The sequence below is a fragment of the Theropithecus gelada genome, chromosome 10 (assembly GCF_003255815.1).
Source record: "Theropithecus gelada isolate Dixy chromosome 10, Tgel_1.0, whole genome shotgun sequence".
Taxonomy (NCBI): Eukaryota; Metazoa; Chordata; class Mammalia; order Primates; family Cercopithecidae; genus Theropithecus; species Theropithecus gelada.
Window position 1 is genome coordinate 11,706,561 of NC_037678.1, and position 64,066 is coordinate 11,770,626.

A 64,066-nucleotide genomic window follows, 5' to 3' on the forward strand; every position below is an offset into this window, starting at 1 on the left:
GGGGGCGATGTTTTAAAGAAATTCCCGCAAGGCCTGGCAAGGCAACAGCAACTGCATTTCTGCTGCATCATTTTTAACTGTTTGCAGGCTACTGCGGGAGACGCGCGTTGGCGGAGAGACTCCGGCTCCACAGCCCTTCTCCGCCTGGGGCCTGGCGAGACTCGCGTGGGGATTAAGAGGCGAGGAGAGGGTGTCAGCGATCGGGCGCCAGCAAGATGGGGGAGGGGGTTATAAGCGTAAGGCCGCAGCGTCCCCACAAGCCGGGTACCCATCGGGTCCGCCGGCAGCTGCTCCCTCCGCCGACGCGGCTCCTTTAAGAGCCAGCGCGCGCCCCCGCCCCGCTAGCGCCGACTTTCCCTAGCAACCGCCCCGGGAGAGGGGGAGGTCCTGGCAACCGCGCGCCGGCCGCGAGGATCACGTGACGGCCCGCAGCTGGAACGCGAGCGCGCGCCCCGCCGCGCTCCCGCCCGCCGGGGCCTGGGCGCTGCGGCGCGTGCGCGAGCGGTGCCGCACCGGCCGCGGGCGCAGGGAGTATTATGGGCTGTGGGTGCCGCTGAGCAAGATGGAGCTGTCTGCAGTGGGCGAGCGGGTCTTCGCGGCCGAATCCATCATCAAACGGCGGATCCGAAAGGTGAGCCGCCGCCCGGGGCGGGCCGCCGCTGTCCGCAGCCGGAGCCGGGGCCGGGAGCCCTCGGGGCGAAGCGGTCCCGCTAGCCCGGCTCCCTCGCCCAGCCCCGCGCCGCCGCCTCCTCGCGTCCCCGCATCCTCCCCACCCCCACCCCCGTTTTTCTCCCCTCTATTTTTCAGGGACGCATCGAGTACCTGGTGAAATGGAAGGGGTGGGCGATCAAGTGAGTGTCGCGGGGTCCGGGGGCGTCGCGGGAGGGGAGGCAGCGGGCACCGGGGCCTGGGGTGGGGGTGCGCGCGCTTGCTCTCGCCGCGTGCCTGTCCCTCTCTGGTCTTCATCCTGATTTTGAGCGTTTGTGACTCGGCAGGTACAGCACTTGGGAGCCCGAGGAGAACATCCTGGACTCGCGGCTCATTGCAGCCTTCGAGCAAAAGTGAGTTGTTGGGGAAGCTGGCAGGGGCGGCGAGGCCGAGGCTCGGCTGGGGCGCCGCGCGGGGAAGCGGGAGAGCCGGGGAGGGCATCGCGGAGTGGGGCCCGGGAAGGGGCTCTTTTTAACCTCTGGTGTTTTTCGGCCGCAGGGAGAGGGAGCGTGAGCTGTATGGGCCCAAGAAGAGAGGACCCAAACCCAAAACTTTCCTTCTGAAGGTAACCTGGCCCAGCCCCAGCAGCATCCCCTTCTCGGGCCCCCAGCCCCGGCACAGCACGGGGCCTGGAAGGGAGGGACAGATACGCGGCTGCCCAACCGGGCGGGCCTTTCCAGAGGGGCCCCAGCTGGGCAGGGGGTGGTTGTGAGCACCCCCAGAAGCCCCTGATGGCAAGCCTCAGCCAGCTTCACCTTCAACAAGAGGGTCCTGGGACTGGGGATAATCTTCCCTGTTGAAACCAGGGTCTGGGGGTGCCTTTAGGGCTCCAGGAAAGGGGGTGGCTGAGGAAGGTGGGGGATGCCCATGGGAAGGAGGCATTTGTTTGAGCTGTTATGACTGTGCTGGGAGTTGGAACCCAGGGGGAGAGTGAGTGGGGTCCCACCTCCTGTCAGGGAACAAGGAGAGGATTGGGGGACCACCTGCCTCCCTTTCCCCAGCTTCCCCCGTTCCCTGTCTTTCAGGATTTGTTCTTCATGGCTCCCCTCCTTTCTTGGGGATCCAACTTGAATTTGACCTCAAAATCACTTCCCTTTGAATTTATCACCCAGGCTGGGCCACTAACTTTAGGGCTCTGAGCCTCAGTTTTCCCCCACTCCCGGCCATTTCTGGAGGATGAGGATGTGGGAGTAAGAGCATAGCATATTAGCCTCTGCTAGGGAGGGAAGAACTTCCAGAGGAAGCCATCTTGGAGGATTTGAGTTTTTATTTTATTTTGACAAGAAAAAACAGAGTCTGGGAAAGGAAGGGCAAGATGGCCCTAGGTGGCAGGCAAGGCTGCAGGTGGAACTCACTGGGCCACCTGTCTCGCTGTAGTGCTACACATGCCTCAGGGCCCCCTCCCACCCGACAGCTGGCGACTTTGTGGGAGGACTCTTTTTTGGAGAAGAGAAGCAGAAGTGAAAGAAATGTGGGTTTCCAGAATTTCATATTTTTATAAACCCCACCCTCAAGCGACGCACATCCTAGGGGATCCAGGGAGTAACCTTAACCCTGATGCTTCTCCTGGGGAGGGATGGGCGGAGCAGCTGGAAGGCTGATGGGCTGTGTGACAGTCTCTCAGTGCAGCTGGGGCACCCTCTAGCGGTGAAGCGAGTATGACCATGAACATTGATAACACAAAACGCCTTTTTTCTTGATAGTTCTTTTGGTTCCTGAGCTGGCTGTGGGCCTAATACAGGGCTGAGCCCTCAACAGTCCAAGAAGTGGGGAGTATTATCCCCATTTCACAGATAAAAAATCAAGGCCCAGGAAGGGAAAGTGACTTACCCGAGGTCCAGCATCCTGGCTTCATCCTGTCTCCTTTTCTTCATCTTGTGCCTTGAGGAGTCCATGTCAGGTTAAGGGGGAATGGCAGATACACACAGGAAACTATGGAGGCTGTAGAGTTGGCGTGGCAGGGGATAGAGATGCAGATAGGAGAACTTTTTTATCTGGACCCTAAGAAACAGGTAGCCTGAGAGAGATGTGGATATTTGTGAGGGGCTATGGAGATTAGCTTGGGCCGAATACATTGCTCTGGGACTCCGTGGGAGGTAGTATGGCAGTCAGCAAATTACACTCCGCGCTTTCTGCCAGGAACTACTGTGAGGCAAACAGGAGCCCACGAGATAGCTTCCATCCCCCATTTTACGCATGGGGAAACGGGGTCAGAGGTGTCCAGTAACTTGCCCACAGACATGGGGAGAGGCCAAGGTACAGTTCATGCCATCTACACCATCTACAGTGCATGCCAAGCCCACAGAGCTATGCCTGTCACCTGGTCAGGGTGCAATAACCATGTTGGCTACAGTTATTTTTAATTTACCAGGCAGACCCAAGTCCCCGATTTCAAGGAGTTCTCCATGTGGGGAGGAAGAGGAGGGGTGAACCCTTTAAAAAATAATAATATAGAGGCCGGGCGCGGTGGCTCAAGCCTGTAATCCCAGCACTTTGGGAGGCCGAGACGGGCGGATCACGAGGTCAGGAGATCGAGACCATCCTGGCTAACACGGTGAAACCCCGTCTCTACTAAAAAATACAAAAAACTAGCCGGGCGAAGTGGCGGGCGCCTGTGGTCCCAGCTACTCGGGAGGCTGAGGCAGGAGAATGGCGTGAACCCGGGAGGCGGAGCTTGCAGTGAGCTGAGATCCGGCCACCGCACTCCAGCCTGGGCGACAGAGCCAGACTCAGTCTCAAAAAAAAAAAAAAAATAATAATAATAATAATAATAATATATAGAAAGTATAAAGTAAGAAATAACAATGTATGCCAAGCATACATTGGAACAAGATCACTGCTTATAAGTCCACCACCCATAGGTAGGTCTGTTCAGTTATTTGCTGCATGCCAGGCAGTGTGCTGAGCAGGTGCCATGTACTCTCTGATCATCACAGGAGTGCCTGAAGTAGGCCCTATGATGGTCGAGCAGATAAGGAAAGGAGACTCACTGAGCCAGGGTTTCTTTCCGGGCCTGCTGTTTGCCCACACTCTTTGCCCCTCCCCCAGGGACAGTCCATCACCACTGGACTCTTGGAAGCATAATTGCAGAAGTCAGGAAGCTCAGGCAGCTTGCAGAAGGAGTAAACACTTAACTTTCTGCGAGTCAGAAAGTGTGGGGATGCACCTGCAGAATGTCTGCCTACCATGCCGAAAAAGTCGGGGCTTTTCCCTGCCTTTGTGTGGGAAGGGGTGTGAGGGGCCCGATCCCTGGGAGCTGGGCTGGCAGCATTGGCATGGGCAGGCCCGGCTTCATGTGCTGCCACCTAGTGGCGGAAGGGACTGTTAACCAAGCAGCCCCAGGAGGCCCCAGCCTGGGCTGGGAGGACCACGTGGAGTCACAGTCCCTTCTCCCATGGGGTTGAAGGCCACGTTCTAAATGAAGACATCTTGCTTAGCCAACAAATAAGCCAGCGAACACCTCTCCTGGGAGTTGTGGTCCAGTGTAATCTAGTCTTGTCTGAGGGGCATATGGGCTACCTGCAGGTACTAGTTAAGCATCCAGTGTTGTGGGGAGTGGGAGGTAGAGAGACCTCACAACAGATCCCACCTTCAAGGACCTCACAGACCAACCATGGGGACATGGCCTTCCTCTCGGTCCCAACCATCTCCCACCTAGATTGAGGGCAGCCATCACCTAACAAGCCTCCCTTCCCCAGTAGGAGCCAGAGAATCTGTAAAACCCACGCCCCTTGTGGCACCCCCCACACACCCCAGCCTCTGTCCCCAGCCCTTGCTTTCAGTCCTGTGACTCCTTGCCATATTCTCACACCACTGAGACCTTGCCCACAGGACTCTCTGCCTCTACCATCTGTCTGTCTGAGCAGGGCACCAGGGCCTCTGGAACTGTCTGGGGTGCAGTCAGGTCTCAGTAAGGACCAGGATTTTCTCCTACTTAGGTGTCAGGGCCAGCTTTGATGTTTCATTCTTCAAGCCTGGGGTCTGTACTTCTCTGGGCTCTGTGGTTCTTTTGCTGCACCAAATCACTTCCTGTTCCTGCTGCCCACCATCCTCCCTGTGATAGAGCAGCTCTCCAGGAGAGTCTGTGTGTGCAGCTGTAACCCCAAGCAGCTGGTGCCTGATGTGTCAGTTCCTTCCTTAGTAAAGAAAGGACTGGCCATGCAGACAGCTTACATCACCTTACGAGTCCCTTAGCCTTTCTCCATTTAGTGGCATCTGACAACGGGTGGGTTGGACTGGAACCTGGGGTCTCTTGAGAGCCCTGCGGCTTTAGAGAGATTTCATGCCTGGAAGGACAGCTGGAAGGACAGGCCTAGGAGCTTGGGGCAGTATTCCTGGCTGCCCACGACCTCTGCACCACCATCCTGCCCCAGACCATCTTGGCACAGAGAATAGGGAGTGGTCAGGCCCACCTCTAGGCCTGTCCCCCCCAAACTCACGTCTGACCAGGTTGGGTTCCAGCCCAGGCTTTGGGGTGCAGGATTGGATTGCATTGGCACCAGTTCACTCTGAGCCAGGCACTGGGCAGACAAGTAAATGAGACCCATCCAGGGAAGTGTGGTGGCTGAGGTGCTGCCAGCTAAGGAGGCAGGCTGGAGCCGGAGGTCAGCCTGCTCACAGGTGAGAGAGTACGGAGCACCGGGGACATGGTGGCTCAGCAGGACTGGGTGCGGCGGAGCAGGGAGGACCCACCTCCTCCTTTTGGTCACCAGGAATGAGTCCGTGGAGGAGTCCCCGCTTGGGCTGGATCTGGCACAGAGCAGGGGTTTGGCAGGGGCTTCTGAGCAAAGGGCTGCCCTCCCAACACTGTGTCCCAGTTGTCCATACTCCCCTGTGTCAGCAAGGGCAGCCATGGAGTGGCCCAGGGCCCTCTGTGGAGCTTGCAGTGGTGGTGGGTTGTAGAAAAAAACACAGTTTTGGAATTGGGCCTGGACAAGGGTGTCCTGACTCAGACCTTGGAGTCGGAGGCAAATTGATTCATCTCTGAACCTCTGTTTCCTTTTCTAAGTCGAGGTCATGAAGACCAGTGATTCTCTTGCATGGTCTTGAGATCATTGGCTGAGAGGCTCTACTTAGGGCTGGCTGGCGCAGGGACATCCAGGGGAGGTCAGCGGGCAGCTCTGAGGTCCCACCCACCCCTCCCTCTGCCCGCAGGCGCGGGCCCAGGCCGAGGCCCTCCGCATCAGTGATGTGCATTTCTCTGTCAAGCCGACTGCCAGTGCTTCCTCGCCCAAGCTGCACTCCAGCGCAGCAGTGCACCGGCTCAAGAAGGACATCCGCCGCTGCCACCGCATGTCCCGCCGTCCCCTGCCCCGCCCGGACCCGCAGGGGGGCAGCCCCGGCCTGCGCCCGCCCATCTCGCCCTTCTCGGAGACGGTGCGCATCATCAACCGTAAGGTGAAGCCGCGGGAGCCCAAGCGGAACCGCATCATCCTGAACCTGAAGGTGATCGACAAGGGCGCTGGCGGCGGGGGCACCGGGCAGGGGGCTGGGGCGCTGGCCCGCCCCAAAGTCCCCTCGCGGAACCGCGTTATCGGCAAGAGCAAGAAGTTCAGTGAGAGCGTCCTGCGCACCCAGATCCGCCACATGAAGTTCGGCGCCTTTGCGCTGTACAAGCCCCCGTCCGCCCCCCTGGCTGCCCCGCCCGCCCCCCTGGCTGCCCCGCCCGCCGGCAAGGCTGATGCCTCAGCCCCGGGCCCTGGGCTGCTCCTGGCCGCTCCCGCCACCCCCTACGACGCCCGCAGTTCCGGCTCCTCCGGCTGCCCCTCACCTGCACCACAGTCCTCTGACCCCGACGACACGCCCCCTAAGCTCCTCCCCGAGACCGTGAGCCCGTCCGCCCCCAGCTGGCGCGAGCCGGAGGTGCTCGACCTGTCCCTCCCTCCCGAGTCGGCAGCCACCAGCAAGCGGGCACCGCCCGAGGTCACAGCTGCTGCCGGCCCGGCGCCTCCCACGGCCCCTGAGCCCGCCGGTGCCTCCTCCGAGCCCGAGGCTGGGGACTGGCGCCCCGAGATGTCACCCTGCTCCAATGTGGTCGTCACCGATGTCACCAGCAACCTCCTGACGGTCACAATCAAGGAATTCTGCAACCCTGAGGATTTCGAGAAGGTGGCTGCTGGGGTAGCAGGCGCCGCTGGGGGTGGTGGCAGCAGTGGGGCGAGCAAGTGAGGGGGTTCCACCAAGGAGGGGGGCTTGGGGGGACCCTCCTGCCCGAAGTCATACTCTTGCTCCCACCCCGCCCTTGCCCCCAGCCCTCTCTCCCTGTGCTTTGCTTGTTTCAAATGGCTCGGTGTTGACCCAGGGATGGGGCTGGGTAGTTGGGGTCCCAGAAAACTAGGGGGTAGGGGCCACCCTGGAATGGGGCAGGGGAAGGGCACACCCCCTGCCCATGCATGGTAGGGCCCACTGGGTGGTTTCTGGAAAGCCCCAGAACCTACGGTTCCTCTGCCCCTTCCACATCCCACCCCTCTCTCTAGCTTGCTTCCTGCTCTCCTGTGCGGCGTCTGATTTCTCGGTGCTAACCTGGCAGCTGTGGGGCCCTTAGGAGACCCCCACTGAGGGTGGGCACAGTCCCTTTCCTTCCTGCAGATGCCTAGGCAGGAGGAGGGCTTCCTGCCTGTTTGGCAAAGCCCCAGGCAGAGGCCGAGGATGAGGCCAGACTCGGCTCCTCCCTCCACATCAGCCAGGGCATCAGAAGTTGGGCCAGGGCGGGGTCTTCCCTGCTCGATTTTGGATGAGGCCTAAGTAGACCCCCTATGCCCTGCCTCAGCCCTGTCTTTTTCCTAACCCCCTCAACGGTGGGAGGAACTGGCAGAGGGTGCGCCTGGCCGCAGCCTCCCAGCATCTAAAGGCCTCTTCAGTTCTTGACCAAAGGTGCTACGAGAACCTGCCGTGGAAACTTCAGTTGTGCGTCCGCCCTACTTGCCGTGTTTGTCCGTGGGTTCATACGTGCATTGGGTGCTAGGCCCCAGGCTGCCAGGTGGCATCCTTTACAGTTCCTTTGAACAGGGGCATTGAAGGCCTGGACCGCTCCTCGCCTCAGTAGGGCTGGGGACCAGGCTTGGGTCTGGAGGTTTGCTGTGGAAGTCACCAGGCCTCTCCTCCTGGCCCAGGTGTGCTGGGGGCACCATGCCCCCTACTCCTCTGCCCTCCTCGGGGTGGTCAGCCCAACCTGTCGGACCTTCACATCATGGTGGGGACCGAGATAGAGAGGGAGACCCCCTTCCAAGCTCCCCCTTCCTCCCGGTGTTTGGGGAGGACCCCGAAGAATCCATTCCCGAGGGCCTCCCAGCTTCTCCCCGCCCCTCTTTTGCTTCTGACCACGGAGGCTTTCTCATAGCCCAGCCTGCCTGAAGCAAGGAGCCTCCAGTGTCCTGGGCAGCTTCTGTTTCCCTCTGCTGCCAGGGAGCTGAGGCACCCGTGCCAGTGGCAGAGGGCACAGCCCCAGCCTTAGGCCAGGACCTGGGAGGGCAGGCAGGCAAAGGCGAGACCAGAGGGGCTGTGTTCTCCAGAAGAATGAGGGTGTTGGTCCCAGGATTGGGACCAGGTGCCCCACTGGCCAGCCCTGGGCCACTTCCCGGGTCTCCGTTGTGCATGGGTGGCATGTTCCAGGCGTGACTGGAGCTGGCTTCCTGGCTGTGCTGCCTTGGGCCCCTCCCTCAGAAGCACGTTGGCAGGAGGCCAATCAGAACCCGAGCGCCTTTGGTCCTAAGAATGGGAGGTCGCCTTCCTTCCCAATCTCCCTGCCAGGGCCCGAAGTGTGGCCCTAGCCCTCCCCTCCCCGGGATACAGAACGGGGACCCTCGCAGGGTCGGGGCGGAGGCTGATCCTCCTCAGCCCTCCCTGCCCTGCCCTGTGTGTTGGCTTTGTGGCCGTCCAAGTGCCAATTGGCTTTTCCCCCAAATAAGGGCTGGTATTTCTCCTCTGTCCTTGGAGGTGATTTCCCCCTGGCCCCCTCCCCTAGGTGAATGATCACCTGGGTGCCAGTTACAGGTGTTTCCAGAGACCATAGAAATGTGTTTTCCTGAGAGTTCGTGTCATTCGTGACTTTTTTGTAAAGAAGTTGTGTTTTCAGAGGTGATTTTATGACAGGAAAGTGAAAGAATTAGTTTTGCAAAAAAACAAAAACAAAAAAAGAGGAAAAAAAAGAAATAGAAAAAAAATATTATGGGATTCCTATGGGGGGGGTGGGGGGAGAAAGAGATATTTAAGAAAAAATAGTAACGCAGTGATTGCACAGGTGAGGTGGCAATGTCAGGATGGGGCAGAGGCCTGGACCCAGCTGGCAGGTTCCCTGGCATTGCAGGCACTGTGGAGAGGGCCTGGACCCAGATCTCCACACCCATGCTTGTTCAAAGGGAAGGACAACAGCGGGTCCCTGGGGAGCTAACCCAAGCTGCAGGCCCCGGCAAGCTGAGGTTTGGGAGGGTAGGGTTGTCACTGGTGATTTTCTCCAGGGGGCTGGTGAGTGGGCGGTTTGGTTTCTTGCTCCCTTCTGTTGCTTTGCCAGTCGTTGGGCCATCTGGTCCCTACCACCGCCACCATGTGGGGGAGACTTCCCTCCCCACAGGTCACTCTAAAGCCCACGACCTCTCTGAGCCTCCCTAGCCTGAAAGGGGATGCAGGCTTCAGGAGGCAAGAAGCTGGGCTCTGGGGGTGGCTGGGGAGAGGGAATGCATTTCCCTTGCCACAGGTAGTCTGCTTCTGCTGGCCTGAGCTCCAAGCAGAGCAGCCCAGGCCGGCCTTGGTGCATGAAGAGGCACCAGGCATACCGCCTTGAGGTGGGCAGTGCCCCTGGGGACCCAAGTGGTTGGAACCGAGGGTGAGCGGAGGCCTCCGTCCTGCCCTCTCTAGTAACCCCGCCCCCCACACACTTGCTCCAATCGGCCTCCCTTGGGAGATCGGCCTCGATGGGCCCCTCCTCCACCCTTGCTGCTTTCCATTTGCCTAATTACCAAGCAGAAGTTGCAATCTGGTTTGCTTTATTTTTGTATGTGAAATAACCCCCAAAGCCCAATCTCCCATGTTCAATATTGGTTGGGGCATCCGCCATCTCCCCTTAAGTGCACCCCCTCCCCACCCAAGTATCATAGGAAACAGGTGAGGTCTGGTGTCTCTGGTTTGAGACGGTAAGTTGGGACCCATCCCTGTCTCAGTCCCCACTCTGACCTTTAGTTTGCCCTTCTGCAAAATGGGTATATTGGGCAGCAAGGCCTCTTCAGAAAGCACTGCTGGTGTCAGAGCAGCTGCCCAGTACCAGGTGGGGGTCAAGGTTGCTGGTACTGGGGCCCCCAGCTGCCTACAACCCTTCTTTGTTCTCACCCTGCAAAGGGGTCAAGGTCAAAATGAGCCTCATCCTTCCTGTAATCTGGGAAGAGGTGATGATCAAGTCCCCAACTTCAGTGTGAGGGACAGAGTTGGGGGGATGGCCCCTTTTCAAAGAAGTGGAAATAGTTTTGGAGAAGTGCAGCTGCTTCACTGGGGGAATGCGGCAGGGACTAGGGCCCAGGATGCCTCGGCCTGTGGGGAAAGCCCTTTAAAAGGCAGGGCCCAGGCCCTGGAGCCAGCACAAGACTGGCAGCGAGCCCCTGAGCCAGGAGGTCCTGGAGGAGAGCCAGGCCGGTGGGCCTGCCCGAGGCTGGAGGGTCAGCCCCAATGGGGAGCTGGGTTGGCCAGGGAGCAGGGCTGCTACCAGCCTCTCTGGCCTCTGGGGACCCAAGAGGACACATCCTCACTTTGCCCACTTTTCTGTGTCATTTTGTTGTTTTGGTTTGTGGTGGTTTTTCTTTTTTCTTTTTTTTTTTTTTTTTTTGCACTTCGCCCACACGGGACAGTGGAGCCCTACCTGGTCAGTTCCACTTATGGGCTCCCATGCACTTGTCCAAGGCGGCCTCTTTGGGGCAGGGATGGTTTGAGGAATCACTTTTAAAGAAAAAAGGAAGACATTGAAAGGTTTTAGTTTCTTCCCTATCTGCATGTCCTGTCATATAGAAAGCCCAGAATTAGGGGCTAGAACTCCAGGAGAGGGTCTCCCCGACTCATCTCTTGCTGACAGTCACCAGGATGCAGAAATAGGGAGACGGTTAGTGGGGGCCAAAGATGCCCCCTCCCAGGCCTTCGTGGTTCCCTCCTCCGCCCCCTGCAGTCTTTGGAGGAGTCAGTGCCTCACTCCAGCAGTGAGTGTCTGCTGTATGCAGGTAGTCAGCCAGGCAAAGGGGGACTGACGGTCTCACGGGGGAACCCTCTTGCAGGAGGCCAGGTAGTGGGAGCGAAGCGTTCCGGCCGCCCTTGCTGCTGGGGGGAGTGGAGAGGGAGACTTCTTTTTGTTGGTTTTAATTTAAAAACACAAAGGCCTAAAGAAATACGTATCTTATAATTTTTTTAATTTTTGAGAAGTTCATTTAATGAATTGTGCACGAATGAATTCTATATATATAAAATATACATATATAGCTCTATATTTGGGGAGGGGCACTGTTTCTTTTTTCTCTCTCATTTTTAAAATGAAGTGTTGTTGCCTTTGTATGTGGTTCAACCATCCAGCTCCCAGCTGGCTAAACTTTGCCTCCAGTGGTCAAAGATGGAAAAATAGTGGGGTTGGCAGGAGATGGGAAACGGAGGTGCCGCCCCGGCATGGGGGGCAGGTCCCCCAGTCCACCCTGCCCCTCCCCCGGTGGAGAAGACGCCTAGTTGGGGGTGTGGGTTTGGGCTCCATTCTGGATTCGGCGGTTCCGGGGGAGGGGTGGGTCTGTGCCGATTACTCTGTCTTGTACGTTTGTTCTGCTGCTCTTCAATATTGTATCAACGCCAGGAAAGGGGGGTGAAAAGCCTCTTTGACCCCCCAATAAATTGTCACATTCCGAAGCTGAGGCCTAGCCCCTAGGTTGGGGTGTGTCTGTGTCTTCTTCCAGCTGTGACTGGCTTTTCACAAGCAGCAGGCCCATGCCCCTCCAGTGACAGGTGAAGGGGGGAAGCCCTGCCCCACCGCTGACACTCACTTGCTTCCCGGTTCCTATCTCCCACACTCCCCCAGCTCACATGTGCCTCAGTGGGAGAAGCAGGTGCCTGCTGCTTCTTGGACCCTTGAGAATAACTGGTAGGTGAGAGTGGGAGGGTGGAGGTCTCACCACTGCCTGTCCCTCAGTGGGAATCACAGCACCCGCAGAGAGGAAGGGGCCTGTGGGGTTGTGGTCCAGGAGAGAGCAGGCCAGAATGGGGCACCAGCCGCTCCTGCCATCGGGTCCCACAGTTTGGCACCACATGTTCCAATCATGAGAATGGTGGTCTTGGCATGTTTTCCGGGCACCATGTGCCTTCTCTCATGAGATGACGCACCTTCTCCCCACATAGGTGGGCTTAGAAGCAGCAGCCCCAGGCAAACTTCCATGCCTTCCCCGACTGCCTGGCATTCCACCTGCAAGCTCCCGATGCCTCCCGCGGCCACCTGTTTGCCAGGCCTCGGACAGGTGGCGCTCTGGTCTCCCCTTCCTCACCACCCCACCTCCTGTCTGGCTTCTCTAGTATCTCCCCTGCCCTGCACCCTGGGGTCCTGAGTGCTTCTGCTGTGGCAGCAGCTCCTGCTTGGTCCACCGGTCTCCATCCTGGCCTGCGCCTGCCCCTGTGTCTTCCACACCAGTGCCATATGGGTCAGGGAGCCCACCGCCTTCAGGATCATGCCCCGGCACCACGGCCTCTAGGCAGGCAGGAATCCGATCTATTTTCTTGTCACGCCTGGTTCCAGCGCTGGGGATATTCAGTGCAGACAGACGCTGCTGTTAATTTCCAGGCTGCGATGCCCAGAGCTCCCACAGCTCAACACAGCCTGTGTGCCATCTGCAAATGGCTGAGGTGCAAAGTCTCCCCCAGCCTCCACCTCCCCACCCCTCCTCCTCCTTGCCTCCCTCTGCCTGAAGCCCCTCCCCTGCCACCTGCCCTCCCAGGCCCTGCCCTGGCTCCTCCCTCGGTATTGACCTACGGTTTTGTCCATCCCTCTTCCTAAGGACGGGACTGGGTCTTCGTCCCCTCTCTGCCCACACCTCAGTGCCTGGCACATGGTAGGCCCAGATCATCTCCGTCACCAAGCTCAGTCCTCTTCCTATACTGGCGGGGACAGTGAGGCTTGGGAGTGGCTGAGAGGTAGACTTGGAGCTCAATGCAATCAACCAACTGCCTCTGAGCATTACCAGTGGGCCTGGCCCAGGCCAGGCAGAAGCCAGCAGTACAAATGGGAGTGTGTCCCTGTCCCAGATACGGGGATGCCACTGGGCAGGTGGGTGGGAAGGGACCCACAGTGAAGCACCGACAGGGCAGCCAGTAAGCCAGGGTTGGTCCTGCTCAGTGCCACTGTTGCACTTCACGGCCGCCACCTCGTCATCTTGAACACCTGTCTTGGTGTTCTGCTCCCAGAAAGCCCTCATTTGTACTTTTTTTTTAAACCCCGAATTATCAGTGCACCTACTATCGGCCAAGTCCTGGTGAGCACATCACTGGCCCTAGCCCATGTCCCTCACCCATGCCCAGTGAGCCCATGAGTTATGAGCGGATGTCACGGGGAGGAAGAGGCCAGAGAGGCGAAGTCATCAACTTGTTCATTTGCCCAAGGGGGCACATTTGAAGAAGGGGAGTCGACATTCACCCCAGCCCCATCTGTTTGCCCCTGAACCTCAAGCTCTTGGGAATGAGGACATGGGGCAGCCCGTGTGAGGCAAGTGCATGCTGAAATTAGTCACCATGTTCCTGGTCACAAGTCCTGCCATTGCTAAGCAGGTAAGTCTCCTTATTAGTTGAAGGTTAATGAGTGAGGAGGCCGTAGCAACTTCTCAAGGAATTGAACGGTTTGTGATGAGGACTGGGCAAGACCAAGCAATTGCCCAAGAGCGAGCTGACTGGGCTTAGAGAGGGGGTGTGCCTGCCTGGCTCCCACCCCTTCCTTGTCCTATTCCTGGACCTCCTCCCAGGGCTAAGGGTCAGCAGTGGGGTGAAGCTCAGGGCTGGAGCAAGCTAAGAAGTGGGGGGTGGAATGGGATGAGATGAGGATGACTATTTTTGCAAAATTACTTGGTTACGTTTATTGGTTTGTTTGTTTGTTTGTTTTGAGACAGAGTCTTGGTCTATAGTCCAGGCTGGAGTGCAGTGGCACAATCTCGGCTCACTGCAACCTCTGCCTCCCGGGTCCAGGTTCAAGCAATTCTCCTGTCTCAGTCTCCCAAGTAGCTGGAATTACAAGCACATGCCGCCATGACCAGCTAATTTTTGTATTTTTAGTAGAGACGGGATTTCACCGTGTTGGCCAGGCTGGTCTTGAACTCCTGACCTCATGATCCGCCTGCCTCAGCCTCCCAAAGTGCTGGGATTACAGGCGTGAACCACCGTGCCCGACCCTTGGTGGCTTTTTAAAAGCTAAAAGTTGAAATTTTTTGGTTCATGTCAAGCCGTGCCTGGAGTGAATAAGGAGGTGACAGAGGCCACATCAAATTGCCCAGCACCCTCCCAAGCCAGCTAACAAGCCTGTGAGCTGATTCTGCGCGTTCTTTGTTCAGGCTGCTGACTTCTGAGAGGACAGACTTCAAAAAGGCCTGGTGGCCTGCAGAGGCCGAGCACAAGGACACCTGATCCACAGCGGTGGGTCACAAAGGAAGCGGCAGGGCAGAGGCGCCGTCCTGGCCTCCAGACATCCACATGCTCTGAGCATCAGCCAGGGAAGCTGTGAGCTCAGGAGGGAGTCCCAGGAGGAACAGAGGCCACTCTAGGGCAAGACTTGAAATGACCCTGGTGAGGATAATGAGGCCTGAGGCGGTGGGGACAACAGGAAATGGTCAGAGTGGAGGGCTGTTTGGAATATTTAGGATTTGGTGAGGGACTGCCTTTTTTTTTTTTTTTTTTTTTTTTGAGACGGAATCTCAGAGTCTCGCTCTGTCCCCCAGGCTGGAGTGCAGTGGCGCGATCTCGGCTCACTGCAAGCTCTACCTCCCGGGTTCACGCCATTCTCCTGCCTCAGCCTCCTGAGTAGCTGGGACTACAGGCGCCTGCCACTGCGCCAGGCTAATTTTTTGTATTTTTAGTAGAGTCGGGGTTTCACCATGGTCTCGATCTTCTGACATTGTGATCCGCCTGTCTCGGCCTCCCAAAGTGCTGGGATTACAAGCGTGAGCGACCGCGCCTGGCCGAGGGACTGCCTTTGAGAGCTTGTAAGAAAGCCTTTTTGAAGAAGCACCTGGGTATGTGGTATAGGCAGAGGAGTGAGTGAGTGCACTCTTCTCAGGTGGAGAAGCTGGTGGAGGACACAGCTTGCAGGGAAGATGAGTTCGGTTTGGGACACGTTGGGAGTAAATCAGCCATAGGGTCCTGGAGGGATTTTCATCTATGGATTCGAGGCTCAGAGCGAGCTCCTGCCCATATAGGCACTGCTGGAGAAGTCTGTTGAAGGGTCTTTGTCCCTTAGTGCACCTCAGCTCTGAGATGACTGATCACCAGCCATCCTGGAAGCACCACCAGGGACATAGGTGCTTAGCTCTGGATGCCACTGGAAATTCCAGGGGATAATGTCCAGCCCCTTGCCGCCCGCCTCTACCTCCTCAATCTCATGCCTTTTATCTCATGAGCATCCCCATGAGGTGAGGCTGGGGAATGATTAATCCCATCTGATAGGTGCAAGGCGAGGCCTGAGAGTTGTGGGGTGGCAATGCTCCGCAAAATCACTCAGAGGCAGAGAGAATGGAACCCAGGTCTGAGGCATGAAAAGATAGAACCTTCTGTCCTGCTAACCTTCTGTCTATACTTAAAGACTGGATAAAACATAAACATTCTTTCAAATACCCAACTGAGTTTCCAAGATTTAAAAAAAAAAAAAAATCCCCAGGTACCAAAAACAAAGACAAAAGCCAAAAATCAGAGTGACAGGCAGATGTTTATTCTTTGGCTGTCCTGCAGGGTGGGCCTATGGGTGGCAAAGGGAGGCAGGAGATGGGCATGGGAGGTGGTGGCTTTTGCTAATGTTGGTAACCAAAGGAGCTTGGATTTTACACCTGTGGAGGGAGGGATAGGAGACAAGGCCTGGGACTCTTGCCAACAGAAATCTGGAACCAGAATAAAACTGGACCCATATCCTCAATGAAAAAGCAAATGGTGGGGAAAGATCACCCTGTCACAAAGGGAGAAGATGAAAAAGTTGTAGTCTCGTTTCTGGCTCTGCTGGAAAAAATTTAAAAAGAATGATCTCTTGAGAAATTTTAACTCTAGACCTTCACTAACACGAATTTAAGGTTTGAATTTGTATTACCCACATGGTCCCAGGACTCCCAAGTATAGAAATTAATATAAAAGAAAACCCTGGGGCGAGTTACATCACAGACATGTGACTACTAGTAGCAAATGCAAGCCTCTGTGGATGGCCCTACCCACAGTAAAGGCCACACAGGATTCTCACAGATAAAACCATTGTAAATGTGAGCTCACTATCCAAAATTACAAAACACACAAGCCACAAAGACAAATAGCAAAACAGCCAACAGTACATACAGAATCCTGCACCCAACACATTATTTTCAAACATGCATTGAAGATTTCCTAAAACTGCCAGGCACAGTGGCTCATGCCTGTAATCCCAGCACTTCGGGAGGCCGAGGTGGGCAGATCACCTGAGGTCAGGAGTTCGAGATCAGCCTGGCCAACATGGCAAAACGCCATCCTACTAAAAATACAAAAATTAGCTGGGCATGGAGGCACATGCCTGTAATCCTAGCTACTCGGAAGGCTGAGGCAGGAGAATCACTTGAACTCAGGAGGCAGAGGTTGCAGTGAGCCGAGATTGTGCCACTGTACTCCAGCCTGGAAGACAGAGTGAGACTTCGTCTCAGGGAAAAACAAAACAAACAAAAAATTTCTAAAATTATCGTGTATATCATGTGGCAGGAGATAAAGCAAGTCTCAATAATTTTCAAGAAATTGGCATCTCAGATCATGTATAATTAGTTAAAAATCAATAGCAAACAGGACTCTAAACAGTGTTGTACTGGCATAAAGATGGGCTTATAGACCAAAGGAATAGAAAAGAGACCCCACCATAAACCTTCACATGTGTGGTCAGATGATTTTTGACAAGGGTGCCAAAACCGTTCAGTGGTGAAAGGACAGTCTTTTCAGTGCTAGGAAAACTGGATATCCACATACAAAAGGAGGAAGTCGTATCCTTACCTAATGCTATATACAAAACTTAAAATGAATCAAAGACTGAAATGTAAGACCTTAAAAAACTTTGAGAAGAAAATATAGGGCAAAAGCTTCATGACACTGGATTTGGCAAAGATTTCTTGGATATGACTCCAAAGGCGTAGGAAACTAAAGAAAAAAGTAGATAAGTTGGACTTCATGAAAATTTTAAAATTTCTATGCATTAAGAGACTATTAACAGGGTAAAAAGTCAACCCACAGTATGGGAGAAAATATTTGCCAATCATGTATCTGATAAGGGATTGATACCGGAATATGTAGAGAATTAAAACGCAGCAACAACAACAACAAAAACCAAAGCCTGATTCAAAATAGGCAAAGAACTTGAATAGACAGTTCTCCAAATAGGATATACAAATAGTCAAAGGTCACATGAAAAGATGCTCAACATCACTAACCATTAGGGAAATGTACATCAAAACTACAATGAGATGTCAACTCATACCTTTTTTTTTTTTTTTTTTGAGACAGAATCTTACTCTGTTGCCCCTGCTGGAGTGCAGTGGCGTGATCTTGGCTCACTGCAACCTCCGCCTCCCAGGTTCAAGTGATTCTTCTGTCTCAGCCTCCCAAGTAGCTGGGATTACGGGCGCACACCACCACACCCAACTAATTTTTGTATTTTTAGTAGAGATGCTGTTTCACCAGGTTGGCCAGGCTGGTCTCAAACTCCTGACCTTAAGTGATCCACCCACCTCAGCCTCCCAAAGTGCTGGGATTACAGGCATGAGCCACCGCTCCCGGCTAACTCATACCTATTAAGATGGCTACTATTTAAAAAAAAAAATGTTGGCAAGAATGTGGATAACTTGGAACCCTTGTGCACTGTTGGTAGGAATATAAAATAGAATAGCTGCTGTGGTATGGCAGTTCCTCAAAACATTAAAAATGCCATGTGATCCAGCAATTGCATTCCTGGATATATACCCACAAGCATTGAATGCAGAGTCTGGAGAAGATATTTGTATACCCATGTTCATAGAAGCATTACTCACAATAGCTAAATGTGGAAGCAACTCAAGTGTCCGTCAGTGGAAGAATGGAGAAGCAAAAGGTGACATACACATACAAGAAAGGCAATACACATACATAAAAAGACAGGCAATTCTGACATGCTACAATGTGAATAAACCTTGAGGCTATGATGCGAAGTCAAGTAAGCCAGTCATAAGAAAGACATATACTGTATGATTCCACTTACATGAGATATTTAGAGTAGCCAAAATCATACAGAGATAGTAGAATGGTGGTTGTCCGGAGCTTAGGAGGAGGGAGGATGTAGAGTTAGTGTTTAATGGGTATGAAGTTTCAGTTGTATTTATGTATTTATTTTTACATTTATTATTTGTTTTTATTTATTTATTATTTATTTATTGTTTTGAGACGGAGTCTCGCTGTCACCCAGGCTGGAGTGCAATGGCGTGATCTCGGCTCACTGCAAGCTCCGCCTCCCGGGTTCACGCTGTTCTCCTGCGTCAGCCTCCCGAGTAGCTGGGACTACAGGCGCATGCCACCATGACCGGCTAATTTTTGTATTTTCAGTAGAGCTAGGGCTTCACCATGTTGGCCAGGATGGTCTCGAACTCCTGACCTCATGATCCACCTGCCTCGGCCTCCCAAAGTGCTAGGATTACAGGCGTGAGCCACTGTGCCTGGTCTGAAATTTCAGTTTTACAAGACAAAAAGATTTCTGGGATGGATGGTGGTGATGGTTGCACAACAGTGTGAATGTGTGTAATGCCACTCCACTGTACCTTTAAGAATGGTTAACGCAGTGATAAAAAGAAATGAGATCATGGCCTTTGCAGGGACATGGATGAAGCTGGAAACCATCATCCTCAGCAAACTAACACGGGAGCATAAAACCAAACACTGTATGTTCTTACTTATAAGTGGGAGTTGAACAATGAGAACACATGGACACAGGGAGGGGAACCACACACACTGGGCCCGTCAAGGGGTGGAGGTGGGGAGGGAAGGGAGAGCATCGGGACAAATAGCTAATGCATGCGGGGCTTAAAATCTAGATGAGGGGTCGATAGATGCAGCAAACCACCATGGCACATGTATACCTATGTAACAAGCCTGCACATTCTGTACATGTATCCCAGAACTTAAAATAAAATTTAAAAAAAATGGTTAAGATGGAGCTGAGCGCAGTGGCTCATGCCTGTAATCCCAGCACTTTGGGAGGTTGAGATGTGGATCCCTTGAGGCCTAGAGTCTGAGACCACCCTGGGCGACATGGCAAAACCCCATCTCTACAAAAAATAGAAAAATTAGCCGGGCATAGTGGTGCGTGCCTGTAGTCCCAGCTACTCAGGAGGCTGAAGTGGGAGGATCACTTGACCCTAGGACGTCAAGGCTGCGATGAGTCATGATCGTAACACTGTACCCCAGCCTGGGTGACAGAGCAAGACCCTGCCTCTAAAAAATAAAGAGTGGTTAAGATGGCAAATTTTGTTATTGTAACATATTTTACTATGATTAAAAAATTGAAAAACAAAACAAAATCAATAGCAAAAAGGTAACTAAAACCCAAAACTTCATCTATCTGGACAGTAACCCAGAGCTGTCTCCCTGCATCTTACTCCCTCCCCAACCTTCTGAAATCTTTAGGACAGTGAGATTCAAGGATGAATGTGAACATTCCTAATAGCGGGCAGACACGCAGGGGCGCACAGTCAATCTGACTTAAAGCTGGATGAGAACAGATCCCTCTGATCCCTCTAGAAGGGATGTGGCCTTCATTAGAACAAATTGGCACCAAAGTCTTTTCTGTCTTTTCCAAAGGATGAGTGAGCTCAGAGCTTGACAAAGACATGAGCTTCCATTTAAATGACAGCCGCCAGCAATCAGCCTTTATGAACACAAGGGCCTGAGAAACATCGGTGCAGGGCCAGGGTGGGCTGATGGAAACAGAACAAAGCCGGGTGGCAGGGGTCCTCAGTCCTGTGAAATAAGGACAAGCCCCCCACCAGCTTCTCCTGCCTATCACGCCTCAGGGTTTGAAACTGCAGCACCAGCAACAGGCTCTTTCAGAGGAGATCTGGATATCCCTAGGAGTTCTCGGTAAAGGCTCAGATACTCCCAGCCGTGAGCAAGGAAACAGGACACACTTTGGAAAAGGCAAATGTGGACCCCGTCCCCCAAGGGGACTCATTAAAATGATCGTCACTCGCTAGCTCCCTTGGCAGTCCCTGCCAGCACACACGGTTTGGTCTGTGTGCTCTGGTGCCCTTGTGGAAGGCTTCTGCTCTTATCATCTCTGGTTCCCTCCGGGGAGCTCATCTGCCTGCCTGCCTGCCTTTCAAACTCAGGCACCATAAACAGACCCTTGTCCATGAGACAGGCGGCCTGGTTTGAAGCCTCTCGGTCACTTCTCCTCTCCAGGCCTCAGTGCTCCTCAGCTGGGAAGGAGACTAGGACCCCCTACTTGGCAGGTTTATTTGGATTAAAGGAGGTGGTGAGTAAGAAGACACACGTTCTAGATCTCTGTGTCCAGACGTGACCACAACTCTGACTTCCAGTCTGGCATCTCAGCTATCTGCTCACCAATTCTCGGTGTCCTCCTCCCATGTAACAGCTTGAGGCGCGTAGGAAAACAGTGGCTTGAGTCCTAGCTCTTCCAGCTGTGTGACCTCAGCCTGGTCAATCACCCTTTCTGGTCTCTGTATCATCTCCTGTAAAATGGGGGGGGGGGCTCCCTCTAATTATCCTTTTGAACTCAGAATTACTCTAAGGATAGCTAATACGTTCTGAGTGGACTTTACACTAACCGATTCATTAAATCCCCACAACCCAGATGTCTTTGTCTGTTTTGTTTTCTGTTGCTTATAACAATATCTGATACTGGGTAATTTGTAAAGGAAAGGAACTTATTTCTTACAGTTATGGAGGCTAAGAAGCTCAAGGTCAATGGGGCTGTGTCTGGTGAGGGCCTTCTTGCTGGTGGGGACTCTACAGAGTCCTGAGATGGCACAGGGCATCACAGGGTGAGGGAGCTGAGAGGACTACCTCATGTCTCCCTCCTGCCAGCTTCTCCACAGCCCCATTCCCATGGTAACCCCTTAATCCACTAATCTATGAATGGATTAACCCATTCATGAAAGCAGAGCCCTCAAGACCCAATCGTCTCTTAAGAGTCCTGTTTCTCAATACCCCCACATTAGCGATTAAACTTCAACATGAGTGTTGGATGGAACAAATATTCTAACCATAGCACCAGAGAGCACAGTACACACAATATACAGATAAGGGAACTGAGGCTCTGAAATGTGATTATTTGCTTAGAAATTCTGGAGTGGCAGAGCCAGGATTTGACCCTATGCCATCATCCTTAACCACCACACCAACACCGTTCTGTGCAAGCACTATGGTTAAGGGCACAGTCATTGGAGCTGGACAGCCTGTCTGTACAGGGCCCTGGGAATATGTGCATATTTGTTCCGTGCCTTAGTTTCCCCATATATGAAATGAGAAAGGATCATAATATCCCCTTCCTTTTGAAATTGCAGGGAGCTCTGCTGAGCGCTCCACGAGCCGGGCTCTGAGCTGCACACTCGCATTTCACTCTTGCATAAATCCTCCCATGGTGCAGCCAAGGAAACCGGAGAGAGTGGCTGAGTCACTTGCTCCAGGTGACTCTATTAGTAAGTTGTGCAGCTGGGATTAAAATCCAACTCCTTGACTTCAAAGTCCATATTTCAATTACTCCACTCCACGTTGATGCAATGCCCTCAGACTCCACATTTAAAACCCGACTTCAAAGTGCACCCCCCAACAGGCTGCCTTACTCATCTGCTTCCCCAATGGGACCTGAACCCCAGGCCTTGTGTTTGACTCATTCCTTTCCAGCCAGCCACCAGCGTTTGTGACTAACTGACCCCTTAATGGAAATGTCACTTGGATCCGTTCCTTCCTCTCCAATCCTGCTGTCCCCCTCCAGCCTAGACCCCCAAAGCTGAGGACAATGGAGACCAAGTACCCATTCCAAAGTGTAGCGTTGCAAAGGGGCTGAGAAAAAAAAATGCTCCTGGTCCCTCACCCCTTCAAGGCTGAGTGGCTAGGGAGCCACGTGTGTGGTGGGAGGCTGGAGAGGGAGGTGTCTTTGTAAGTGGCTGTGGCTAGTGCTGGTGGCAGGCAAATTTCAGAGAAAAGAAAGAGCCAAGCCTGGACCCAGCCCAAGATGGGCCTGTGGGCTGGCAAGCTCGAGGGGCAGGAGCAGGGAGGGGCCCGGCTGGCAGCACTGCCCACCCCACCCTGGCTTCATGTGTAGTCCCTTCTTCCAGCCTGCAGAATCTCTCAACCTACCCCCCACTTCTAGGGCTCGCCTTGGATACTCAAGCTAGATTGGGAGACAGATGGTATTTGAGGAGGAGCTGCCAGGTACCCTTTGTTCCTCGCTGGACACACACAAATGGCCACCCAGGTGAGATCTCAGGTGCCTCCACCTCACCATAGGCAGGTTAGGTTTATGCGTACCTATTTTACATATGAGGAAAGGAAGTTTCCCCGAGCCCAAGGACTCAGCTTCCCTGCCTCCGAGTGCAGTGGCTGCAGAACCCTGGGGGCCACCGGAAAATGCCTCTCCTAGAGGAGCTGCAGAGGTGGCCACCACTCCTTAGGGTCCATTGGGCAGGAATCAAATGTACCCTGGACATGCCCTGGGTGCCAGTGACCCACATATGGAGAACATAAGGTTTGAGGCCTTGAGGAGTCCACAGCCTCGTCGGGGAAACACATTACAGATAGTGCAACAGAAACTGGTGCTGGGACCACTGGTGAGCCAAGCGGGGGGCCATGGTGGCTGGTTTGAGACGTGCTCCAGAGGGGAAGGGGGAGAGTAAAGGGAGGACGGGGCTTCCCAGGATGGACTTGGCTGCCTCCTCACCCAGCAGGGACCAGTCCACAGACATTTTGAAGGGGAGTGTCAGAACGTGAGCTGGGGAACCTGAGTCTGACAACTTCTGGGTTCAAATGCCAGCAGTACCCCCACAGACCAGGGGCCTCAGGGCAAATGACCGAATGTCTCTGAGCTTGGATTTTCTCATCTGTGACGTGGAAAGATTATACTGTAGAGTTCCAGGGCTGCCACAGGCGAGAGCCCAGTACAGTAAAAAGTAGCAGGAGGAACAGACCAGCAAGCAGGGGCTGCAGGAGGCCCTTGAGACAGTGAGGGGCACCCCCACCCCACCCCTACAGCATCCTTGGCCGGCCACTCCTCCTGGTCTTTCTTTCCCGGGCCTGGACTCAGGCACGCACTTTCCAGCCAACACCAAGGGCCCCCCACAAAGTGGACACACGTTTCCTCCTCGGTTCTTGGCCCCTCCTGAGCCTGTGAGGGAACAGATGTCCTTGTTTCCTGCCCAAATCTGCGAGCTGGATTGGCTCCTTTTGCTGCTTCCAGGGAGGCAGAAACGCTGGCTGGAAATCTCTGGGCTTCCCTGGAGAGGAAAGCTCTCTTTTTCCTGGCTTCTGCCCTCCTCTCTGGTCTGGGTTCCCAATATCAGCATCCACTACTGATGTGTGAACACTTCTGGGCCCCAGCTGAACCCTGCACCCCACTTGGAAGCCCTCAGACTGGCGTGTGTTGATTGAATATACATACGATCCTTCATCTGAATGATTCTCCACCTCTGCTCAGAACGGGGGCGGGAGGGGAACCAAGAAAGGGCAGAGCAACTAGGGACTAAGCCTGGGCAATCAAAGGCAAAGACATCAAGAAGGGAATGAACATTTATTGAGCACCTAATATATGCTAGGAATAAATAAGGAAGGTATAGCAAGTACTGAGCCTTGCACCGGTAATACACAGCAGTATGATAGGAAATGGTTACTGCCTTGAGTCCCTGGGAGAGATTATACACACATCTCACCTGGCCTCATTTCCTTCCCATTATAATCCTATACATAGGTACCACTGGCTCTACCTTACAGATGAGGAGACTGAGGCAGCTCAGGTCTTGAGACCGGACCTAGTTGGAGACTTCAGGACGGACACAGACACTCTCTTTGTCCCCAACCTCTTTACCACCCCCGGGGGAAAAGGACCCTTTGTTCACAAGTACACCCCAAGAGGTACATGTTTTCTCAATAAATGTTTTTTGAGGCCAGGCGCGGTGGTTCACATCTGTAATCCCACCAGTCTCCCCAAACTCCTTCACCGGGAGTTTGAGCATCCACGAGTGCCAGCCCTGGAGTCACAGAGAGGAGGGTGCTACAGCTGGTCCCTGCCCTCAAGGAGCTCACAGTCTGCAGGCAGCAGGGAAAGAGGCAGATGCTAGAGGAAAGGGAAGGATGGGGGTCGAGGGAAGAGAAAGATGTGTGTGTTTCATTGCTAGGTGATATATACCAGCACTGAGAGAGTGTGGTGGGAGAATGGGTTTGAAGATAGCCAGGGTGACCAACTGTCCGTGTTTGCCCAGGACTGAGAGGTTTCTCAGGATGCAAGCATTTCAGTGCTGACACTGGGAAAATTCCAGGCCAGCTGGGATGAGTTCATCACCTAAAACCTGTGTTCAAATCCTGGCTCTGCCATGTGCCTGGTGAAACCACCAGTTACCTAATTAGCATCCAATCACCCATCTTTTAGAAATGACTTGATTACAGTCAAAAGCCTTTCCTGTGCAATTCCTCTTTCTCCCTCCTCCCCCCTTTTAAAAGTGTATCTCAGTTCAAAAAACTTTTATTTTTATTTTTGTATTGAGATAGTGTCTCGCTGTGTCACCCAGGCTGGAGTGCAGTGGCACAAGCACAGCTTACTGCAGCCCCAACGTCTTGGACTAAAGAGATCCTCTTGCCTCAGCCCCTCAAGTAGCTGGGATGACAGGTGCGTGCCACCATGCCTGGGTAATTTTTGTATTTTTTGCAGAGACAGGGTTTCACCATGTTGCCCAGGTTAGTCTTGAACTCCTGGGCTCAAGACATTCTCCTGCCTTCACCTCCCAAAGTGCTGGGATTACAGGCATGAGCCACCATGCCTGGCCTCAAAAAACATTTATTGAGAAAATATGTTGTACCATGGACTTTCCTAGCTCCGGGGAATGAAAGAATGTTCTTCCCCCTTTTATCAGCAGAGTCAATGACTGGGAGAATGATTAGATGGACAGGGGAGGAATCCATGATGCCTCTTGCAGCCTGAAACCAACTGCAGCAGCGGAGGCTGGTGTTCTTCCCACTAACCTCCCCCTTCCAGATGTCCCTCAGGAAGAGAGGCCACGGGGACCTTGGAGGGACTACTCCTGACCGTGTATGGAGAACTGGACCTTGGTATAAGGAACGGACCATGGCAGCCAGGGAGGGGCCCCCTCAGCTCTCCATTCAACCACAAATTTGCCACTCAGCAGCAGATGGGGCAGTTAGCAGATGCTCTCCAACTTTGTGATCCACCTCAGCTTCTGAGCTGAAGCCTTGCTCTTCTGGGGAAGATTCCAGCCAATGACTCAGGGTGAAAAGGGCACCACAGAGACAAGCCACTTGTGCCTGATGCAAAAACTCCCTCCTGGGCAATCTCAGCCCCAGAGCTCCCTATTGGGGTGGCCAACACTTTCTTAGATCAGCACTGAAGTCGGAGACTCTCCCTGCCCGATTCTGTTTCTGGCCCCATCTCAGTGTTCGCTTCCTGGAGGGTCCAACTGATAAATGCTACCTGTAAAACAAATCTGCAATCCATCCACATCTTTCTACCACCGACAACTCCAAGTTGCCATTACTTGGAGAAGCACCTGGATGGAGGCATAGCCCTCCAATTGTCCACCCCCTCCCACATTTCCTCTTGTTTCTTTGTTTTCATTTTTGAGACAGGGTCTCTGTCGCCCAGACTGGAGTGCAGTGGTGTGATCTCGGCTCCCTGCAACCTCTGCCTCCCAGGCTCTAATGATTCTCTTGCCCCAGCCTCCCGAGTAGCTGGGATTACAGGCACGCACCACTACCAGCTGGCTAATTTTGTATTTTTAGTAGAGATGGGGTTTCACCATGTTGGCCAGGCTGGTCTAGAACTCCTGACCTTGTGATCCACCTGCCTTGGCCTCCCAAAGTGCTGGGATTACAGGTGTGAGCCAACGCTCCCAACCCTCTCTTATCTCTTTGTAACCCAGTTGGAGGGCTGAAGCAGAGAAGTGATATCACCTGCTTTGTGTTTTTAAAAGACCACTCTGGCAGTTCGAGACCAGCCTGGCCAACATGTTGAAACTCTATCTCTACTAAAAATACAAAAATTAGCTGGGCATGGTGGTGTGCACCTGTAGTCCCAGCTACTTGGGAGGCTGAGGCAAGAGAATCGCTTGAACCTGCGAGGCAGAGGTTCCAGTGAGCCGAGATCACGCCACTGCACTGCAGCCTGGGTGACAGAGCGAGATTCTGTCTCAAAAGTAAAAAATAAAATCATACTAGGGGATCAACAGACGAATTTAAACAAGATTTGACTGCAGCCTCTGGACCCATTTATCCAAACTGTCCCCAAAGTCTCAGGGGGCAGCTCAGGTAAAGGAATCAGACCCACTCCCTTCCCGGAGCCTGTAAATCTCTACACGGCCCCCACCTTCCTGTCCAGCTTCCTCCCTCCCCTACATCTCACTCTGCTCTAGCCCCACTCTGTTCCTTCTGTTTCTGAAACATACCACGCTTCTTTCTGCCCCAGGGCCTTTGCACTAGCTGTTCCCTCTGCCTGGAATACACCATCTTTCCCCCAGACTTCTGCATGGCTGTTTTCCTGGGTCATTTAGGTCTGACCACCTTATAAATACTGCCCACTTCCCAATTCCCTGCTTCCCACTTCCTGTAACTTTCTATAACATCACTTTAAGACTTTTCTTTGTCATTCTCATCATTATTGGAAATTAACTTGTTTACTTAGCTATTCATTTGTTTACTGCCTGCCTCCCCACTGGAATATAAACTGTGTGAGCTTGTCTAGTTCCCAGCTTTCCCCAGGCTTGGCACTATGCCTGGCACAATGTAGGTCTCAAAACATGTTTTCTAAAATGAATTCCTATATTTGTTATATATGGCAGAATTCCCTTAGCCTAAGAATGGAATGAAAGTGAAGAAATTAAAAAAAAAAAAAAACACAAAAAAAAACAAAAAAAACTAGGAGTCATGACAATTCAGAGGGAAAATATAGGAACTATTCCAGTTTTAGGGAAGTTCCCCCGAGAATACTTCTCTGACCATCCCTTGAGGAATCCTGTGTTAGGATTAAGGGGGGGTCTCTCCCAGGACCTAGGAGAAATGGGCTTTGGGACCTCTCTGTCCTCTCCTCCTTCCTCTGCCTGCAGCAGCGGCATTAGGAAACTAGTTCAGCAAACATTCACCGAGAGGCTTCCCTGAGCAGGCTTCATGCTTAGTGCTGGGGATAGAGATGGGTCAAGGAAGAAGGGAGAGGCCGGGCACCATGGCTCACGCCTGTAATCCCAACACTTTGGGAGGCCAAGGCAGGTGGATCACCTGAGGTCAGGAGTTCGAGACCAGCCTGGCCAACATGTTGAAACCCCACCTCTACTAAAAATACAAAAATTAGCTGGGCGTGGTGGTGTGCACCTGTAGTCCCAGCTACTTGGGAGGCTGAGGCAAGAGAATCGCTTGAACCTGCGAGGCAGAGGTTCCAGTGAACCGAGATCACGCCACTGCACTGCAGCCTGGGTGACAGAGCGAGACTCTGTCTCAAAAAAATAAAAATAAATAAAGTCATTCTAGGGGATCAACAGACCAGTTTAAACAAGATTTGACTCCAGCCTCTGGACCCATTAATCCAAACTGTCCTCAAAGTCTCAGGGGGCAGCTCAGGTAAAGGTAGCACCATTTGGTGCCCCAGTCACAGTGGCTCTGCTGCTCTTGGCAGCAACCCTCTCTCTTGGCATCTCCTGTCCTTCCCTGGACTTCCTATGACAGTTTCTCCTGGAGATGCTATCTCTGTGCTTCTGTCTTCACAGCACACGTGTAGATATACCAGGAGTCCCGATGCCTCATGCATCCCCAGGACTTTAGCAGGGCCTACTGCTGGCCTTTACCTTCCAAGAGCCCAGCCCATTTCTCTGTCCATGAGACGCTTCCTCCAAGCCCAGCTGCCTGCACTGGGTTTTGAGGTCACAGCTTCAGTGAGTGCCAGCACATATCCATGCACACACAGCACTCAGGTTCCTGGCATGCAGCGCTTGTGTTTGCTTCGCTCCTCTTTCACAACTCAGGTATGGATAAAAATCCCTGGCTCCTAGAGATGGGTGAGCAGAGTGGACACCATCCTAACGTGTGTGGAGGGAGGTGGAGCACGTGTGCCTGGGAACACTGGACAAAATCTCAGTGGCTGGAGAGTGTCCCCCAGGGCTGTGGCCTCCTGGGAAACATTCTGGTCTCTCCACACCACCAGTGCTATGTGAAGTCCACTCGAAACCACAGTGGTAGCCGTGGTGGACCAGAGATCCTGGTTTGCTCCTTCCCTTCAAGTCAAAAATGCAGGCTTGGAAGAGAGACAGGGCTGGGAATAATCACAGCCCTCCCAGCGCCCTTCCAGCCCTGGGAATCCATATTGGTCAGGAAAGGCCTCATGGAAAATTGGAGCTGGAGATAAATTGTGGAGGATAGTAGGATTGTTTTTAAGTTTTTAATTGCAAAGTTAATTTTCAACAAAATATATATAGACATTTTTGACAGGAGAAAGTAAAACGCTCCTCCGCCACCCCCACAGCACAGCCCACTCCCATTCCTGCTGTTCCTTCTGGGCCTGGTCCACATGCCCACCAGGCACGTGGCATCGCTTGCCAGCGAAGGCAGACTGCAGTGGGGGGCGGGGAGGCGTTCTCTGGACCTGTGATGCTCTAAGCCCCCAAGGATTCAGAGGAGAGAATTTCCATCAGCCTCTGAGATCACAGGAAGATTTTGTAATGAGGGTGGTGGGGAGTGAACTCTGCTCCTTCAGAACGTTGGAGGTGGGGGTGATGGGCAGATGGCCACAGTATCTCAGTAAGTTAGGTCAGTAACTTAGGTCAAAATCCGCGCCTCCCCCAACCCCCAAAACTGGCCTCTTCTCCTCTAACCGCTCCCACTCCAGCCCCATCCACAGTCTGGTCCAGTGAAACGTGCCTGAGCTCGCAGGCGGCTCCAACGCAGCCACCTGGTGACCTTGGACAGCGGCCTGACCTCCGGTGCCTCAGTTTCCTCATTTCTATTGTGAGCCTGTCCAGGGCGAAGCTCAATTGCGACCGAGCTTGTGGCGCCCCCAGCGCAGAGCCCCTCCCGGAGGAGAGCTCCCTCCTGGGTGGCTGTGAGCATAACCGGCTTGGGGAGGGGGCCAGAGCACCGGAGGGCTGGGATGGGGGTCACCCAGGAGCCCCGCCGCGCGGCCCTCGGGTCGCCGCCCCCTGCGCTGTGACCGCGACAAGATAAGGTCCCAGGCGCTGCCCTCGCTCCTCGCCGCATCCCCGGCGGCGCCCCCAGCCCGGCGCCCGGCATGGAACGGGTGCGGGGCTGGGCCAGGGCCGGCCCGGGGGAGCGAGTGGGGCGGGGCCGCCGCGCCCGCTCCCCCTCCCCGCCGCCTGCCGCCTTCTCCTCCTCCCGCCGCCCGGGCTCAGAGCGGCGGCAGCAGCGGCCGCGGCGACAGCTCCGGCTCCGGCTCCGGCTCCGGCTCCAGCGCCTGCCCCGCTCGGCCCAGCGCGCCAGGGCTCCGCGCCCCAACCCCGCCGCCGCGCCTGCCGGGGGCCTCGGGCGCCCCCGCCGCCCGCCTCACGCTGAAGTTCCTGGCCGTGCTGCTGGCCGCGGGCATGCTGGCGTTCCTCGGTGCCGTCATCTGCATCATCGCCAGCGTGCCCCTGGCGGCCAGCCCAGCGCGGGCGCTGCCCGGCGGCGCCGACAACGCCTCGGTCGCCTCGGGCGCCGCCGCGTCCCCGGGCCCGCAGCGGAGCCTGAGCGCGCTGCACGGCGCGGGTGGCTCAGCCGGGCCCCCCGCGCTGCCCGGGGCACCCGCGGCCAGCGCACACCCGCTGCCGCCCGGGCCCCTGTTCAGCCGCTTCTTGTGCACGCCGCTGGCGGCCGCCTGCCCGTCGGAAGCCCAGCAGGGGGACGCGGCGGGCGCTGCGCCGGGTGAGCGCGAAGAGCTGCTGCTGCTGCAGAACACGGCCGAGCAGCTGCGCCAGACGGCGCTGCAGCAGGAGGCGCGCATCCGCGCCGACCAGGACACCATCCGTGAGCTCACCGGCAAGCTGGGCCGCTGCGAGAGCGGCCTGCCGCGCGGCCTCCAGGGTGCCGGACCCCGCCGGGACACCATGGCAGACGGGCCCTGGGACTCTCCTGCGCTCATCCTGGAGCTGGAGGACGCCGTGCGCGCCCTGCGGGACCGCATCGACCGCCTGGAGGTGAGCGACGCGCGCCGTCGGGGGAGCCGCCCGGGTGGTGTGAGGGGCCGCCCCGCCGCGGTCGCCCCGCGGTCCCCGAGTCTCCGGTCTCCCGTCTGTATTCCGGGGACGATCGCGCCTTCCTCGCTGGCAAGGCAGGGGGATTCCGATAGGGAACGCGGGCAGGCGTCTGGCACGGTGACTGAGGCACAGGGGACGCGCCAGAAAGATTCGCTCCCCACCCTTTTCCCTCTCCAGGCACCTCTCTGAGCCTCAGTTTCTGTGTCTGTAAAATAGGTATAACAGTGTCCACCTGTAATGGAAATGGAATCAAATGTAGGGGTGTGAAAATGCTTGGCACGTACTAGGACCTCATTGAATGTCCCTTCTTTCGGACACCCCCGAATCAGCACCAGCTCCACCCTCACACTCTGGCCAGGAGATGGAAGCGCTGTCCAAGGGACTCGGGGTCCTCCCCTCATTACACAGAGCCGGGAACAGAGTGCCCCATAAGACAAACCTGGGTGCCCCTCATCACTTCCCTACCCTGAATCTCCCACTCTGGCTCAGACTACGACCCAAACCGCAGGAGCTCAGGTTCCAGGCACCCAGCCTCACACACCTGGAAGCCCACAGCTCTTGGGTGGGGGCTGAATGGCGAACAAGGCCCCACCGAGCTCCTCCTCCTCCACTCACCTTTTCCAGGCTTTCCTGACTCAGTCTTGGGGCTCAGACATAAGGAGTCCAGCATAGGGGAACCCACTCTTGGCTGTCATGTGACCCTGGGCCAGTCATTTCCCCCCTGGAGTCCCATGGCCACCTTCCTCCCTGTAAGAATGAATTTGGGATTCCCAGAAGTGCAAGGCAGACAGACTGGGCAGGACAAACATCCAGGACACATTCACCACCCCAGCCATGGACTGACTTCCAGACCACAAGGAAGGGGGTTAAGCAAAAAAATCAGATCTGCGGAAGGAAGAGGGAGAAAGAGGCCAAAGCCCGCGCTGCCCCCTCTGCTACCTCCACCCAGGTGGAGTGAATCAGGCAAGTTGGAGGGAGGAGAGAGGCAGGGAGTAAATGCAAGGACCCCTTACCCCCGGGGCTGTTTAAGTTAAATCCTGGGCAACCAGCACAGGTGATGCCCACTCGCAAGGCTGAGGATGTTGTGGTCCGACAGCCCTCAAGGATGCCTGTACTGGTGTCAGCACCCTCCCTACAGGGTGTCAGAGTGCAGCCAGGCAGCCATTGCAGCCAACCCCTCACCTTACAGATGAGAAAACTCAGCTCAGAAACGTCCTAAGAGGTTTGGCAGAAGCAGGAGAAAAGCCAGGCCCATACCCACCTCTTCCCCGACGCCAGTTCTGGGGGATTTCTAGTAAGAGAACCAAGAGCCTGAAAATAATCAGGAAAAAGCTGAAAGTATGCAATGAAGGGAAGTCTTAGTTTTCTCACCTGTAAAATGGGGATAGTAATAGCACCTACCTCATTGGGATATTAGGAGGATTAAGTACTTTATATGAAAGGCCAAGAATAGTGTCTGGGACACAGGTATGTTCAGTCAATTTGAGTGATTGCTATTTTTATCATTAAGCTATAATATTACTCATTTTTAAAATACAGTCAAAACTCAAAATAGGAGCAAACAGGTTTTAGGCAACAGGTTTTAGTCATGTAAAAAACAATTTTTGACTTTCATTAAATAAACTTCCTCGTGCCTGCCACAGCCCCTCTCCCCACGCCCAGATGGCACAGGTGGCTCCTCCCACGTCTGGGGCTGGCAGGCTTGGACCTGCCTTGGACCTGTGCCCCCAGCACCTGCAGCACTTGGCAGGGTGGCCTCCCTTCCCGTTAGCCTGCTGAGGTTGGGGGGATCCTGGCAGCTGGGATTTGGCAAGAGGTCAGCCTTCCAGGCTGGGGGAGCCCTAGCTTCCCCATGGATACTTTCTCCTCTTTTCTGAGTGCAGCAGCCACAGACAGAGAAGGGCAGGGGCCTGCTTGGCCACCAGGTCTGCCTTCTGAGCGTGGCTAGGAGGGGCTGGGGCTGAAGCTGGAGCCCAGCAGACACAGCGTGAGACCAATTGGCTCAGCGGAGTCCCATGCACCCGTTAGCCACTGTCCAACCTCTCCCCTCTCTTCTCATTCAGTATCCTCAAAGTCCCCAGATTTTCAGTGTCTTCTTTCCCTCCCAGGATACACTGAAAGTGCTCTTGCTAATGTCCCCAAGATGATAAATGAGGACTTCTCAGCCCTTATCTTGGTGGAACCCTCTCTGACACCTGACCCTGCCTCTCATCCCCTCTTGCAGGTCTCCATGCCCTGGGCTTCCAGCCGCCTCTCTCAGCACCCCTCCTCCTCCCTCTGTCTGCTGCCTCTGTCTCCCTGCAGCGTCCTCCTCCTTTAAGGGGTGTGCCCTTCTTGGCCCTCACTTTCCCTGGGTGCACTCAGCCACGCCCTGAGGCTTCCCACACCCATTCCACGGAGGGGCCCCAAACCAAAGCTTAGTGTCCAGCTCAGGTTTCCTTCCCAAGCTCCAGATTTGGCATCAACACATCGGCCTCCTGAGCATCTCCCTCTGGTTGTCCCATCAGCCCCCTAACCACACTGTGTTTCAGCTTGAACCGGGTACCTCCACATGCCCTGAGAAACCATCCTTGGCCCCTCCCTCTCCCCCCAGTTCTCACTGGCCTCATCTCTGCACGCTTGTAGCAGCCTCATCTCTGGTCTCATGACTTCCGGCACACGCTTCCCTCCATCCTTCTCCAGGCAGCCCCAAGGGTCTTCCTTAAGCCCACCATGGCGCTCTCCTAGGGTGCAAACTCCTCAGTCCACTCCTAAGCTACCACTTCGGATGTGGTCCCCCCTCCTGACCCCTCTCTCAGTTCATTCCTGCCTCTGCCTGGATCACCCCCAGCACATTCCTGCTCCTCATTTCAGAGTCTGCTCCAAGGACACCTCCTCTCAGGAGCCATCCCTGTTCACACTCTGTCCCCTTCCTATCCCCACCTGGGCTTCCATAATCGTCACACTTCCCTGCTGGCCCCACCAGGCACATCCGTGCATCACCTCCCTCCTACAAAAGGGAAGGGAAGGTCTGATTGGCATGTCCTCTCCCCAAAGCCTCAAGTGGGAGCCACATTTAAGGGCTTAGGGGAAATGTCTTCTTTTCCATTTTTACTTGTGTTGTTATTGTTGTTCATTGAAATAAGTCAAAAGGTTTTGGGGAGAATACTGCATTCGATTGCGTCATTTTCTCCCTTTTTGCAGCCCCCTTTCGGTCCTTATCCTTATGCAGCCATTGTTTGAGAGCTGCTGTGTAATTACCATTTTAATGACGCCATAATATCCTGGGATTCATCTGCAGCTCCGCATCCATCAGTCACTTGACCGGCTCCTGTTACTGGAGATGTAGGTGGTTCCTAAATTATTTTTCTTCCAGATGTTCATTGCAGGATCCGTTTCATGCAGAGAGCTGTTTGTTTGTTTATTTTTGAGTCCGTTGATTTCTTTAGGCTGAATTCCCAGGAGTGGTATTACTGGGTACTGGGTCAGAGGATATCGACTTTTTTTTTTTTTTTTTTTTTTTTTTTTGAGACAGAGTCTCGCTCTGCCGCCCAGGCTGGAGTGCAGTGGCCGGATCTCAGCTCACTGCAAGCTCCGCCTCCTGGGTTTACGCCATTCTCCTGCCTCAGCCTCCCGAGTAGCTGGGACTCCAGGCGCCCGCCACCTCGCCCAGCTAGTTTTCTGTATTTTTTAGTAGAGACGGGGTTTCACCGTGTTAGCCAGGATAGTCTCGATCTCCTGACCTCGTGATCCGCCCGTCTCGGCCTCCCAAAGTGCTGGGATTACAGGCTTGAGCCACCGCACCCGGCCTTTTTTTTTTTTTTTTTTTAAAGACAGAGTCTAGCTCTGTCGCCCAGGCTGGAGTGCAGTGGCGCAATCTCGGCTCACTGCAACCTCCGCCTCCCATGTTCAAGCAATTCTCCTGCCTCAGCCTCCTGAGTAGCTGGGACTACAGGCATGTGCCACCATCACACCCAGCTAATTCTTGTTTTTTTAGTAGAGACGGGGTTTTACCATGTTGGCCAGGCCGGTCTCAAACTCCTGACCTCAGGTAATCCGCCCGCCTCAGCCTCCCAAAGTGCTAGGATTACAGGCGTGAGCCACTGCGCCTGGCCAATATTGACTTTTTATGGCTGAGGCCAGGAGCCACTTTCCAAGAGTTGGCCCATTGATGTGGCTACAGGCCATGCATGCATGTTCCCTGTTCCATTTTTGTGTTAATTTAATGTATATATACAACAGAACTTCAAGATTAATTTCAACAGCATTTCTTTGGCATAAACCACATCCTTAACCCAGCCTGGCAAGCTGATTGCCTCCGCCCATCCTGGAGTGGGAGCCAAATAACCATCATAGCGAACGCTTACTGAGCACTTACTATGCAGCAGGCCCTGCGAATTATCTCATTTAATCCTCCTAAAATCTCTATGAGGGAGGTACAAAGAAACCAAGGTTCAGAGAGGTTAAGGAACTGGCCCCAAGTCAGCAGTGGAGCCCAGTGTCTGGCTCTAGAGCCCTCGTTCTTCATCACCAACTCTAGACCCATCTGGAGGGGTCAGACGTCACCCACCTTCGGGAGCATGAGAAAGACAGGTGAGCCGGGCTCAGTGGCTCACATCTGTAATCCCAGCACTTTGGGAGGCCGAGGCAGGCGGATCACGAGGTCAGGAGATTGAGACCATCCTGGCTAACACAGTGAAACCCTGTCTCTACTAAAAATACAAAAAATTAGCCGGGCGTGGTGGTGGGCACCTGTAGTCCCAGCTACTCAGGAGGCTGAGGCAGGAGAATGGTGTGAACCAGGGAGGCGGAGCTTGCAGTGAGCCGAGATTGCACCACAGCACTCCAGCCTGGGCAACAGAGTGCAAAAAAAAAAAAATTGCCAGGTGAGGGCGGTACCTGTGCTAGTCACTGTCCTGGACCATTTCTGCCTCGGAACCCCAGAGTGAGAGGCGTGGAGGCCAGTCCTTAAGACTTGCCTTGCTGACCGGCTAGATAGCCAGGAGACTTTCTGCCAGACCTTCACGTCTACTGCTGCTGCTGCTGCTGCTAGTAACTAACACTTACTAGACACTTACTAGATACATATTAGCTTATTCAGTCTTCAGTCCTATGATGGAGGCTGTACGCATTCCCATCTTACAGATGAGCAAATAGAAGCTCAGAGAGAGTGAAGGACACAGACCCAGGCAAATCCCTGCCCCGCCCCCCACCAACTTCGGTTTTCCCCTCTGTACAATGAATGATGCAGCAGGCCAGATACTCCCTAAACACACTTCCAGCTCTAAAAAGTCTCTGAAATAGGTCAGGCGCAGTGGTTCACACCTGTAATCCCAGCACTTTGGAAGGCCGAGGCCGGCAGATCACTTGAGGTCAGGAGTTCAAGACCAACCTGGCCAACATGGCAAAACCCTGTCTCCACTAAAAAATACAAAAATTAGCCAATTATGGTGGCACGTGCTTGTGGTCCCAGCTGCTTGGGAAGCTGAGGCAGGAGAGTCGCTTGAACCCAGGAGGCGGAGGTTGCAGTGAGCCGAGGCAGTGCCACTGCACTCCAGCCTGGGCAACAGAGCGAAACTCTGTCTCAAAAAATAGAATAGAATAGAATAGAATAGAATAGAATAGAATAGAATAGAATAGAATAGAATAGAATAGAATAGAATAGAATAGAATAGAATAGAATAGAATAGAGTCTCTGAAATAGAAAGGCTGGGAGGCACAGGCTTGAGTTCTTGCTTGTGACTATAAACTAATCACATTCCCTCTCGGTGCCTTGGTTTTCTTATCTGTAAAACAGGCGGGAGGAGGAGCTAAGTACCAGCCCCCTTAGGCTCTACATCCTGAGTTCTTGGGTAGATGGTTTCTAAATAGGGATTGTGTGCCTTGTGTGTTTATGGGGGTTACATGTGTGTGCCGCCCTCGAGCCCCTTCCACCCACTCCCAGAACTATGTTTCTCCGGGAAATCTGCAGATAAACAGCGGCTTCGAGGATCTCTTGGTGTCTTCTCTAAATTCCGTTGGTTGTCTTTGCTTTTCTCTGACTTTGCTGCCCATTCTAGAAGCTTCTGCCCAGTGGGCACTGGTTCCCCTGACCCTGCCTCTTTGGCAGTGAAGAGGGCTTGGGAGAAGGGAGTGGCTGGGGGCCGCGGAATGTGGAGAGAGGGCTTTTGCTACTGGGCTTTGGTTGGAGGATGTGGATCCACAATGTCCTCCCTCCCCCACAGTGCCCCTTCCAGCCCCGAGAGAGCTGCAGTGTGGAACGTGGAATGTGTTCCTGCTATAGACTCCAGGGCCAGATCACCTGGGTGCAAATTCCAGCTCAGTCACTTGAGAGTTCTGTGACCTTAGGCAAGGTGCTTAACTTTCTCAGCCTCAGTTTCCTGTCTGAAATGGAGATTTGAAAACCTGTCGGGGCCGGGCGCGGTGGCTGACGCCTGTAATTCCAGCACTTTGAGAAGCTGAGGCGGGCCGATCATGAGGTCAGGAGATCGAGACCATCCTGGCTAACAAGGTGAAACCCTGTCTGTACTAACAATACAAAAGATTAGCAAAGCGTGGTGGTGGGTGCCTGTAGTCCCAGCTACTCAGGAGGCTGAGGCAGGAGAATGGTGTGAAGCCGGGAGGTGGAGGTTGCAGTGAGCCGAGATTGCACCACTGCACTCCAGCCTGGGCAACAGAGCGAGACTCCATCCCAAAAAATAAATAAATAAATAAAATAAAAAAGCCTGTGGGACTTGTTTATTTTGAGGTTTATCTTACATTCAAGATACGTGAGAGGTCACAGATGTCACTTAAACAGACACAAATCATAAGTGGACAGCTCAATGAAAATGTATGGATGGATACACCTGTGAAAATGCCAGCCAGATCAGGAATTGGAACACTTTCAGCACCCCCAGAAGGCTCCCTGGTTCCCCTAAAGACACTGGCCTTCCAAAGGCAACAGCTATTCTGTCTCCTGTCACCACAGTCAGTTTGGCCTGTGTTTGGACTTCGTGCAAATGGACGCAGACAGCTGTGCACCCTTGCATCTGGTGATTTTTCATTCAGTGTCACGTCTGTAGCATCCAGCCTTGTTGCATGTACCCACGGAGGATTGCCGTTTTCCTTGCCGTGTGGTGTTCCGTTGTGCAGACGAGCCTTAATTCATTTACCCGTTTTTCTGTGGATGGACCTGTGGGTTGTTTCTGATTTACAAATAAGACTGCTGTAAACATTCTTAGGATATCTGTTGGCGGCCGTCAGCCCTCATTTCTCCCTGGATCGAGCCACGGGAGTGGGTTGCAAGAGGGGCATATATTTAGCGTCGGAAGGTACAGCCAAACATTTCCCCACAGTAGCTGGGAGAGTTTACACGCCCGCCCGCGTGTAAACCTCGCCAAACTCAGTATGGTCATTTTAAAAACATTCCCGTTTCGGTGGGCGTGTAGTGCACTCACTGTGGTTTTAATTTGTATTGCTCTGATGATTCATGATGTTGAGCACCTTTTCTTATGTTTATTGGCCATTTGGTAAATCTTTGCCTGTAGGAGGTGGAATGAACTCAGAGGTCGGTGCTCCTCACAGAGTGAAGAAGGTGGGGCACGGGGCCGGGGTGGGGGGCCTCTCCCCAGGACAGTCTTGGGCACATCATCCCCGTGGAACTCTGGGGACAGGGATACAAGTAACCAACCCAAGGTGGGAGCACTTAGGTGATTCCACAGCCCTTGTTTTACTCCAGGGGAAGCTGAAGCTCAGAGAGGCTGAGGGACCTGCCCACAGCCACAGAGGCTGAGTCAAGACCAAGCCAGGATTTCTCACTGAAGTGGGCTATGGGTGGGGGACCTCCATCTGCTGAGGATTTTGGCTGGGGCCTAGAAGGCGTGTGGGCAGGCAGGACCTCAGCAGAACTCCCAGCTGGGCTTCTGGAAGCAGCAGCCTGACAGGAGGGACTTTTGAAGGGAGGAGCAAGGGGCCTGGGGCCAGAGGGGTCTTTAGACAGGGTCTAGGGTCTCGGACCTGGGAGGTACACGGCCAACCCCATCCGTGCTCCCTCTTCCTCATCCTCCTCCCCGTTCGTCTTCTTTTCTTCAGCTTCAAAGTGTCATTAGGAGACCAGGATGATCAAAACCACCCTGTCCTTTGCCCACCACTCACCTGCTCCCCGCCTGGGTGGGAGGAGGTGGAGTCACCTGCTGGGCCTGTCCCTGGAGAGGAAGGCAGGGTGACAGCATGGGGTTTCTCTGAGAAGGCTTCCTGACCCCAAACTTCCACCCTGGCAAGACCTGGTGGCCTGGCCATCCCAGAACAGCCTCTGCCTCACCGCCAACTGGGAGCACCGCCACCGGCGGAACCATGGGGCCATATTTGCCTTTGGGGCCACAGCACCTGGCACTTGGCAAGAGGCAGCAGGGGTGAGCTCACCCTCTGCACCAGGCCTGTCAAGGACCTTACAATTGAATCCCACAAGAACTATGGGACTATTACTATCTCTGTTTTACAGATGAGAAAACTGAGGCTGAGAAAAGTTCAGAAGCTTGCCCAGCTCACTCAGCTGGCATTTCCACCCAGGCAGTCTGGCTCCAGGGCCTGCACCATGATGCACTATGCTCTCCTGCCTCTCAACAATAGCAAAGGATAATAGTAATGGTGACAACCACATACTGCCTCTTATGGTTGGCCACACTTCATATCTGTTCTTTCATTTTATCATTATTTATATCCCCAAATGTAGTACTATTATTACACCCATTTTATAGATAAGATAACTGAGGGCCAGAGGAGTTAAGCAACTTGCCCAAGGCCACAGATCTAGTAAGCGAAGAGCTGAAAATGACGCTGGCCTGTCTAACGTGAGAGTTCATGTCCACAACCACGACGGACGCCATGTTGCTGCAGCACACATGGATGAATGGATGGATGATGGATGGATGGATGATGGATGGATGGATGGATGAGTGCTCTGCAGCCCTGCCAGAGAAACTCTCAAGGCCCACTTCTCTCTATATAGAGCATCTCAGTTCAGGCATCAGGGAAGCTGCCATCTGGAGGGTGAGCAGGCACTGGGCAGAGGAGGGGTGGGGGCGGGAAGAATGTTCTTGGAGAAGGAACAGCATGTGTGGAGGCCTTAGGGTGAGAAGGAGTTTGGGGCAGTTGAGCAGCAGAGGACTTTCAGTGGGTGTGACCTAGGTCCTGTCTGGGTGAGGGCTGAAGCCAGGAGGACAGGGACTTTATTGGCAGGGAAAGGGGGCTGTGGAAGGATTTTAAGCAGGAGAGCAACGTGGCTGGATTTGCCTCTGGCTGCTGTGTGGAGGGTGGGAGTGGAAGCTGTGACCCAGTCCAGCGGACAGTAGCCAGGACTAGGGAGAAGCCTAGGAGCTGAGTGAAGCTCTGGGTGAGACGCAGGGTTAGATTCAACCATGAGAGACACCACTTTATGAAGCTCTGGGTAAGATGCAGGGTTAGATTCAACCAGGAGAGATGCCACTTTAGGATTGTTTTCTTGTTTTTAAAAGAAAATCATTGTCAAGTGTTTCAGATGGGCAACAAGATATAAATACTACTACCCAGGTCCCTGCCCAGGCTCAAGAACCAAACATTTCCAATCATCTGATCCCCATCCAGAGCCTCCCCAGTGCCAGCCACAATCACACACCCCCAAATGGCCACCACGGTCCTGAATGAGTGTTGACCACTCCCACGCATTTCTCATGCGTTTAGCACCTAGTCATGTGCCTTTTAACCACACAGCACATCGAGTTGAATGTTTTACAACTTTATATCGGTGATATCCAGCTGCTCTGTAACTTGCCTTTTCTCTCAATATAATTATGCAACAAAAACATTTCGGGCTGGAGATGGAGAAAGGTGAAGCCCTTCAAGAACTCTTTAAAGAATGTTAGTCACTGCCGGGCATGGTGGCTCACGCTTGTAATCCCAGCACTTTGGGAGGCCGAGGCAGGCAGATCACCTGAGGTCAGGAGTTTGAGACCAGCCTGGCAAACATGGCGAAATCCTGTCTCTACTAAAAATACAAAAATTAGCCAGGCGTGGTGGCAGGCACTTATAATCCCCTCTATTCTGGAGGCTGAGGCAGGAGAATCACTTGAACCTGGGGGGTGGAGGTTGCAGTGAGCCGAGATCACACCACTTCACTCTAGCCTGGCAAAAGAAACTGCGTCACACACACAAAAAAAATTGTTAGTCGTGACATTAATAGTAGACACGCCTGTGATGCTTCCTATGCCTACTGCACACTAAGCGCTTTCTATCTATGGACTTGGTCAATCCTCACCACAATGCTATGAGATTTATTATTTTACCTTTTGGGGCCAATGGGGAAACTGAGGCACGGCAGCCTTACATAACAAGGCCACTCCACTGATGGAGCCCAGGTGTGAGCCCCAGCAGGACTCAAAACTCAGGGGATGGTTGGATGGGGGAGGTGAGGGGCCATGGTCCACACTGCTCCCCCTGAAGGCTGCTCACTTTCCACCTGGTCCTGCTGCCCCTGCAATCTGCCCCTGGAGAGGGAGGTGGGGTGGCAGGATGGGGTTTCTCTGAGAAAGTTTCTTGACCCCAAACTCCCGCTCTGGCAAAACCTGGTGGTCTGGCCATCCCAGAATGGCCTCTGCCTCACCGCCAGCTGGGAGTACCACTGCCTGGGTGATCCTGGGCAGGGGCGGCTGTGCAGAGGGTGGGACTCTGACCCTCAACAGACCCAGACCAGCAGTGTAGGCCTGAGGAATGAGCACAGCCTGTGGGCTGTGCAGAGGATGGGACCCTGGCCCTGGAGTTCTGCACCTGCCTTCTGCTCCCTGCAGCAAGGGAAGAGACCCCGGGTGGGGTCAAGGTGGTGGGGCTGCCCTGCATCATCCCAGCCTCAGCCACCCTGCGGACCCTCTAATCAGTTTCATCAGTCTCCCTTTGCGAAGCTGCCCTGCGCCATGGTCTCACACAACCTTCTGGACCTTCTAGACTTCCCGTGGCCATTAGCACCTTTCTTGCTTTGCCTTTGAGTTAGGCAGGGCAACCTGCACTGTGCCCACTTGGCAGATCAAAAAACAGACCCAGACCATCAATATGAGCCTGAGGAATGAGCAGAAATTTCAGGATCAGGAAGGCCAGGCTGGAGTGCTGGCTCTGCAGCATCACAGGTATGTGACCTTAGGCAGGCACCGAGCCTCAGTTCCCTCATCTCTAAGTGGGCCTCCGTACTTACCCAGGCTGTTGAGAGCAGCCTAGAACTGTTTGCACAGAGCTTCCCTAGTGCGGGGCCTGGCATGCAGCAGAGTGCTCGATGGAGACAGCTGCTGCCATTAGCATTCTGATTGAGTGCTAATGAGCCCAGCACATTAGTGGTTGAGCTGGGCCTAGAACAAGGGGCTCTGGCTCTAGGCCCAGCACACTTACGCCAAACCCCACCCTGCACTCCCAGTGGGACAGGCCATGGGTTCTCAGCCTCCACCTTCCTGCCCCAGCAGGAGCTGAGTAGAGGTGCTGGCGTCATTATTCCCTCCATCATCTTAGGTGAGGGGCCCACTTGGCATCAGGCCGGGAGCCCACGCGGCACAGCATTCGCCCACAGCAGATGGGAAGTGGGGGTGCGGGAGTCGTGTTCTTCTGATTCAGACACTGGGACAAGGAAGGACTCACACACGATCAAGCGAGCCCACCTCCTCCATGGCCTTCCTGGCCGCTGCAGAGCCAGTGGCTCTGACAAAAGAACAGCTTGAGCACACACCCCCTCAGCCTGCACGTTTTCTCCTCCAAACGGCGTCTGTTTAAATAGCCTCGACACGCTGTTCTTGCTGGCAGGTCTTCCTCCCTCTGTTCTTCCTGGCAAGTCTTCCCCCCTCTCTCCCTTTGCTGGAGAGAGGAGATGCTGGCTCCAGGGATATCAGCTTGGCCCAGCCCCATTGCTATAGACAATTCAAAAGGACTCCTGCCTCGGTTTCCCATCTGTGAAATGGGGATAGGAAGAGTGCCAGCCTCAGCAAGTGGTTGCGAGGATTCATGAGTAAACACATGCCAAGTGCCAGTGATGGGCCTGGTGCACAGCCTCATTCCATGCATGCCCCTCTGGCCTCAAGCTTGGCACAGAGGGGGTAGGGAACTGAGGACAGAACAGCGCCTGGGACTGGGGAGACCCTGCCCCAGCCCTTCCAGCCCTGAGATGAAATGCATCCCGTGAGCTGATTGCCTCAGTCCAAGGCTTCCTGGAAGTCCAGCCATCTCGAATGCAGTGGGTGGCTGAACCTGTCACCCTGTGGGCCATCCAAGGTCACTTGAAGGCTCTGGAGGTAATGTGTGCCCCATCAGCTAATGTAGTCAAGCCCCACAGTTGGCATTATGCTTTTATAGTCCATGAGGGCCTGTCACTTGTCCTCCCATCCTTCCATCTGTCCTGGGAATGGACAAGAGGAAGCCTGTTTCACCCCCCACACACTTTTTTTTTTTGAGTCTCGCTCTGTTGCTCAGGCTGGTGTGCAGTGGTATGATCATAACTCACCGCAGCCTCAACCTCCCAGGCTTAAGCAATCCTCCTGCCTCAGCCACCCAAGTAGCTGGGGCTACAGGCATGCACCACCATGCCTGGCTAATCTTTGTATTTCTTGTAGAGATGAGGTTTCACCATGTTACCCAGGCTAGTCTCGAACTCCAGGGCTCAAGCGCCCATCTTGGCCTCCCAAAGTGCTGAAATTACACACATGAGCCACATGCCCAGCCTGTTCCCATTTTAGAGGAAGGGAAACCAAGGCTTTGTGGTTAGTCTGCACCAGAGCCAGGGTTTGTAGGCACCTTGACAGAAGGAGCCCTCGGGAAAGCAAAGATGAACATAAGGGGGGAGTGCACTGTAAGGCTCCTATGCCCATCCCATGCCCACCTTCACCTGGCCTCCACCCCAGCCTGGTGGGCCAAGTAGGCATCTGCGTGGATAGGCGGCTGTGACCTCTTACACAAGAGGTGGGTAGGGGGGATAATGGTGGCCAGAGTCCCCCCTCTCCCGCTGCTTTCATGGGTCCCTTTCCAGATCCAGCCTGGATGACCTCAGTGACTTGTGTCATGGAGAGGTTGATCCTTAGCCCCTCCCCACTGCCAGCAGAAGAGGGGGGTTGCTGAGTGTGAGTGGCACCAGACCCCCTGCCCTATGAAGCAACCACACCTTTCCCATGGCAGCCAAGGGACAAGTGGGACAGAGAAGGAATAGGGCTTCTGGAGAGGCTGCCTGGCAGATGCCAAGAGAGGCTGTGTGGTGAGTGATGCAGAGGGGGTGGACGAGCCAGACTGCTAGGCTCAGCTCCCAGCTCTGCTACTGCTCCTGGTGTGATCTTGGTTAACTCACCCCAGTTTTCCTGCCCCTGAAATGGGGATACTGTTAAGTGGATTCAGAGAGGGAATGTTTGCAAGGTGTCTGCTGGGGCTCAGCCGGCAACAACAGCATCCCATTCAGTCTTCCCACCTACCCCACGCACCCAAAACCATGCCCTTGGCACCCACTGCGGGCCAGGCTCTAGGCACTTCCCTTACCTGCCATCGTTGAATGCTGACCAGCCCTGGAGGCTGAGCATTCCAAGTGCCCATCTTATAGAAGGGGAAAAATGATCCCGGAGTGTTAGCCCGCCTGCCCCCACTCTCACGGGGAAGTGGCAGAGCCGAGGCTGGTTCCTGCAACTCCTCAAAGCCAGGTCATGTTGCTGTCCACACTGGCAGCTCCCAAGTCTCAGGCACTGAGTATGGCAGTGGTCCTTTGCCCCCAGCACTCTGACGCAGGGGGCGCACTTCTCCCCTTGTCCCATGGCTAGAAGACAATCTCACAGAAGTTAAGGAAGAGCATGCAGCTCAGAAGGAACACGCGGCCCTCAGTCACAGCAGCCGCCAGCAGTGTCCTGTCACCCAGCAAATGACTGAGAAGGCCATTGGCTGGGCCAGTGAGGCTGGGCGAGGGATTCTGTACTTGTCCCAAGCTGCAAGGCCATCCCCTCACAGCTTAGGAAACTGAGGAAAGGTGGGGTTCTTGGTTTTCTGTTTTGCCTCCAGCCACAACTTCAGCACCTGGGGCAGTGCCCAGCACAATGGAGCTGCCTTCTGAATGTTTGCTCAGTGACTGAATCACAGAATGCAATGGGTTCATGTCTGGGGCCTAAGCCTGGGAGCAAGGAACTGACTGAGCAAAAACTTCCCAGGCCCCTGGGAAGTTCACAAGCATCGGGCCTGGTAGCAGGAACCGTGGCGGGGGGGAAACCAGGAGGATGGTGGAGGATGGGGAAGGTTTAATTTAGCTCCTAGCAGCTCTTTGAATTATTAATCTCCTACTGACATTTCTGTGACATGTCTGTCACAGACTGTCCCCTCCAAGAGTCTGGACCCGTGGCCTCACCTGCCTTCCTCCGCCCCAGAAGGAACTTCTACCAGCATGAGAAGGGGAAGGAAACCCTCCCAGCTCCTGTCCCAGTTCTGCTGCCCATGGGGTCTTAAGATAGGACAGGCATGTGGTGGGAACTCTAAACACTTAGACCTCATCCTGAGCTGGATGGGGGATGTCAGAGCCTACCCTGGAACACTGTGCCCTAGACAGCAATTGCAATAAGTGGCTCTGTTTATTGATATTTAATCCTTAGTCCTCCCCACAACTCTCCAAATAGGTGCAGTTCTCTTTTGACTAAACAAGTTCAGAGAAGTCAAGATATTTTCTCAAGAGTCACATAGCAGATTGGTTCCCGAGCTGGTTTTGAACCCTGAGCTGTCCGACTCGAAAGTATGTGATTTTAACCACCTGCCACCCTGGTATGGTCAAGCCACCAGGGCCCTGCTTCACTCCCTGGGTGGGCCCAATGGCCACACAGAGCCTTTTGCCAAGGACCATTCTAGAGAAGCTTGCTGAGTAAAGGAATGAAACAGTCCGCCCCTTTACCAGCCCATCAGTGTCTAGCCTTGCTGCTACGAAGGACTAGGGTGGGGTGCTCAGCCCCGAGTGTACCCTGAAACCACCTGGGGGACCTTCACAGTACTCACGGCCAGGCCCCACACCCCCACCACGGGCTGAGCTGTCCTCAAGGGCCGGGGCCAGCTCTGACTGCTGCTCACCGTCATGCGCCAGCACCAGGAACAGAGCCTGCCAGGGACCCGGGATGCATCTGTTGCCTGCTGTTGGCATTGTCATTCCCATTTTGCATATTGGAGAAGCTGATGCTCCCCTGGGGTCACTGAGCAGGTGTGGTAGGCATCTGAGTGTTCCAAGCCTTTCCTTCCTCCCCTCAATTGACTTATCTTTCTCTGCCCTGTGAACAGCAGGAGCTTCCAGCCCGTGTGAACCTCTCAGCTGCCCCAGCCCCAGTCTCTGCTGTGCCCACCGGCCTGCACTCCAAGATGGACCAGCTGGAGGGGCAGCTGCTGGCCCAGGTGCTGGCCCTGGAGAAGGAGCGTGCGGCCCTCAGCCACAGCAGCCGCCGGCAGAGGCAGGAAGTGGAAAAGGAGTTGGACGTCCTGCAGGGTCGTGTGGCTGAGCTGGAGCATGGTGGGTCCTGGGTCCTGTAGAGGGCAATGGAGGGGTCCTCAGGGTGACAGAGCCACTCAAAAAATATATCCATGCTCCCCAGAGGCTAACACGGACAGACGGGAGGGTGGGGAGAAGGCTGTGGAACACACAATGGAGAGAATCATTGGGGGATATTATTATCATTATCAGCATTATTAACAGGTCTCATTTTCTGGCACTTACTGTGTCCTGGGAGGGGGTGAAGTACTTGATACATCAGCTGATTTAATCTTCACAGTTTTCACAGATGAGAAAACCGAAACTCAGAGAAGTCAAGTGATGTGCTCAAGGTCACACAGACAAAAGTAGTGGGTCTAGACCTCAAACAAGGTCTGACTCCACAGTCATACATTTAACCACCCACAAAATAGCAATTTCAAGGAATCAGTCAGGATTTTGTTTAACACCTGTGCCTGGCACTGCCAAGGGTCAGAGGAACATAGTGGGCAGGGTACAGGTATGAGCATAAGGAAACCTGGCTCCTGGTTGCGTATCTGTCTGTGGCTTGCTCTGTGACCTCAGAAGTTCACTTCCTTCCCCAGGCCTCAGTTTTCCTCATCTGAAAAATGGGGGTTTAGGACTCATGAGCTCTCAAGGACCTTTCAGCTTTGCAGTCTTGTGAAGACCACCCTTAAGAGGCTTACAGACAAGCTGGGGAGAACAGGGGAAATGATGAGCAGTTAGCTGGGACCAGCTTACATGGGGAACAGGGGTTCAGGAGAAGAAAATACAGGGCCAGGCACAGTGGCTCATGCCTGTTATCCCGACACTTTGGGAGGCTGAGATGGGTGGATCACCTGAGGTCAGGAGTTCAAGGCCAGCCTAGCCATCATGGCAAAACCCCATTTCTACTAAAAATACAAAAATTAGCTGGGTGTGGTGGTGCATGCCTGTAATCCCAGCTACTCGGGAGGCTGAGGCAAGAGAATTGCTTGAGCCTGGGAGGTGGAGGTCTCAGTGAGCTGAGATTGCACCACTGCACTCCAGCCTGGGCAACAGAGGGAAATTGTCTCAAAAAAACAAAAACAAAAACAAAAACACAAAAGAAAGAAAATCCAAGCTGCTTCCTGGAGGAGGTGGCCCTCAAGCTACTTCTTGAAAACAGAGGTGGGGAGCAAATTTCAGAATGGAGGGGCCATTGCAGGGACTCAGCTGCAGGGGAGGGACAGGTCTGGTGGCTCAGGGCCAGCATCCTGGCTGGGGCACAGGGACAGGAGAAGCAACCTCCAGCCCTCCTCAGCCCTGCCTCTGGTCTGTCTACCCCAAGTCTCCCAAGGGGTCAGGGGAGGCAAGTTTAATTTGTTGAAGGTCACGTGGCTAGGAAGTGGGGGAGGCGAGATTTGGTCTCAGGACATCTGAGGTCCAGAACCCCTGCACTTTAATCATGCCCCTCAACACAGAGGTGGAGCAGAGAGGGCCCCGAAGGCACTGGGCATGCAGCAGGTGCCTGGGAGCTGTTAGCCTTCTTTCTGAAGTGTGCGCTGTCCACCCCACCCTTTTCGGTGTCCACCGACCTCCACCACATCTGCCTTGCCCACCCTCAGGGTCCTCAGCCTACAGTCCCCCAGACGCCTTCAAGATCAGCATCCCCATCCGTAACAACTACATGTACGCCCGCGTGCGGAAGGCGCTGCCCGAGCTCTACGCATTCACCGCCTGCATGTGGCTGCGGTCCAGGTCTAGCGGCACCGGCCAGGGCACCCCCTTCTCCTACTCGGTGCCTGGGCAGGCCAACGAGATTGTACTGCTAGAGGCGGGCCATGAGCCCATGGAGCTGCTGATCAACGACAAGGTGGGCAGGGCTGGCGGGGAGGGCTGGTGGGGGGGACGGCGACCCTTCCAGGAGCTCCCACTCCACACTGGGCTCTTTCATTCTCCTGCTCATTCTCCTGCTCTGCATATTCAGCACACATTAAATGCCTACTGTGTGCCAGGCTGGGCTCTGGGAATATAAAGACAAGCCAGACATGGGGCTACCGGAAGAGAGGCTGTGTCTAATGGAGGCTCTAAGTGTTGTTCCATTTTACAGAGGAGGCAAGTGAAGCTCTTGGAGATCCAGTGACTTCCCCAGTGACCCAGCTATGGGACAGGGTTGAGGTGTCTGCCGCCAGGGCCCTGCTCATCCTCCTGGACTTAAAGAGAAGGGAGGTGGCTGGGCGCGGTGGCTCATGCCTGTAATCCCAGCACTTTGGGAGGCCGAGGCGGGCAGATCATGAGGTCAGGAGATCGAGACCATCCTGGCTAACACGGTGAAACCCCGTCTTTACTAAAAATACAAAAAAATTAGCTGGGTGTGGTGGTGGGTGCCTGTAGTCCCAGCTACTCGGGAGGCTGAGGCAGGAGAATGGCTAGAACCTGGGAGGCAGAGCTTGCAGTGAGCCAAGATCGCGCCACTGCACTCCAGCCTGGGTGACAGAGTGAGACTCCATGTCAAAAAAAAAAAAAAAAAAAAAAGGGAGAGAGAGAGGGAAGGGAGGTGCACAGACCTACCTGGGGATGGAGGGAGGAAGGAAGTGCTCATGGCCTCCTTGTTCCTTCTACTTCCCTGGAGCCAGCCCCTCGGGCCCTCCCCGCTATGGAGAGTAGAAAGGTGTTGTGCTCAGGCTCTGGGGCCCAAATGCTGGTTTGAGTCTTGGTTCTGCATCTTCACCACTGTGTGACCTCAGACTAGCCATCTACCTGCCCTGTGTCTCAGTTTTCTTATCTCTAAAGCAGGAATGATAAGAACTCTTGCCTCTTAGGGTTGTAGTGAGAAGTGGCTTAAATGCACGTAGAGGGCTTTGAGCAGAGCCCAGTGTTTAGCAGACATCAATAACTGTGAGCTATTTTTATTACACTGGGCACTGTGCTAATAAGCAGTTTACTCACATTATTACCCTTGATCTTCCCAACAGCACTGGGAAGTAGGTACCCTCATTATCGCCATTTTGCAGATGGAGAAACTGAGGCTCAGAGAGGGGAAATAATGCACCCTGGCCACACAGCTGCTGGGGTGTGATGTGATTCAGGGTCTTGGACTCCAGAAACCACCTCTTAACCCGTCCCCTGTTCTGCCCTTGGGCCACCCATCTTCCTCATGCCCAGGCCTCCCTCCCCGATGCCCCTCCTTCAGCCTGGCTGGGAGGCAGGACAAGGACAAGGCAGAGAGAATGATGTGGCAGGAGTACGGTGATTGAGGGGAGAGGAGGGGGAGTATCTTATCACTGTCATCCACTCCTAAAGCTCCTCCCCCGCCTGCCACATTGCTTTGGGCCTTGCAGCCATGGTGGTCTATTGAGACCCCCTGGAAATGCAGATACCACATATCATACCCACCTGTGACCAGCACACGACACATAGAGCCACTAGGAGTGATTGACACCCATCAGAACCCAGCTGAGGAGAAGGTGCATTTCATGGCATTCTGGAGGGGGAGGAGGAGGAGGGAGGAGATAAGTCCAGGGACCAGTGACTTTCCCTTGTGGCCCAATAAACCCTACGACCACCGGGGTGGCCGGATCACATCTAGATCCTGCTGCCTGGTGCCCTTCATCACCCCCTGGCTGCCGTCCTTGGCCTGGCCCAAGTTCAGCACTCAGTTCTCTTTAGAAGGAATTCAGCACCCTGGACAGGGCATCGCGCAGCCCTGTTCTGGGATACTCTGGAGTCCTTTTGAGAGCCAGCCTCACAGACTGCTCACTGTTCCCGTTTTATTCCAGCCTCTAAGCCTTTACTCCTACTGTGCCCACCACTTGGTTTGCCTAGCAATGGAGTGGTGGATCCATTGTCCTTCCCGACGGGTTTCGACGTGGCCTCTGTTCCCATATCCCCTCTACCTCTGGGCCTCGCAGCCTCTGTACCTCCCATGTGCTCTCCATTATTTTGTCTTATAGCATTGCCCCGAAGTCCTTCCCTTCCTGAAGACTAAGCTCATTTAAGGCAATGACCAGCTCCACATCCCCAGTGTCCACAACAAGGCCAGGCACCACGTCAGCCTCAGAGAATGTTACATTAAATTGTGATTGCAGGCCGGGCTAGATGGCTTATGTCTGTAATCCCAGCACTCTGAGAAGCCAAGGCAGGTGGATCACCTGAGGTCAGGAGTTCAAGACCAGGCTGGCCAATATGGTGAAATCCCCTTTCTACTAAAAATACATAAAAAAAAAAAAAAATTAGCTGGATGTGGTGGTGCATGCCTGTAATCCCAGCTACTCGGGAGGCTGAGGGAGGAGAATTGCTTGAACCGGGAGATGGAGGTTGCAGTGAGCTGAGATCACACCACTGCTCTCCATCCTGGGCAACAGAGTGAAATTCCGTCTCAAAAAAAAAAAAAAAATGTGATCTCAAAAAAAAAAAAATCAGATCTCCCCCAGACGAGGGAGCCCTTTGGGAGCACCAAATCCATAGACAGCAAGCACCTTTCATCTTAAAGGCCAGCTCTAACCCATCAGCAGTGACTTCCCAGAGCACTGTGTTGAAGGATCTGAGCTAAATCGAGGCTCGTGATTGATTGGCTATGTCTGCCCTGGGTGGAAGAAGAGGCAGCAGCTGTAGATTTGCCATCCCTTGTCTGACCTCCCTTTACAGATAAGGACACTGAGGTCCAGGGAGGAAGGAGCAGCCTCCCCAGATCACACAGAGGGTGGTGGCAGAGCCAGGGCTCCAAGGAGCCTGGCCTCTGAGTCCAAGGCTCATTCTATCCCTGCCAGTATTTCTTTCTTTCTTTTTTTTTTTTTTTTTTTTTGAGACAAAGTCTCGCTCTGTCGCCCAGGCTGGAGTGCAGTGGTGCAATCTCGGCTCACTGCAACCTCCGCCTCCCAGGTTAACGCCATTCTCCTGCTTCTGCCTCCTGAGTAGCTGGGATTACAGGCTCCCGCCACCGCGCCTGGCTAATTTTTTGTATTTTTAGTAGAGATGGGGTTTCACCGTGGTCTCGATCTCCTGAACTTGTGATCTGCCCGCCTCAGCCTCCCAAAGTGCTGGGATTACAGGCATGAGCCACCGCGCCCGGCCCCCTGCCAGTACTTCTTGAGCCCCAGCTGTGTGCTGAGTGCTGTATGAGGTGTTCAGGGAAAGTTGGGATTATGAGACATCCCTCCCACCCTAAGTGACCTTAATAGGCCACTTTTATAGACCTTAACAGGTTGGAGAGTGAGTGAACTACCTCGTGACAACTGAAAACCAAAACCAGAGAGTCCCTTGTGATCTGGTTTGATCTTTGAAGAAAGAGGAGAGAGGAGTCAGGGAAAGACACTGGGCAGGAGGATGGAGAGGGTCAGGCCTGGGGTTGGGCCCTGGAAGGATGGACATGGGTCTCCCCAGCCCCACCCCGCTTCCTCAGCCATGGGCCTTGGGCCTTGGGGCACCTCTGACCTGGGGTTGGGGGACCTGTGTCCAGGTGGCCCAGCTGCCCCTGAGCCTGAAAGACAATGACTGGCACCACATCTGCGTCGCCTGGACCACAAGGGATGGCCTATGGTCTGCCTACCAGGACGGGGAGCTGCAGGGCTCCGGTGAGAACCTGGCTGCCTGGCACCCCATCAAGCCTCATGGGATCCTTATCTTGGGCCAGGAGCAGGTAAGGCTCAGGCTGGTATTGGGGCTGGACCTCCCCATTGTGCAGATGGGCAGACTGAGGGCCAGAGAGATCAGAGACATGCCCAAGGAGCTAGAATCTTGGAGGTGGGGCTAAAGCTTTGGGGGCAGGGCTTCAGTGGGGACGAAGGTGGGGCTTCCTCGGGGACAAGAGGCTGACTGAGTCAGCCTGCCTGTCTTTTCTGCTCCCTCATTCCACATCTCTCCTTTCTCTGCTGCTGTCTTGGCCCAGGATACCCTGGGTGGCCGGTTTGATGCCACCCAGGCCTTTGTTGGTGACATTGCCCAGTTTAATCTGTGGGACCATGCCCTGACACCAGCCCAGGTCCTGGGCATTGCCAACTGCACTGCGCCACTGCTGGGCAACATCCTTCCCTGGGAAGACAAGCTGGTGGAGGCCTTCGGGGGCGCAACAAAGGCTGCCTTCGATGTCTGCAAGGGGAGAGCCAAGGCATGAGGGGCCACCTCATCCAGGACCCCTCCTTTGCCTGCCACTTTGGGGACTTGAGGGGGGTCATATTCCCTCCTCAGCCTGCCCACGCACTAGCCTTCCCTCCTGCCCCACTCCTGGCTGTGCCTCCCGTTTCCCCTTACCTGTACCCACACCTCCAGAACACCCGCCCTGTGAGTGTGTCCCCTGTCCCCACCCGGGTGGGGAGGAGCATCTCAAGTGAACAGTGGGAGCCTGCCCGCCTGGCATTGCACTGGAGTTGTCTCTTACCCCACCCCTCCCTGCCCATCGATTGCATCTGATTTCACTAATTTTCACAGCACCCCCAGTAGGGTAGGTTTGCCTATGAGAGGGACCCCACTATCTCAGTGGTGGGGGTGGCCACCCACTCCCTTGTCCCCCATGCAACAGGCCCAGTGGCTTCCCCTTCAGGGCCACAACAGGCTGTAGAAGGGGATGATGAGGACATCGGAGGTTAGACTTATCCTCCTCCCACTTTCCACCAGCTGCCAGTCAAGGGCAGTGGGATCTCAGTGGAGCCTCCCTCACCCTACCCATGCCTCCCTCTTCCTCCTCTTTCCTCCTCTCTTTGTGTGTAGTGGTTTGAATGTTGGTTCCATGCCTGGCCCAGCCCCACCTCAGTCTCCAGGACATTCCTTTCCCCGCTCCAGCCTGGAGGGAAGGGAACAAAGACCCCGGGAGGCCAAAGGGCTGCAGTCACCCCTTGTGCTCACCCATAGCAATGGCCACTGGGATAGTCATCCCTCTCCCTCCATGCCAAGGACAGGACTTGGGCCACTTCAGCCTGGGCGGCAGCAGCCCTAAGGCAGAGGCCTCATGGCTCAGGAGACCCTGCCTTTGGCAGAGCCACATTACCTACCCTGTGCATGGTCCTGGGGCAGGAAGGAAGAAGCTGAGAAGGAGGGGAGAAGCATGAAACAGTGGGCAGAGCACTGGGTGAGAGGGAGGAGCCCTTGGTTCCTAGCCAGCCCTGCTAATGTCCTGTGTGGCCTCCTATAAGTCCCTGCCCTCTCTGGGCTTGGCGTTCCTCATTCGTGAGCTGAGGCCCTCAGTTTGGTCATTTGCTCTCCAGATTGGGTGTGAGCTTCTCTGTGATTCCAGGTGGATATGTGGGGAAAGCACTGGTGACCCTGGGCTTAGCAGGGGTAGGTCCCAGTACTCGGCAGTAGATGGGATGAAGTCAGTCATGGGTTAGGGTCAGCAGAGATTCAGAGTTGAGGGCAAGGTTCAAGGCAGACTAACCTCATGCATGGATTGTAAAAAACCAGCTCCCTCTGGATCACCCCAGCCTGGCACCCTTGCCTGTCTGAGAGTATCTCAAAGGGCTGATGCTTCCTGGTCCCCTTGAGTCATCACCAGCTTCTCCAAGAGAGTGTCAGAATCTTAAGAGCTGAGAGGCTGGGCATGGTGGCTCATGCCTGTAATCCCAGCACTTTGGGAGGCCAAGACGGGCAGATCACTTGCAGTCAGGAGTTCAAGGTCAGCCTGGCCAACATAGTGAAATCCCATCTCCACTAAAAATACAAAAAATAGCCGATGTGGTGGTGCACGCCTGTAGTCCCAGCTACTCGGGAGGCTGAGGCAGGAGAATCTCTTGAACTGAGGAGGTGGAGGTTGCAGTGAGCCGAGATCACACCATTGCACTCCAGCCTGGGCAACAGAGCAAGACTCCGTCTCAGAAAGTAATAATAATAATCTTAGAGATGAGAAAAGCCACCCCATCTGGCACCACATCTGCATCTTGCTTGTGAGAAATGGGGAAGAGTTCAGGGAGGACCCGTGACCTGCACAGGATCACAGAGCACAATGGGTCAGAGCCAGGACTAGAGCTCAGGGCATCTGACTCCCTCTTCAGTGCTCTTCTCCTTCCATGCTGCCTGCCCTTGAAGGCCTTTGAGTTCAGTCTACACCTAAGCAGGTGGACATCTGAGAGGTCAGATACTTTCCAATATGACACCTGGAACATCTTCCTTTACGTAACACCCAAACATCTTGGCGTCCCCCCCGCCCAGGAAGTGCAGGGAGGGGGTTGTGATCCCTGGGCGCTTCGGCAGAATGGAGAGCTGAGGTGTCCCTCCTCTGCTAGTCACCTACCAGGTGTCTGAGCAGCTGCAGGCTCCCTGGCTCAAGTGGGCATTGTACCTTTTGTCTGCCTTTTTGTTCCCTGTCTGTCTCCACTCCCTGAGGCCACTTAGCCTGAGACATGATGCAAGAGCCACAGGCCAGGGGGCTCAGTGGAAGCTCCTCCAAGACGCATTGCCTCCAGCACCCAGATCCTTCTTTCCATTTCGAGAACATAAATAGATTGCCCAGCCCCTCCAGTACAATCCCACTGGAAGAAAAGGCAATGGCGGACTTCAGCCAGACCCGCTGAGACCTAGGTTGCCATGGTAACAGCCAATGACATCAACCCAAGGGCTGTGTCAAGTGTCTCATCATAATGGCACTGTTGCTGGGGTGACGGCAGAATTCAGAACTTCGATTTCAGTGACACCAAGCTTGATCTGTGAAGAAGGTAGCTCTTGTGGAGGACTTGGGAGAAGGATGAGGTCTTAGGAAGGAGGTGACAGCACTTGCTTGGTCACTTGAGCCCACCCAGACACACGACCTCGAGTCCTTTATGCTTTGTCCCAGTGAAGATGAGACCTCTGATGTCCAAGCCTTGTTCCCGTGCCGCCTCACCCACTCAGCCTTCCAAAGGGAACAGGAACAAATTTCCCCAGCGCCACTGTTTGGGTCCCACTTTTCCTATCTTCTGCTGCCCCTGAGCACATCCAAGCAGACAGGGAAAGAGGAGTCAGACATGGCCCAGTCACATCCTAAGCTGCTCCCTGGCTGATAACCACAATGGAGCCCGTGTTTGTCCTGCCGTCCGGCACTGCACTGAGAGTGGCACTGGCACCATCCTGTTGATCCTCACAACACAGTTCTAAGTTAGGGCATTCTTGGCTCCGTTAGACAGGTGAGGAAATTGGGGCACAGAGAGGTGATGTCATCTGCCTGGCGTCAATCAGCTAGCGAGTGATGGAGCCCACATTCCAAACCAAAGGGGGTTACTTCCAGGGGCTGAGTACCCACTCACTGTGTAGAGTGTCATCTGGGCACCATTGCTCCAGATGTGTTCTGACACCATTCCCCAGCCCACAGGGCTTGAAGTGAAGGAACAGAGGCAGGGAGGGGGCCAGCCCTAGGGCCAGGGTCCCCTTGGTGAAGCTATGCCATGGGGCTCAGCTGCTTTAGGGAATGTGTCCCTTCCACCATGGGCCAGAGCTTTAGCCCTTCTCTAGCTCAGCTGGAGTTCAGAGGAGAGCTGAAAAAGAAAAGGAAACTGAGCATCTCCCAAGAGTCCTTGGCAGGGAAGGGGAGGGAACTTGCTGTTCCTCCAACTCCTGCTTGGGGCCAAGCCCTAAACCAGGTGCTTCCCAGCTGTTATCTGCCAGATCTTCCCATCTTGTGGCACGTGGTGCCCCCACCGACATCCCAAGGGGACCGATCCCCTTGCCACCACTCTGCATCACCTGGGACCACAGATTTGCGCAGGAAGGGCTCTGAGAGGAGGCCAAAGCCCTCATTTTACAGATGAGGAAGCTGAAGCCCGGGGACGGGAACGACCCTCAAGGCCACCCAGCTAGACACGGGAGACTTGAGCCCAGCCTTCTGACTGCGTTCAGCCCTCTCTAGAACACAGCAGCCTCTCCCAAGCACTGAGTCCCCCCTCCTCTGTGTGTCCCAGCACCCTTGGCCTGAGTAAATGTGGAAAGGGGCTCCCTCCCAGAGACGGGATTCCTCTGTTCACCCTTTATTCCAGCTGCCTGCCACCCCAGACCCTACCTCCCACCCTGACCTCCGACCCCTGGGTGGGGAAGGGGCTCACGTGGGCCCAGGCTGAGTGTGAGTGAGCATGTCAAGTTGTCTGACACTGTAACATTAGTGCACCCTACTGACAACCCCTCCCCAGCCTCACCCCTTTCTCCTCTCCCTGTTTTGTACATAAATTGACATGAGCTGCAACATGTGTGCGTGTGTGTGCGTGTGTGTGTGTATGTGTGTGATCTGTGTCATGGTTTTGTTACCTTTTTGTTTTTGTAAACTTGAATGTTCAAAATAAACATGCTGTTTACTCTGAGGTTCTTCTTTTGGGATGGGGCTGCCCTGGGAGGTGCTGGGCAGGAAGGAGGGGGCTGCTTCGGACAGGGCAGCAGGGAAAGGCAGAGGAGATGCCTGATCCTGGACTGCCCCAAGGCCACACGTGCCCCTAAATATGCCTCCCAGCTGTCAAGTTCTCCCTGTTCCAGGCTTAGACACACCCCATTTCCCAGAATTTATGCAGGAAGGATGTAAAGAACCCAAGTCCCACATGGAACGTGTCCCAGTTCTGATAACTGGGCTTCGGCCTCATTCCCAATACCCCGTCCACATCTTATGCTCTAGTTCTGGGATCTGGGCCCCTGACTTGTTTCCTGGGACCTAGTCTGTCCCAGTCACTTGCCTGGACCCCCAGAGTGTTTCATCTCTTGGGGTCCTAGGGAGGGGGGCGGGGGTGAGGGACCCTGGTTATTGTATTTCAGCCGCTCCCTTCCCCACACTACCCAGACTCCTCTGATATGTTTGGCCTCTAGACTGGACTCTAAGACCAGCATCAGGGTCAGCTACCCCACCCCACCCCTGCAGCACCCGCCCCATCCTTAAGAGGGTCTTGATTAGTCCCCAGCCCTCCCTGCACACACCATCTTAGAGCCACAAAGGCTTCATCCTCCTCCTCTCTCAATACTGTCACTGTTCTTGGTTGGATGCCGTCCTCAGATGATCTCTGTGAAAAGTCAGGGTGCTAGCCAGGAGACAGGGGATCACACCGGCAGGACAGGGCTTTCCAGACTTTTCCAAAGCTTCGCAAACTTCCAACAAGAGTAGATTCACCACATGAGGACCAGGGGGGTAGGTATCCCTGGAAGTGGCACTTTAAAACAGGGAAACTGCCTTTGAAGTCTGCTAAGTTATCTGAAAAATTCATGTGCTTTTTTCATTCTACTCCAGAATGAATCCAGATTTGTTTTAAAATAAAAATATTTTAATTACCACTGAGCAAAATTAAGCTACAGGCAGCTATGCCTTGTTTATCCTCTCTTGCACCAGTTTACTTGCAAACACTCCGTCTCCCTCTGTCCCACTCAGCTGGCAAGGTCCAACCCTGGTGAAATCCTGCTGTCCACCTGCTTCGTGCCAGCACCTGCACAATTGAACGCAGATGTGAAAAAGCACAGATTTTGATGTGTGTTGACTCTCATTTTCTTTTCTATTTATTTATTTATTTTTGATACGGAGTCTTACTCCGTGTCCGAGGCTGGAGTGCAGTGGCGCAATCTTGGCTCACTGCAACTTCCGCCTCCCAGGTTCAAGTGATTCTCCTACCTCAGCCTCCCGAATAGCTGGGACTACAGGCACATGCCACCATGCCCAGCTAATTTTTTTGTATTTTTTTTTTAGTAGAGATAGGGTTTCACCATGTTAGTCAGGCTGGTCTCAAACTCCTGACCTCAAATAATCCACCCGCCTTGGCCTCCTAAAGTGCTGGGATTACAGGTGTGAGCCACCGCGCCCAGCCTGACTCTCATTTTTAGTCCTTGGCCAGAGATCTCCAATCCTGGCCTGCAATCTTAGTACACATTCCTTGTTTGGGGTCTTGTTCTCCAAAGTGACTATATCATATCCCCTCTCTCCTCAAATCTACAGCCCTCCACTCCCAGCCCTGCACACTCAAGGGTGGCCTCACCTCCTAGTTCATTGAGAAAACCATTAGTTCAGTCTTCCCCCATCACCCCACCACCAAGTCTGCCTGCAAACCCGCACTGTACCCAGATTTTCTGGCTTCCCCCAGTTACTCTGAATAAACTGTCGCTGCTCCTATCAGAGGCACTGTGTAATGGATCCCCTTCCACTTTGTCTTCTCAACAACATTTCTCCTGCATTACCAACCTATCCTTATCTACTTTGTCATTTCGATGGGCCTCCAAGCCTGCCCCAGTATCTCCTTTCTTACACAGAATCCCGCCTCGAGCCAATACCTTCTGCAGCTGTCACTCATTCCTTTTCTCCTTTCACTGCAAAACTTCTTGAAAAATCAGGTGTATCAGGGGTTCCCAGGACCACCCTCAGGTTTGATGATTCACTGGAAGGACTCACAGAACTCAGAAAAGCCGCTAAACTCATGGTTATGGTTTATTACATTGAAAGGATATAGATGCCAATTAGCCAAGGAGAAAGGCATATAGGGTGGAATCCAGGACAGACCAGGAGCAGAATTCCAGTTGTTCTGTCCCAAAGTCCTACGGACAGCACTTCATTCTCTCAGCAATGATGTATGACACATGCATGAGACTTGTCCATCAGGGAAGCTCGCCCCAGTCTTGGTGTCCAGGGTCTATACTGGGGGATGATTATGTAATGGAGGACCCATATGACTAATCTTAACTACTCAGTCTAAGGACCCCTCTCCAGAGGTCAGACTGATACAGTGTGACTAAGGGCATTTGCCATAAAATACTTTGTCAGCATAAATTATCTGGCATGGCCCAAGGTAAACAAAGATAGTCTCATCAGGCAGGACCTTCCAAGGGTTTGGAAGTTGCCTGCTGGGGAGCTGCTCCAGGCCCAATCCTTTCTTTGGAATGTGCAGGGTTCGATCAGCCCAAGCCTGCTGAGTTAACCCTTTGCTAGACAGTGGGTCTACAGTTTTTTGGGAGTTTTGGGGTTTTTTGTTTTTGTTTTTTAGAGTCTCGCTTTGTCACCCAGGCTGGAGTACAGTGGCACCATCTCGGCTCACTGCAACCTCTGCCTCCCGGGTTCAAGTGATTCTCCTGCCTCAGTCTCCAGAGTAGCTGGGATTACAGGCACTTGCCACCACACCTGGCTAATTTTTATATTTTTAGTAGAGACGGAGTTTCGCCATGTTGGCCTGGCTGGTCTCAAACCCCTGAGCTCAAAATAATCCTCCTGCCTTGGCCTCCCAAAGTGCTGGGATTACAGGCGTGAGCCACCACAGCCAGCTAGGTCTACAGTTGTTATGCCACTTCATCCCACCTTCATTCACACCTTGTCCAGTTCCCATGAGGCTGCTGTTCCCCCGACACTCCCACTCCACCAAAGTCTCACCTGTCCAGGCCAACAATAACGTCCATGTTGCAAAATCCAATGGCCAGGCCTCTGCCATTGTCTTAGCCACATTCTCAGCTGCATCAAACACACTCCTTCCTTCTTGAAAAATTTATCCTCTTGCCTTCCAAAACACATCCTGTCCTGGTTTGTCTTTCATCTCAGTGGTTCTCAAATTGTAGCCTGCATTACAATAGCCTGGAGCGAGTTAAAGCACTGGTCGCTGACCGCTGGGCCCCACCCTGGAGGTTCTGAGGCAGTAGATCTGGGGCGGGGGGCCAACAGCCTGCCTCTCTAACAAGTGCCAGATGATGCTATGGCTGCTGGTCCCGGGACCGAACTTTGAGAACCACTGCTCTATTTCACTGGCCATTCCTTCTCAGGCTCCTTCTGATACCTCCTCATCTCCCTGGTCCCTAAATGCTGCAGTACCCCAGGGCGCAGTTCTGGGTCTCTTTATGCTTTCTACCTAGATGCTTTCCCTAGGAAATCTCATCCAGGCCCATGGTTTTGACTCCCTCCAAGATTTTTTTCCCTGAACTCCACATTTGCATATGCAGGTTGCCCGATAGGAGTCTCAAAATGCATGTATCCAAAACTAAGTACTTCATCTTCCTCTCCCTGCCCCACTCGCCCCCTTCCCAATAAATAGGCTCAAATAAATAGGCTCAATTCCGGTTGCTCATTGACTTCTCTTTTTCTCTTGCCCATCTATTCAATCCATTGCCCATTGACTCAACCACTAACCCATATCTCAACCCACGTCCACTCCTCTCCACTTTGCTACCACTCTGTTCCAAGCCACCATTGTCTCCTAAAAATGCAGTTTCCTCTCTTAAAATCCATTCTCTGGCCGGGTGCAGTAGTAACTCACCTCTGTAATCCCAACACTCCATCTCAAAAAAAAATAAAGGAAGGCATCCAAGGAAGGCATTGGAGAGATATCAAGACAAGCCAGAGTTGAGGGACAAAGATCCCAGGGAGAAGAGAAGTTCAGAGAGGTGAGCCTGGATTCTGGGGCAGCAGCCTTCCTCTTATGGCCCCTATCCACTAACAACAAATGGCTAAGTTGAGCAGTCAGTTAATATCTTCAAGAAATTACATGACAATGAGAACTACAGCTTCCAGGTAAAAACTGAAGTTTAGGATGAGGAGCTCTGGTAAATGACCCAGGCTTTTAGTGGGTTATACACTCAAGTAGGGAAATAGTACAGCCCTCCCACACACAGAATGGCAGTTTCCAAGCATCCCATTCATTGATTGAATTAAGGTGTCTGCCTCTTCACCAGCAGCTTGCCAGAAGCCAAGTAAATTCTCTGGAGGAAGAGAACAACGCCATCCAAACTCTCACATTATATTTTTGTTACACAAAGTTTGGCATTCAATAAAAAAAAATTACCAGACATATCTGGAAATGAAACTGAATGACTGAAAATCCAGACAGAGGGGGAAAAATTTTTTTAAGGTCACTAGACCTACACATGTGATAAAATTGCCTACAATTAAATCTCTCTCTCTCTCTCTCACACACACACACAAATACACACACATACACAACACATACACATGCACACACACACATTACACACATGTATATACACATACACACATGCACATACCCACATGCACATACATACACAAACATATATGCACATACACATACACGCACATGCACACACATACACACAAACACACATGCACACACATGCACACACATACACACACCTATACCTACACACACACATTACACACACAAATATACACACACACAAACACACACACGACTACAAGTAAAACTAGGAAAACCTAAATAAGACAGTATCAGTGTTAACATCCCAGTTGTGATGTTGTACTCTACTCTCGTAGGATGTTACCATTAAAGGAAGCTGGGTAAAGGGTACATGGGCTCTCTCTATGTCATTCTTAAAACTGAGTGAGTCTACAATTATTTTGAAATAAAATATTTAATTTAAAACAGACCATGATGGGCCTGTTATCCAGATAGTGGTGTTATAAGACATAGACTTGAAAATAATTATCATTAATATATTCAGGGCTTTTTTTTTTTTTTTTTTGAGACAGTGTCTCACTCTTCCCCCAAGGCCGGAGTGGCTCCATCTCAGCTCACTGCAACCTCCACCTCCCAGGCTCAAGGGATCCTCCCACTTCAGCCACCTGAGTAGCTGGGACTACAGGCGTGCACCACTGCACCTGGCTAATTTTTGTATTTTTTGTAGAGATGGAGTTTCACCATGTTGCTCAGCTGGTCTTGAACTTCTGGGCTCAAGCAATCCTCCTGCCTTGGCCTCCGAAAGTGCTGGGATTACAGGGACGCCTACTCAGGACTTTAGATGACAAATGGGAGAATTTCAACAGAGGATTGTAAATTGTAAAAAAGAATCAAATGGAAATAATAGAATTGAAAAATACATTAAATGAACTTGTGAACTCAATAAACAGATTTAACAGCAGATCAGATACAGCTGAAGTGAAGTCTATTAGAAAGACCGAAAGAAATTACCCAGAATAAAGACTGAGAGAAAAGAATGAAAAGTGCAGAAAAGGGTAGAAGATTAATATGGGACATAGTGAGAAGGTCTAACATGTAAGGAGACCCAGAAGAAGTAAACAGCACAATTAGGGTGGAAATAATGGTTTTTTTGTTTTGTTTTGGTGTTGTGTGTTTTTGTTTTTGTTTTTTTTGTTTTGAGACAGAGTCTCGCTCTGTCACTCACGCTGGAGTGTAGTGGCGTGATCTCAGCTCACTGCAACCTCTGCCATCCAGGTTCAAGCTATTCTCCTGCCTCAGCCTCCCAAGTAGCTGAGATTACAGGCACCTGCCATCATGCCTGGCTAATTTTTGTATTTTTAGTAGAGATGGGGTTTCACCATATTGGTCAGGCTGGTCTTGAACTCCTGACCTCATGATCTACCCACCTCGGCCTCCCAAGGTGTTGGGATTACAGGTGTGAGCCACCACACCTGGTCAAAATAATGTTCTAATAGAGATCATCTGAGAATTTTCCCAAAGCTGTTGAAAGACATTAAGCCACAAATTCAAGAATCTCAGGGAACCCTAAGCATGAAAAGAAAACCACAACTAAGCCCCTAACAGTGAAACAGTTGTAAATAGTGAAACATTTGTAAATCAAATGCAAAGAGAAAAATCTTAAGAGTATCCAAAGGAAAAAGATGCATTACCTTTCAAGGAGCAGTAGCAAGACTGACAGCTAACTTTTCAAAGAAGGAATGGAGAAAGGAAGACAATAAACCGATATCTGCAAAGTGCAGAAAGGAAATTACTGGAATTCTAGAGTCAGTAAAAACATCCTTCAGAAATGGAGATGAAATAATGATGTTTTCAGACAAAGAAAAACCTAAGAGGACTCATCACTAATGATTTTTGTCATCAACAGAATTTCACTAAAGGAAGTGCTTTAGGGAGCGGGAAAATGATCCCTGAAGGAAGCATGGAGATTCCAGTGAAGAACAACAGAAAGGATACGTATGTGGATAAATTTTACTTAGTAATCGTTGAAAATAAGAGCAATTACATCTTGTGAGTTTTACAATTCATGACAACAATAAAAACAAAAATTGGGAAGAGGTGAATGCAATTAAAATATTCTAATGTCCCTACATTGTCCTGGAAGTAGCAAAAGTACTAATTTTATATTAAACTCTAATATGTCCAGGATCAACGTTATATTTTCCTACAGTAATCACTAAAAGGATTGGAAAAGAATATGTAACTAAAAAGCTACTACAAGAATAGTAAAAATAATTCAAAAAAGGCCCAAAAAGGGGAGAAAAAGGGGACTCCCAAAGGAGAGGACAAATAGAAAATAAATAGTAAGTGGGCTGATTTAAACAATTTTAATGTAAATTAGTAATTGCCCTAAATATAAAAAGATACGTATTCCAATAGTGTCAATCTGGGTTAAAAAAAACTACATAGAAAGATTGAAATTAAAAAGATAGAAAATATATAGCATGCAAACATTACTTCAAAGAAAGTTGGTATAGTTATATTAAAGTAGACTTTAGGGCAAGAAGCATTGCTAAAAATAAAAGGGACATTTCATGATGGTAAAGAATCAATCTCTTAGGACAGTATGACAGTTTTAAATTTGTATGCACATATTAACATAGCTTTGTAACATATAAAGTAAAAATTGGCAGAACCAAGGCTGGGCGCGGTGGCTCATGCCTGTAATCCCAGAACTTTGGAGTCAAGGCAGATGAATCACTCAAGGTCAGGAGTTCGAGACCAGCCTGACTATCATGGCAAAACCCTGTCTCTACTAAAAACACAAAAATTAGCCGGGCATTGTGGCAGGTGCCTGTAATCCCAGCTACTTGGGATGCTGAGACGTGGGAGTCGCTTGACCCTGGGAGGCAGAGGTTGCAATGAGCCAAAATCATGCCACTGCACTCCAGCCTGGGCTGGACAGAGTGAGACTCAGTTTCAAACAAAACAAAACAAAACAAAAAAATTGGCAGAACCAAAAGGAAAATTTAACAAGTGCAAAACAAGAGTTGACTAATGGAATATTTTAATACACTTCTCTCAGTAACTTACAGAACAAGCAGATAAAAATTTTACATCTGGCTGGGCACGGTGGCTCATGTTTCTAATCCCAGCTACTCGGGAGGCTGAGGCAGGAGAATCACTTGAACCTAGGAGGCGGGCCTGCAGCGAGCAGAGATCGCACCACTGCACTCCAGCCTGGGCAACAGAGTAAGACTCTCTCTCAAAAAAAAATTAGGCCGGGCGCGGTGGCTTAAGCCTGTAATCTCAGCACTTTGGGAGGCCGAGACGGGCGGATCACGAGGTCAGGAGATCGAGACCATCCTGGCTAACACGGTGAAACCCCGCCTCTGCTAAAAAAAAAAATACAAAAAACTAGCCGGGCGAGGTGGCGGGCGCCTGTAGTCCCAGCTACTCGGGAGGCTGAGGCAGGAGAATGGCGTAAACCCGGGAGGCGGAGCTTGCAGTGAGCTGAGATCCGGCCACTGCACTCCAGCCTGGAC

General features: G+C 53.1%; 2 protein-coding genes across 3 annotated transcripts; both read left to right on the plus strand.

Annotated features, from left to right (window-relative positions):
• The first annotated feature begins 424 nt into the window (after positions 1 to 424).
• CBX6 (chromobox 6) lies at positions 425 to 11,576 on the plus strand. Of its 2 annotated transcripts, none has more exons than XM_025399388.1 (5): positions 425 to 631; positions 808 to 851; positions 996 to 1,061; positions 1,207 to 1,273; positions 5,863 to 11,576. In XM_025399388.1, exons 1-5 carry the CDS (start codon positions 563 to 565, stop codon positions 6,874 to 6,876), a joined length of 1,260 nt encoding a protein of 419 aa, XP_025255173.1. In that variant the 5' UTR covers positions 425 to 562; the 3' UTR covers positions 6,877 to 11,576. The 2 variants fall into 2 exon arrangements, with proteins under 2 accessions (XP_025255173.1, XP_025255174.1); XM_025399389.1 differs by having other exon boundaries at positions 461 to 631; positions 5,917 to 11,576.
• A 17,804-nt stretch (positions 11,577 to 29,380) lies between these two features.
• On the plus strand, positions 29,381 to 56,009 carry NPTXR (neuronal pentraxin receptor). The gene is made up of 6 exons (XM_025398085.1): positions 29,381 to 29,389; positions 29,502 to 30,281; positions 45,591 to 45,816; positions 47,382 to 47,629; positions 51,215 to 51,394; positions 51,644 to 56,009. The coding sequence occupies exons 1-6, from the start codon at positions 29,381 to 29,383 to the stop codon at positions 51,866 to 51,868; spliced, it is 1,668 nt and encodes a 555-aa protein (XP_025253870.1). The 3' UTR covers positions 51,869 to 56,009.
• The last annotated feature ends 8,057 nt before the right edge of the window (positions 56,010 to 64,066 follow it).

Coding starts and splice junctions, on each gene's coding strand:
- NPTXR (XM_025398085.1), top strand. Junction 30,282..45,590: donor ACCGCATCGACCGCCTGGAG/GTGAGCGACGCG, acceptor CCCTGTGAACAG/CAGGAGCTTCCAGCCCGTGT. Junction 47,630..51,214: donor AGCTGCTGATCAACGACAAG/GTGGGCAGGGCT, acceptor ACCTGTGTCCAG/GTGGCCCAGCTGCCCCTGAG.
- CBX6 (XM_025399388.1), top strand. CDS start 563: ATGGAGCTGTCTGCAGTGGGCGAGCGGGTCTTCGCGGCCGAATCCATC. Junction 632..807: donor TCAAACGGCGGATCCGAAAG/GTGAGCCGCCGC, acceptor TCTATTTTTCAG/GGACGCATCGAGTACCTGGT. Junction 852..995: donor TGGAAGGGGTGGGCGATCAA/GTGAGTGTCGCG, acceptor GTGACTCGGCAG/GTACAGCACTTGGGAGCCCG.